Source organism: Peromyscus eremicus, chromosome 17 (genome assembly GCF_949786415.1).
Source record: "Peromyscus eremicus chromosome 17, PerEre_H2_v1, whole genome shotgun sequence".
NCBI classification, from domain to species: domain Eukaryota; kingdom Metazoa; phylum Chordata; class Mammalia; order Rodentia; family Cricetidae; genus Peromyscus; species Peromyscus eremicus.
Genome location: NC_081433.1, coordinates 39,513,119 through 39,585,207, shown reverse-complemented (window position 1 = coordinate 39,585,207; position 72,089 = coordinate 39,513,119).

Sequence of the window (72,089 nt, the reverse complement as noted above, 5' to 3'; positions counted from 1 at the left end):
TGTATAAATTACCCTCAGGCTTTCTTTCCTCCGGCATAAAATGTTATTTATAACATGCACAAAGTAAGATGACGGAGTTTTAGCATAAATAGGTACAAACAGATTTAAGAGGAGAAATAGATAAGACTTAATAACTGAATGATGGAGTCCATCCTTGTGTATATTGATGCATTAAAATGTGGTCCCTCTGCAGTGGCTATTCTTCTGTCTATTAGGCTTTTTTTTTGTCTCCTGCTCTGTACAGCAGAGCACACAGCCGCAGTGAAGGGGCTCCTTTGAGGTTGCTTCCTCTTTCAAATAGCTGAGTTGGCGAACTTCATGTTTCCTGAGTTGAGCAGGTGGAAGCAATGTCTGTCTGCCGAGCTAAGCTAATTTTCCTTTTCCTCTTGGCATCCAGGGCTTCCCTTCCTTCCTCTTTAATGGATGGAAGTTCTTTGGGGAGGCTTTTTTTCCTTCCCTGTGTAAGTATACAGAAAAGCAGTGTAATGTTTTCTTCAACCTTATTAAATTGCATTTCACCCTTGAAAAATGACCCCGCGGTTCAGTGACTGCTTGGGTGTGAAATATGACAGAATATGGGGATGTGACAAAGACCTTGTCTCACGCATACAGTCCAGAATTGGAATGACACATGGAGGCACAAAGCAGCACCAGATTTGGAAGGATGGTGGGTGAATGGGGTCATTTGGTACCATAGGGACTTCAATTCAACCACAGATAAAGTATAATTCCCATTCTTCTGCTTATTTATGAGGCTACAAAGTTGTCACTCAGGCCATACCCTTTTATCACTTCCCGACTCACTCACTAATCTAAGCCAAAAAGAAAATACCTACTTAGTAAAGGAGAGGATCCTCTGGTTTTCAGGCTAGGAGAGTTTAAAAAATTGCCTGGAATATGAATCTTCATCTCATCCCTCACAAGAATTCCATTGATCTCTTCTTTCTCTGATGCTGGATCCTCTGTCATTCCTGGCAAGACAATGTTTGTTGTTGTTGAGTTACAAAGGTTTACATTCGCTCTCTGCTGGACATAAAAATGGACGTACAGGAGCTGAAATCATAATACAGAGAACTACAGAAGAATTTCCCATCACGATAACTGTTGTTTTAAAAATTGAATATCTCATAATATTAACTCTGGATATGATTTGAGTTATTTCTCTGATGTGAAATATGCTACATGCCGTGGTAGGATTTTAAGAATAAAGCAAAGACTCCATAAGCATGACTTCCCTGGGTATAGGATTAGTTGGTGGATGAGTGGAGAATACTGATTAAAACAGTTAACATGGATGTCTTAAGTAAGTTTTGTATTACAGTATAAAAGACCATGACCAAAAGCAGCTTGGGAAGGAAAGGGTTTATTTGGTTGATACTTTCTTCACAGTCCATCACTTAGGGAAATCAAGGCAGGAACTGAATGCAGCTACTGGTTTGCTCTCCGTGGTTTGTTCAACCTGCTTCCTTGTACAACCCAGAATCACTTGCTCAGGGATGACACCAGGCACTCTCACTACAATCAGTAATCAAGAAAATGCACCAAACAGACTTGCCTACAGGTCAATCATAATGACACAGAGGAATTCTCCCAGTTTGATAATTGTTTAAAAAATTCTTTAAAAAGCAGCACGTAACATCTGTAGTTTTCAGAATATTAAAGTCAGAGAATAGATTATAGACAAATCTACAGACATATGGACCATCCCATCTACGTCATGCTACCTAGCTTAGTATTCTTCTCTATTGATGTACAGTACATATTAAAGTCATTTAAATAATGGTATCCATGTTTTTATTAAATGTGATACACTAGTAGAAACAAAACCTGATGTGGGATGGGAAGATTCTGGTCTGTCTAATCTCTCTGCTCAAAGTGAACACAGGAGTGTTTCACTGCATTACCTCAGGTATGGGCTCATCATAGAGAGTCATGAAATTCTAGGTCTTCAAACTGAGACAACTAAGAAAACCTAAGCTTCTGACTTGATTTACCTTATTTGGAGTCCCTTCAAGTGTCTAAATTGTTCATCAGCCAGTCTTCCCCACTGACCCACACTATCTGGCCAGCAGCCACTTAATCACATCTAGTCTCAAATGCCTTCAGATTTAGTTATCAGTGAGGTTTCTCTCTCTCTCTCTCTCTCTCTCTCTCTCTCTCTCTCTCTCTCTCTCTCTCTCTCTCTTGTGTTTTCGAGACAGGGTTTCTCTGTGATGTTTTGTGTTTTGGTGCCTGTCCTGGATCTTGCTCTGTAGACCAGGCTGGCCTCGAACTCACAGAGATCCGCCTGGCTCTGCCTCCTGAGTGCTGAGATTAAAGGCTTGTGCTACCACCACCCGGTAGAGGTTACTGTCTCTTCTGTTCAAGACATTTATGAGGAAGCTCAGTGGGTTTTACTTCTTGGTCTCCATAGTGAAAATTGGATGGAAGTGATAGATTGCAGGTCACAATATTGTGTTCTCCTTGAGATATACATGAAAAATACTTGACAAGGAACAGAGGAAGGCCTAAGATGTTCTTTTTTTTTCTACCTTTATTACTGGTGGTTTCCTTAGTTTGGGTTTTGCTGTTTTGTGTCATTCTGTCTAGAGTCTGTTTTATGTGCTATTAAAAATGGACTAGAATTCAGGACTTGTCAGGTTCTCTACCACTGAACTACACTCCCAAATAAAATTATTTAAAGAAGTAACAGTATGGAGTGCATTTTGAAAAGAAATAGATACACAATAATGAATAAAACAAAGGACTATTTTGTAGGTTTTGTTTTGTGATGTGAGTGAGTGAATAATGATTTTCTTCTGGAACCCATTTCCATAGTAGACTGAAAGAGCCTGACGTCTCTAAAACCAGCAGGATATTTTAAGACTAATAAAGCAAAATAAGATAATTTTAGAGACGGTGTGGCACATGGATGGAAGAAATGATCACAAGTAGTCAAGAGCTCAAGCTAAAGGCACTGCATTAGGTTATTCCTTGTCACTGTGATAAAACAGCATGACTAAGGCAGCTTACAGAAGGAAGAGTTTATTAGGGACTTACAGTTCCAAAGGAATAGGAGCCAGGGACCATCATGTGTCCTTATAGGGTTTTGGTGTCGGAGTAATAGTGGCTGCATAAAATGAGTCTAGTAGTATTTCTTCCTTTTTAGTTTTATGAAATAGTTCAAATAACATTAGCTTATTTAATGTTTAAGGCAATATAACTATGTGTAGCTGAGTTTCTAAATGGTCTTATTAAATAAAAAACACACAGCCAGATATAGGGGTGAAAGCCTGGGAGAGATCAGGGAAATAGGGAAAGCCTCAGCTAACTTTACCTCACTAACTCTGCAGCTTCCAAATGCAAGTTACTTCCTGTCTACCCACATCTATACGCCTTGCTGTTCTGCCATCTGATTTGCTCTCTCCGTTCAACTACATCACTTCCTCTTCCTACACAGCTCTGTCACTTCCTGTCTGTCTGTACAGACTTCCAGACCTCCATGGTTAACTAGTTTTGGAATTTAAGGCATGTGCCACCATGCCTGGCTCTGTTCTGACTGTGGCCTTGAACACACAGAGATCCTGCCTGCTGAGTATTAGGATTAAGGGCGTGTGCTACCGAGGACTGACTTCTTCATTTACTTAAAATGGCTTGCTATTTCCTCTGATCTTCAGGCAAGCTTTAGTTATTAAAGCACAAATAAAATATCACCACGTTTCACCACAAAGTAAAATATCACAACTATGAACCTATCCAATCCTGCGCATGTCTTTGTTGAGAAGCTATTGATGCACCAAACAATCTACCTCACTGCTTATGACAGATGTTAAGTTGTCTATGTTTTGGTAGATCACATGGTTTCAAGAACTTCACCCATTTCTTAAAGATTATACATTATTTTGGAATCTAGATGTTCAAAGTGTTTCCTAATTATTCCCTAGATTTCACTTGTATCTGTTTTAATGTTCTCTTTTTCTTTCCCTGTTTTATTACTTTGAGTCCTCTCTTTGGAGGACTTGTTTGGAAGAAGACTTGTCAATTGTGCCAACTTTAAATAGGTACACATAATCATTTCATTTATTCCTGTGTGCTTTTAAGTTTCTGCTTCATTTATATCCACCCCCCAGTCCTTGATGCCTGCTGATTTTGGCTTTGACTTACTCTTGTTTTACTAATACCTTATCACAGACATATTTGTTTGAGGACCCTACAGTTTTCACTATAAGCATTCATACTTACGAATACTCTCCAAATGGCTTTTGCTATATCCCAAAGACTCCTGTAAGTTTTATTTTCATTCGATTATATGATAATTTAATTTCTTCCATGATTTTTTTAGTGACTAGCAGATCATCTAGCAGTATTGTTCAAGCTCCGTGTATTAATATAGTTTCTGTATTTTTTTTTAGTTTTAGTCTTGTAAGATCTGATTGATTTTTTTTATCTTTATGGTCTACCTAAAATGTTATTTATTTTAGAAAAAGTTCTATGCATACTGAGAAGAGTGCATGTTCTTCAGTGGCCGGACAGAATGTTCTATGGTTGTGTGTCAATTACCATGTGCTCTGTGGCTTGGATTAACTTTATAGATTCTTTGTGGCATTATTTATCTGGATGATTTATCTATGGATGTGACTGGATTACCTAAGATGTGAAGACACCTACCTGATTATACCTACATTTACCTGTCTCTTTATACCCTGTAATGTCTGCTTTACAAAACTGAGTGTCATACTATTTGGCGCAAATTTATTTACAATTGGGTTATCTAGTAACTATGTCTAGTCTTACACACAGAGGCGTGTCTCTTAGCTGATTCCAGAGCCAATCAGGTTGACAATCAAGATCATTCATCACACTTTCCTTGCTTCTTGAGCCTCTCCTGAGATACATGCTGCTGTTCTAGTGGGGTTGCCTTTGTGAACTGGTGCTCTTTGGCCCCCCTTTATGCTCTCTCTTTCTAGTTCTGGCAACACGACTATACTCTGCTGCTGGGAGCTTCCTCTCTAAGCATACCTTGTATTGGGTAGCTATTTCTTTCCCTGGATGTGAAGCATTTCCTGTTACAATTCCATTAGTTTTGAATTTCATTTCCTTCCTAGACCAAGTGTATTCTTAAATTGATCTTTGTTATTTGTCATTATACTTTTTTGCTTGTCAGCGACTGAATGTTGTATTTCCTTTACCTTGTCTTCTATTTTTTGATCTTCCTTCTTCTATTTGATCTAGCCTATCAGTAATGCTTTTGACTTAGATTTCTGAAATGATTAACTGTTTCATTCCAAATGTTTCCCATTGTTCTTTTCAAGACATCAGTTTCATTGTTAATTTCTTTTTTAAATTTTATTTTGTAATTTTTAATTTTACATATCAGCCATGGATTCCCTGTCCTCCCTCCTCCCACCCCCTAGTCTCCCCCCCCCCCTTATCCTCCCTCCATTCCCACCTCCTCCAAGGCAAGGACTCCCCTGAGGATTCCGCTCAGCCTGGTAGATTCAGTCATTGTTAATTTCTTAACTATGTTGCTGTTTTCCTTAGCTATGTTACTGATTTTCTTCTCTACATTCTGAATTTATTTCCTTACCTCATTCATCTACTTGTTTCTTTCCTCTTTGAAGTCATGGGCTGTTTGAAAAGACGATTTTGAATTCTTTGTTTGGAATTTCAAGCCCTTTGCCTATCCTTGGATTCGGTAATTGAAGTAATACTCTCCTGGAGGTATCATGTTGCCCTTCCTTTTCATGTTTCTTGGGCTTCTCCATTGCAATCTGCACATCTGTTAGTTAGGATGTCTCACTTGCTTTTATTTGTGGGTTGTCTCACTGAGCACTATACACTTACAGGTTTAATCTATAACATCACCAAGAAAGCAGAAACCAAACTACTTTTGGATACAGCTTCTGTTTATTTTTTATTCTTTCAATTTTTTTATTATTTTACATACCAACCACAGTTCCCCCTCCCTCCCACCTTCCCCCACCACACCGCCTATCCATTCTTCAGAAAAGGTAAGACCTCCCATGAGGAGTCAACAAATTCTAGCACATCAAATTGGGCTCTAGAAAGCCAGTTCATGCACCTGGGATAAGTTCTGATCCCACTGCTTCTGATTAACCTTCTACAACCAAGGAGCCAAGGCTGCAGCCATGTGCTGCCAGCTCCTTTGGGTGTATCGCCCTCTGCTTCTCTCTACTTCTCATCTATCAATCTATCATTGTTCTACTTCATGATTTACTGTGTCCTTCCAATCTTTTTCTCTTTGAAGTTGGGTCTAGTCTTTTTACCCTGACTTTCTTCATTCACCATGTCACACAGAAGCAGCTTAAAACTCACCACATTCTGCAATCATACTCTTACTAAGAGAACTCGTGCCCATTTTATATTTTCAGTAAATCTCAATTCCACGTGTCTCTATATTAATTAACTACATAGTAGCCCTCTGTGGCTATAAATACAGCATCAGCTAACACAAGTCTACTTAAAAATAAATTTCCCAAGTTTTAATCTTGTTCTCTCTTACTAGCTGTATTATGGTCTTTTGACCATTTTCTTTACCTCTAAGTAGTTTCATTTTACCATCTATAAAATAAGTCATAAACACAACCTACAATCCAAAGTACTGTGTGGGAATTATGTTAATATAAAGTATTTAGAACTGACACAAAATGAGCTCTCATAAAGTTTAATAAATATTATGTACATTTAATTTACCATTTATAAAAAGATAACCCAAAATAATGTGTACATCTAGAATATAAAATATAATCAGATTAGTAGTCATTGTAGCACATGTGGATTCTACTTTCTTCATCTCACCATATATATAGCAAAAACTATTTCATAAGACATTTCTTTCAGTTTGGGATTATTAGAACATATTCTTTGGGGATAAAAGGAAGCATTGTCTTTTAGCTACTGCTGGGACTGAGTCTTCCAACTTTGATTTGATTTTGATCCCTTACCATATATGCTGTTTATGAGATGTATGGATTTGATCCTTGAAGTTGCCTGCTGACTTCTAAGTAAACGGGCATTAATGCAAGCATAATCATTCCCAAGATTATTTTGTGGATTAGCCCCTGGATAAATCATACATTAGAAGCTGGTGAATGGTCAAGTAGCTAGATATAGATGCAAAATTATTGAAAGGTCCCTGTGAAATAGGTCTAGCCTCATTTCTTTGCATATGACAAACTTTTTTATGTCAGGTTGAAAATTGCAGGAGATGGTCATGGGCTGCAAAAATTTTTCCTTTCATCTCATGCACAACAGAAACTCTTTTATTTTCAACCTGATGGTGCCACTTTCTATTTTCATGTGATGGTAATAGGCACTGCAAGTAAACCAGATAATAGACTCTTAAAGTTTCTGTGTGCAGATTGAAAGAGCACATTATAGTGTCTGCCTTTCCTGAGGTCTCACAGCCTAACCAACACGGTATATAAATACAACACCAGCAGCAGTTATAACAATAGTTTCTGTCAGCCTGTCTGAGATAGTTAGAGAAGAGCAGTGGGGAATAGCACAGTAACCCAGAAATGTCCAGATTCTTCTGGCCCCTTTTATTGTGATAAATCTCCTATGAACTTGCAAAGAGGTATTGTTTGCATTCAGTGTGTCTATGTCTAGAATGTGGCTGTGTGTATCTATCCGTACTTACTGAACTATGTGGAGCAAAACCCAATTCAATTATATGTGAAAAAAATGAAACACTTTGCAGGAGGGGTGTAGAGATAACATATTTGAGCAAGATGAATTAACTACTTTCTATACTTCCTCTGTGTAAGTTTTGAATAGTGCAAGATTAGGTATTTAGAAATCTGAGTGCTGTTCTCTTGTTGGACCAGAAGAATAACTCTCATGGATGCTGCTGTATTGTAAGATACATCAGATAACTTACAGCAAGCTGAGAAAATTGAGGTTCTGCATTGTACATAAGATTGTGTTGTCACTAATAAAAGAACTAACAGAGATAATTGCCATAAATGTAGACATAACATTACATTCAATTAAGGATTTCTAAGTGTATGTTTGAAAATATCAGATGTATGAAAATGGAAGAATTGAAGCTTACAATGACACTGTGTCATTATTTTATGAAGTACAATTCAAAGATTTTCAGTAATCCTGGAATTTGATACTCTTTCTTCTTAGTATGAAACCTCTACCTTTCTGTCATAAACCTTGCATACATTGCCATCTCCAAAATGTGTAGGTTCTTTATACCCAAAGAATCTACCTTGTTCTTACAAGCCACCTGAAGTTTGTTTTGAGTCCCGGTTAACCCAGTAAGTTTTTCTAAACTCATGTAACTTAAACCTCCTCCTAGCTACGTTTCTACTATGGCCCATCATCTCACACACACAGTAGAAGATAAAGCCAGGAATTCAACTCAGAATAAACCCAGTAACTATCAATGGTTTGACCTCAGTGGAAACTGAGAATTTTGATACATGGTATATGGTGAGTGTCAGTTATTTCAGTATTTCTGCATTAAAGAGGGGCAGCTGTACATCCATGATCACAGATGCCTTGCCTTTATGGATTAAATGGAAAAGAATGTGTCTTGCAGCCACACATAGTGCTCCAGAAGGCAAGAATGAGGCATGACTTTTCATTTTTGTGTTGTCACAAAACCCTTTCCCTGGTGAAATAAATAATACCTAAGACCTGTGGGATTGCCTCTGTTATTTCATATAGAAATTTATATAACTCAGATTTTGGGATTCTCCCGGGAAAACACTCATACTGAGAACTGGAGACCACATGCTCAGCCCAAAGTAGGAAATCTTTAACACCTCACTCCCAACATCGCCAAAATTCAGGGAACACTGAGCAAGAGCAGGACAAAGGAATGTAAGATCCAGATGGCGAGCAGTAGTGCTCTGCAATGTGAGCTACTAAACCTGACATGGCTAGAGCTCTCCTGAGCTCACCACGGCTGTGTTTACCTACACATGACCAACACAAACTAGCCCAAATTCTGGCATGAACTGGGGAGATGTTTTCTAGGTCCACCTCCCTTACTTAAGAGCTGTTCATAGTTAATAACTGCCAAGAGTAGGAGAATCATTCTTTTTTGTTTGTTTGCTGTTTTTCAAGACAGGGTTTCTCTATGCAGCCCTAGCTGTCCTGAAACTCACTCTGTAGACCAGGCTGGCCTTGAACTTAGAACTCAGAGATTCACCTGCCTCTGCCTCCTGAGTGCTGGGATTAAACTCATGTACCACCACAGCTTGACAAATCATTCTTTTTTTCAACATATGGTCCCTGGTAGGTTTCCCATGTTCCATCAGGTACCGTCACACCCATACACATGTGGAGACCAACAACTGGACTTAGTGGATTGTCAGAAATGGGCGAGGGGGACAGAAGAAGTCAGGAGGGTAAGGACTGTGTTGGGGAAGGTGGATTAGGAGTTAGATGGGAGACATAGGGGGTATATAAGATCGTGTTTCATTGTATACATGTAGGAAGGTCTTAAGAATAAAGAAAAATAGCAAAAAAAAAAAAAACATGTTCAAAAAAGAAATAAGCAGTAAGTCCAAGTCACCCTGGAAAGACCTCACTTCTGTCTTAGTTCACCTGCTATAGCAAGGGAACCTAAACATGCAACTTGTAAGCCAAACTTTCTCAAGGTTCTGGAGGCTTGAAAGCCCAAGACCAGGGCACTAGCACATTTGCTATCTTGTAAGGACTTTCTCATGAGTTATGTCAGTCACCTGTCTTTACACAGCACAATGAGAAGAGGGAGATCTTTTAAAAAAAAAAAAAAGTGTGTTTTGAAAAGAGGATACTAAGCACATCCATAATGCATAAATTCCTCCCCAAAAAACTTTGTCTCCTTTACATAGTTAGGGTTTTCACACACAGAGTAGGGTCATGAACATTTAGAGCAAAGAAGACATTTCCAGGTGTTAGAAAACACTTTGTTCCAGGCTAGGAGTACAGTTTAGTGAAAAGCACTTAACTGACATTCATTTCCAAGACACTGGGTTTGATCACCAGCCACAGTGCATGGCAGTAAGGGTTGGGACAGGGGGCGGGGGTGGGGGGGAGCTGTTGTCTCATGCACTAATCTAAAAATCAATCCGATTTACACAAGATTTCAGTGATGCCTGATCACTCATTAAAATTGAATCTGAATGCAGGAAAGTAACAACTCTGTAAGTGCCTTTGAGTCTCTTTTGCTTCACTCTGACTCTCCCCTTTTATGATTCATATCTGGTATTCATTCTCATAAATGTGTGTTAAGTGTCTACTGGGTGTACATATCATAGTTTCATATTCATGCAGTCCCTGTACCATGTGATATTCTTAAAAGACCTCTATATCTTAATTTGCTGGATAAATATGTTCTGAGGACAGCTCTTCAGGAAGCTTTACAGTTTACGTATCTTAATTTTTATCATTTAGGTTAGATTAAAATATTTAAGGTTTAGCAAAAAAAATATACTTCAAAATAAATATTTCATGCCAGCTTTTACTGTCTTTTTATAATGAGTACTTTTTGATAAAAAAAAAGAGAAAACCATTAATAACAAATAACACCTTACATGCCACAATTTTGATATTAGAATAAAAATGAACATATAGTGTAGCACAAATCCTAATTTGTCTTAATAATAAAAACCTAGGGCCAGCTATCGGGGTAAATGCTGAAAGACCAGAGAGACAAAGGGGCAAGCCACAGCCACCTCTTACCTCACCAACTCCTCAGCCTAAAAAGGCAGAGCTCCTGTCTCCTTCCGCCTTATCACTTCCTCTTTCTGCCCAGTCATATCACTTCCTGTTTCCTCTTCCCAAGTGCTAGGATTAAAGCCATGTGCCGACATGGCCTGGCCTCTACGGTTACCTAGTGGCTAGCTCTGCCCTCTGATTTCCAGGCAAGCTTTATTTGTTAGAGCAAACAAAATAGCATCATAATGTAGAATGATGAGTTGAACCTCCATGCTAGCGCAACGGGTTTTTTTTTTTTTTCCCATTAACAATCTAAATTGAAGCTATATCATTCTTCAAACTATTTCCAGTTGCTATCTTTCTAGTTTCTATGCTTTGAATCTCATTGTTTTGGTATGTATCACACTATGCTTTAAATTTTGTTATGTTTTATTGCTATAACTTTATCCCCTTTTCCTTCACTCGCCCATCAGAAGAATTTATTTAAGGCATCAGCATCCAGGAATTTTAAATTGTCTTGGAACTTTCATTTTAAATTGTATTTTTTTTGGAGGGGGGGTTACTGTGACTTTTTAATTTAATTTAATTTAATTTTACAATACAATTCAATTCTACATATCAGCCAAGGATTCCTTTGTTTCCCCCCCTCCTTCCCCCCTCCCCTTCCCCCCAGCCCACCCCCTATTCCCACCTCATCCAGGGCAAAGCCTCCCCCAAGGACTGAGATCATCCTGGTAGACTCAGTCCAGGCAGGTCCAGTCCCCTCCTCCCAGGCCGAGCCAAGCGACCCTGTATAAGCCCCAGGTTTCAAACAGCCAACTCATGCAATTTATTCCTTTGATATTTTTATTGTAACTTATGTTGGGTAACATATGTACATTTAAAACTATCTGATGTGTAAAACAAACATTCAAGAATTTTTAATATGAGAGCACTCCTTCAAGTAGTCTCAATTGGAGGGAGTCTTTGTCCTCTGAGAGCATATTTGGATTTTTTTTTTTAAATAGCCAGTTTTTCTGATGTCAAATCTGTTAAATATCTTCCATGATTACACTGGGCAATGTTATTTTTGAACAAAGATGAAGTTGGACCCCAATAAAATTTTATTCTTATGCTTTATTCAAACTAACTTTAAAAGAGGCATTGGAGGATATTAAATGAACAATACATCATTGAAAGGAGGTTTCTAGTGGGATTAGCTTGACATGAGTTTGGTATGTCTGGAGGAGAAGGTGTTACCTCAGAGCCTGATACAAGCACAGATGATAGGAACTATTCTACGTCAAAGGAAAGGGGAAAGGTAGGGTGGGAGAGGCTTCTCTGCTCAACAAACTTCCCCAGTATTTGCCCATGGCTGGATAAGTGCTAAATTAAAATATGTGAATCCAACTAACCAATTAGCCAAAACAAAGGCGCAGAGGACAGATCAAAAACATCATCAGAAAATCATCAAGACACATGAAGTAATGATTAGTTCAGACTCCACTGGGCAACCAGTCCTCATTTTAAGTGATCATGCTATGATATTGAATGTGATAAGGAATACTGAGTATGTATTATTTACTTCCTTCTTCTTGTAAACAAATGCCTAATAAAAGGCAACTTGAAGCTATTGGCTTACAGTTCAAGGGAATATACAACATTATGGAGGGAAGGCTTGGCAGCAGGATGGATGGTAGTGAGAACCTGGCATCCACAGTCAGGAAGCAGAGGATGAGGAATACTTCTCAACTTGCTTTTCCTTATGATTCAGCTTAGAATCCCAGGCCATGCTATGGTACCATAAATGTTTAGAGTAGGTCTTGCCACCTCAACCTAATCTAACAAACACCTTTATAGATATGCCCAGAGTTTTGTTTCCATGGTGATTTATCTAGTTGATAGCGAAGATCAGTTATCACAGATCTCAAATTGTCTCTTAAATCCCTGGCTGGAGAAATGATTCATTAAAGTGCTTGTGGAAGCACAAATATCTGAGTTTGGTACTCAGAACCCATGCACAAAGGCTGGATGTGATGGTGCATACTTTTAGTGCCAGAACTTTGGAATCAGAGGTAGGGAGATCCATGGGATGTGGGAGCTATATAGCCAAGGCTAAATGGAACAGTTCAGGCCAATGAGATGCCCCATCTTTAACCAAAGAAATCAAATCCACAGTTGATCTCTGGTCCACATGAAAGCACATACGTGGGCACAGGCAGACACACACAAATATTTTAAATAATATACCTTAAATCTTTGTATTCTAGACTGGTTGTTCACTGTACCTAGCATGAAGCTGTCTTCCCAGAATTCCCCCTTAACAGCTCTGTTTGAGCCACTGACTCCTCTCCTCCTGTGTTAGCTATTCTGCTTCGCAGAATTCTTAATTTTCCCTTTTCCATTTTGTGAAGTATAACTTCCAATATCATAAGTAGTGTGTTGAAGTTTTAGCTTATCTACAAACTCTGAAACACCAGTGTGATAGGAACTAGTGAGGTTTTATGTTCTTCTATAAGGCTAAGAACTAAATGTCATTGGAAATATTACTGAATTATTTTCTTGATGAGTATTTGGGTTCCTTTCTCCATGGGCTTCTCATAGTCCAGACTATTACTGTCCAGGCATTTTGATAGAAAAGCACTGTTCATGATAGACCTTGAAAAGTAGAGAAAATGGTGTCTCTCCAAAGAAATATTAAGACATGTTTCTTCAGAATCATCGCAAGGAGGCAAGTATGAAGGCTTCTCTTTATCCCTTGAAGTATTCGCTTGCATTCAACCATGACTTGCAAGTTCAGTACAAGAAAAGAATTAACAAATATGCTTGTATAAAAAAATAGAGTGAGAAATTGGGAATACCTCTCTAGTGAGGCACACAGAAAGAACAGGTAGCCTTTATCATGGTATCTTCTAGGGTTCAGAACACAGCAAACCAGCACAAGATGCTCTTCCAGCTCCCGTTTTTTCTTGAAGACTAATAAATTATTCACTTCTTTAATGCCTCCTAGCAGTGTTTGTGTATGAATCTACAGCAGGTTAACATGTCACCTCTCTAGTAAGATAGCAAGGCCTTCTCTATTCCTTACCAGACAGCGATTACCTCTTCTGTGTTTTCTGTTTTCTATTTCTAGGCATCTTAACTCCTGTAAAAGTTCACTAATGTTGGGTTTCTGTTTTCCTTTTTGTCTCAGATTACAGCAGTTTTATTTTGCAATGTTCTATTGAGTTTCTCATTTCTGTATATTTCAAGTCCCTGAAGCTCTTTTTTTCTTCAAAATATATTTTATGGTTAATAACATACTGCTTTTGTTTAATGGATGAAATACTTTGTCTCTTGGAGGGAATTAATGTATTTTAAAGCTTTGTTTTCTCCTGAACAGTGTCTATTTAATTTGGAGCTTTTGTTTACTTATTTGTTTTCATCTCTTTCTTTATACTAAAAGCTTCTTTGGATGTCTAATCTTCATTGGTTAATTGTTAATACTTACAAGTTGGAAACTAAAATACAAAATGGAAATGCTTCTCATTAGCTAGTACATGTTGACTTTAAATGTGACCCTAGGGAGAGCTAGCTTTTTTGCTGATATTTAGTATCATGCACTTTGGATGTTTCTGCTTCTTTAATTTTATTTATTTACTTATTAAGAGGTTGTGTTATTTTTTTAGGAGTGTGTGTGTGTGTGTGTGTGTGTGTGTGTGTGAAAGAGAGAGAGAGAGAGAGATTAGTCAGTCTGTGTTTTTAACATGAGTTTTGTGAGCCTCAAAGGATATCAGATTTTCCAATATTAGAAACAATACCATTTTCTAAATATTTGTTCTTTGAGAATTTCATATACATAAACAGGAAAATACCACCCCTCACCTCCCCACTCTTATATTGCATGAGTGTGGGGTCATCCCTGAGGCAGGCAATCTAGCCAAGGCCACACTACCAGAGGATGATTCCCTGCAAACTACCCCGGCCCGCCCCGCCCCGGCCCGCCCCGGCCCTCCACCCTGCCCCGCCCCGGCCCCCGCCCCGCCCTGCAGTGTCTATCAGCTGTCACTAGTTCCTCAGTTAGGGAGAGGGCCTTGTGAACTCCTCTCTGACCCATGCTGGAATTGTGGCTGGCTTTATATTTCTCAGGTTTTGTGCAGAGAACCACAGTTGATGTGAGTTCATGATTTCGGTACCCGTGTCATGTCCAGAAGCTAGTGGCTCTGAGCACTCACCCGGATCCTCTGCCTGTTACATTCTTTCTCCATTCTTTTCTATGAAGTCTTGCAACAGTGTTGAGGGACATGGGGGAGCAATAAAGACGTTCCATCTGGGGCTCAGCAATTTCAGTCACTTATTCTCAGCACTTTGATCATGTCTGAGTCTCTGCATTGACGGCTGCCCATTGCAAAAAGAAGCTTCAGTGAGTGACCTGAGTTAAGGGCAGCCAAGGTCTGTGGTTTGCATTGTAAGTATATAGAAGGCAATTTGACATTGTGTCCATTTAGCAAAATAACAATAGAAGTGTCCACAACGTGGCCTACAAGCTCTCTAGCTATGAGCATTTGACCAGGTTTATAGTTCCAGGCATGAATTCCCTCCCGTGATGCAAGCCTCAGATCCATTCAGGACACCGTAACAGTCATGCCCTATTACACTAGTGGCCACAACTTGTCTTGTTGCTATTGTAGCATGAAGGATCTAGTCCTGGGGAAGATGACAAATGTATTTTCTCCCCGGGAAGCTTACAGAGCATATTCTGGAAGTCTGAAAGTTCTTACTTTACAAATTATGACAACTTTAAATTTAAGCATTTGAGAAATGAGAACACGAGATTCATAATGTATATTATGTCTTCTCTGTATGATTCTCAAATGTGTAAGTATTAGGATATACATATTGTGTGTGTGTGTGTACACACACACACACACACACACACACACACATACACATATAAAATCTGTGATATTTGGTTGACTAGCATCCTTGTGGTCAGAGAACTTCTCCACCAGGAGACAAAACTCAGAAAATGGATGTGTATGAAGTTGGAGTCAGTTCCCTGGCCTATTTAGGACCTCCTTATGGCTGTTTCTGTTCTCAGGGGAAAAGCATGTCCTGAGAAAAATTATATTTCAAGGAAAAAAAATCCAAAGTTTGAGTCACAGTGGTTATTAACATTCCATCAGGATGGCTAAGCCAAATATTTGGCTACATTACATAAACAGGTATGTTAGTGTGTATCGTCACATTCTAGTGGGATTCAAGGTCAGCTAACAAAGATGAGCCAACTTACAGGTTTGATAGCTAGCTAGCCCTCATGTTAATTAAGAATCAAGGAACTACTATGACTTAATTTGATAGGGGACACTCAATTTTATGTTCAGATCTAGCAAATAAGAGTCACTGAGTGAAAATCATAAGTAATTTTTAATTGCTTATAAGCTTTTCCCTCCCAAATTAGATCAATCAGATGATCTTCATGTGATTAACAGTATTATAGTAGCTAAAGTTTGTGCATTCTTGTGTTTTAAATTTTTACCTAGATATAAAAAGATACGATACTGTTAAGTTGAAAGGAAAATTATTTTTATCAAATACTTATTCATGTCTATATTGAATGCAAAGAAACATTATTATTAGCTTATATAGCTTCAAAATAACTATAAATATATCATATACAAGACCCATTAAGTTGATGTTTTTAATATAGTATTTTAATTATTTAATAAATGCAAACTTATTCACTATCATACTCAACATGTATTTATGATATTTTAATTACCTGTAAAACGCCAATAATTCTACACAGTAAACTCTATATAAATCCTTCATGTGGACCATTATATTTTAATAGAGGATAACAAAGGTTCACGTGGTGCTTTAAGAAATGCAGGGAAGCTCTACATACAGTTATAATTCTGAGAACAATGCAAAACAAAAAAAATCATGTCAACATCAAAAAGTGCTAATAATTTCTGGAGGAGATGATAGTTGGTCTGGACCTCAACAGATCATAAAAGACTGCAGAAGCCATGTAAATAAAGAAGAATGAAGTCACATCATCTATCTATGCTTCTCACAGGATCCCTGGAAAGAAATGTCACAATGTCTGCTCTGTTCTCCTCCATCATCCCTCTGAAGAACAAGGGAAAGCAAGGGCAGAAGCCCAGCTAACATGAAGGGACTCCAGAACATGAAAGCCCTGACATACCCTTCAGAGGGATCTGAAAATGCTACCAGGTTGTTTTGTTTGTTTTGGCTTTCAGAGAAGCTTTTGTAGCCACTCCATGAACAGATGTATTAGAGAAAAGGTTAAGTTACATTACAAAGGAAACCCTTGAACGATCTGTTAAATAATACAGGCTGCATTCCTCTTTGATGTGACAGTGTAACTAGTCTGGGATAGCATCATCTCACTGGGCCACTCAGGGAACCAATGTCCCTACCTGGCTCTGGCACTCTATGGATGTTATTAACGTTCTTTTGGTCAGAAAAAGGCCACTGCTATATCCATCTTCCATGCAATAAAAATAGGAGAAAAGCCAAGGTCCAGTGACAGAGAAAAGCTTGCATTCTTTCGGATCCAATCAAATACATGGCCACCCTACCTCCAGGAAAGGAGAGAAAATTCTTCCCTAGACAGATGCAAGCCTGCAGGAAGAAATTGAAGCAGATGGAAGGAAGCTCCCACTCTGACACAATAGATTTTTCTTGTTTAATATGTATAGTTTCTCTAGAGTTAGAGGAAATATGCTTTCATACCTTTATTACTTAATACGTTCTAACTCTTACAACCAATATACAGAATCCCGAGCTGTGATAACATGATAAAATTCAAAGAAGTCTCTAGAATGGTTTGTGCGTGTAGCTAATGGAGCTCTCAAAATTAAATTGTGTGGTTGAAGCCATGCAGACCCCAAAGAGAAAATATGACTCACAACGTTTATGTGTTTAAGATGATAAGATCTGTGGTCTTCATATGTATCTGACGGCCTTTCAGCAGCAGTTTGCAGTCTGCAAAGATGGGAATTTCAGAAGATAACATAAAGATTATAAGAATCCTATTTGATGTTATGAGTTGTAGACCACCCAGATAAAACCATGTATTTGATACACATTAGGATTATTCAAATCATTTTTGTAGAACTGATTTATGACACATCTACAACTTACAGTCTGTTGATCCTTTTTAAGATTAAATCTAGTTTGTAAAGGAGCCAAAAATTGGAAACTATAAAAGATGTATTTATAAAAGTAGGATAAGTAAATATTTTTAAAGCTCTATTAGTTAATGAAATAGGCAAAAGTGTTCTAGTTTTTGGAATCCCTGCTGAATTTTAATATGAATGAAGGTTCCTGGTAAGGTGTGAGTAAACATTTTTTAATAAGCAAGCGTATTCAATAAAGTTCCATTCATTTCAATAAGTATTTATTCAATGACTATTCAAGGTAGTGGATGTTCTTAATTTAGTGTGTTAGATCAATATGGCTTTTGTAACAGGAATTTTTTATGTATCCCAAAGTTGGATGACTAAAACAAATAAGCAATCACTTTGCTGAGTACATAAATATGAAATAAAATGAAGTCATAGTAGCTTAGTACTCATGCTATATATCGACAAAGTAGTGAAGAGACAAATGTACATTTTTATGAATATGTTTTCCTCTGAATATGGCTGCTCCAGTGGTTCCGCCTTGATTGTACCACCTTGGGCACCAGAGTAAGCTCTATAACTCAGAGTCTAGAAGATTGATGAGATATGGTCAGGCTGTATTTTATTTATATATCAATCTCAAACTTGCATAAAATCCTCAAAGGCAGAAGGAATCTAAAATTAAATGGGAAAGGAAAAGAGAATCTGAATCCAAGAAAAAAAAACCCTGCATATATTTTACTTATTGGGCACAAAATTAGTTGTCAAATCTTTCCTTAGTTAGTGTTCCAATTTGTTTTAATTACAGTCTGAAGCAGGAAATTCAACATCAATGGTGACTGACAGAATTGTCTGGATAGGTGCTGGGAGATGGCGGGGGCTAGAAGAACAGATAAGATGTATATGAGGAAAGGAACATGTCAACAGACCATGACAGAAAAACATTCCAGAAAGAAAATAGTGTTCTTTTTCTAAGACATATTTTTTTATTGATTCTTTGGGAATTTCACATCATATACCCCACATATCATATACCCTAATCCTGCTCATTTCCCAGTCACTCCTTACATGCCCCTCACCCCATAGTGACCTCCAAAAAGAGAAAATTAAAAATATATTATTTCAAAACAAAACAAACAAACAAAAAACAAAAACAGCCACTTTCTCCTCTGTCTTTCCCGCCTCTCCAACATCTCTTCATTTGTCTTAGTGGCCTTGGCAGCTACAGTGTGTCATACGATATACCTTTTCAGCCACTCAGCTTTACTTGTAAATATTCGTTGCCATGAGATGTTGATCTGGTTCAAGTCCTCTGGCTTCTGATATACCATCAATGCTGGACCTTCCCTGAAACTCCTCTTGGATATCCTACATCCTACATCCAGGGCTTTGAATTGGCCCACTCCAACATCTACCCCATCTATGACCTGCCAGAGTACATGAAGGGACTGGTCTTGTGGAACCATAGCAGCAGGATCTCCATGACTCAGGGAAAACAGTGTTCTGAAGCCATACAGTGAAAGGAGAATGTCTCACTTCCACTCCATTAGATGTTTGGAGAAGTCTTAATAACTTACTTTGGATTCTCATTTTTATTTCCCGTGTACATTACTTAATGCACAGAAGTGTGTAACCTCGTGTTTTTAAGATTGTAGGCACAATAGGAAAAAATATAATGGTACTTAAATGGCTAAGTAGCAGCGAGTTTGAAATTCTGCTTACCCAAAATATCCTTTTCATAAATCAGATAATGTTGTAATCAGCAGAGATACCAACTTTACATAATCACCAATTGTGTTTGCTTTTAGAAGAGTTTTCCATGAGAGATTTGCATGATATTTGCAATTACCCCATTGCTGTGTCACTGTGTTCTAATTAATGGGAAATTGGATAGCAAATCAAGATAAGAGAGTCAAAAAGAATGGAAGGGCTCTCCAGCTCCTTTGGTGGGGAAGGGATTATTTAGAGGTGGGGATGAGTGGGGAGAGGGTAGGCATAGAACAGGGAGATGAATGGAGTGATTAATTGGCTCAGAAATAAAACAGAACATACGCAGCATCTTAAGAACCACCAAATGACTTTCAGGCCATTTGCAGACTATTGTATAGACGTTAATTTATTTCCAGCAGATAATTTTTGCATATAAGAAGAATTAGAAAGTCAGCAAGCCCCATTGTTGGCTTATCCATTATTTATTGAGAAGGAAATGAGGAAGGAGAATGGACACAAATTAGACTTGCCTCACTGTTGGGAGAGTACTCTAAAGCGTTGTGATTTTTATATGGCCTGAAATGCCCATGAAGACTGTGAGTGCCTTTCTGTCCTTAGACCTCTGGACTTAAAATAATCACGTAAGAATTTCTCTCAGTGAAGGCTGTTTCCATGGAGTAAAGTGAACTCTTATTCTTCCTAGTCTTCTGAAGTTAGATACATAGATGAATAGAAGCAAGTGTAAATAGATATAAATGTGATTACGTCTAATCACCTGAAAGGGACTTGTGGCAAGATGTGACCTGAAAATGGAGTTACTTTTTCATAATCTTTCGATAGCCCGTATAGGGAGTGCCTTTGAAAGACTTGGTAAACGTATCTATTTGTAATCCTAGTTGCCACTTAGATTCTAGATTAGTGTCATTTTTTTGTGACCATTTGATTAAACAAAGGATAATTAATGTTACAGGAAAGTAAATATAAGTTCTGAACTCAAGCATACTCTTAGCCTCTCCTATAATTTTGTCCTAAATAAAACTTGAGTATAAGAAAGATCCATTGGCCAACATCAATACTCTTCCCCAGATGGCCTTTTACGCATGTTCTCAGCACTTATTCCCAGGCTCCTAGCCTCAGGCCAGTCTGTAGAAGGCAGACTATCTTATGGATCATAGTGTTGAAGAGAGGGAAAACTTCACATTTAGGATTAGAGGTTTTTAGACACTTAGAGTGCCTGCTAAAGAGTGATGTTGAAAATTTGATTCTTATTCACTGCTTCTTATATTGTACCTGAATAATTATTCAAAACTTCTTACCAAGGAGTTCTGACACTATGCATTTAAAAATGCAAAACCAATTAAATACTAATATGCTGTGACTCAAATCTTTGAAAGAAAACGTCCTTTGTTTGTGATTTGAAACCTGCCTCTCTGTTTCATTATTGTAGAGGTTCCCAGCAGGCATGTTCACCCAGATTTAATTATTAAGCCATAAATGTATCTTTGAAATTTTCTCTTTAAACTGAATGCCTAGGAGTAGTTTAGAATTGCTTTTTTCACTCATCTTATATGTCAAATCAGACTTCAATATAAATATATATATATATATATATATATATATATATATATATATATATATATATATATTCTAAGGTTTTAGAAAAGTGAACACCCCTGAACAGATAATAGTATCAGGATGCCATTAAAATGGGTAACTATGGAAACGGAGTAGGTAAAAATGTATTGAGATCTTCAGTAAGAACTCTCTACATCTATCTAGTAAAATAAAAGCTTAATGGGGACAGGTTCCTCCCCTAGTTTGCTTATTTTCTCTTATTCTCTGAATACAACATGGGGCTTGCTACTTGTGAAGGAGGCCATTGAAAGTTCATTGAGAAAACAGAAGTGTCAGTCCCTCAGGCCTCCCCTTCTACCTACTCCCTATCATCACGTGTTAATGTCCCTTACTACCAAGAATGAAAAACACTAAAGAGTTTCTTGTGTGGCATTGCATTCATTGTCCTCTTTTGTTGCTATGATAAAATACCCTGACAAAAATGTAACTTAAAGGAGAAAGGGTTTATTTTTGGCCGACGGTTCCAGGATATATAGTACAACCATCTTGTCGGCAGGAGCTTGAGAAAGGTGGGTCTACATTGTGTCCACAGTTGGATAGGTAGAGAGAAACATGGCTCTGCTTAGATAACTTGCTCTTTTTTTTTTAGGCGTTCAAGAATCCCAGTCCTGTGAATGGTTCCCACCACAGAGCTGGGTCATCCTACCTCAAAGAAATTAGTTAAAATACTCCCCCACAAGCATGTTCACAGGCCCATCTCCCTGGTGACTCTAGAGCTCATCAAGTTGACAGTTGAGATTAGCCATCATCGGGATTAAACTTACAGAAAGTATGCATACCTATGTATAAATATATATAATCAGATATTTGTTACACAGCTAATATTGATTACAAAATACCTTGTCAAAGAGATTTATATTTTATATCAAAAAAGAACCATTTAAACAAGGTTTAAGATTCAGATTTTTCAGAGTAATGAAACTATTTCTCTACAATTTTTTTCCTTTTCTTTGGAATTAAGAAAAATAAAAAAGTAAAAGATATGAACCTTCACTGTTGAGAGAGCATGAGAAAACATCAGAGAATAACTAAAAGATATCTATTTAAAAATCTCCTGGGAATAGTTTCTACAAGAACTTCAAAGAAATGGCCCCATAAAAGCAAATCTTTTCAAATGTCATGGCATTTACAAGATTATTTGGAAATATTGAATATTTGTTGAATATTAACAAGTTCTCACTTTCTGTCCTTTAAAGGAAGTCTTTTAAATTAATAAGGATGCAGTTAACATGCATAGAGAACATATGCTAGCATGCACATGTAGAATTACAGGGAAATGTAAAATGCTCATTACATAAAACAATTGTATTTTCTTAAATAACTAGGGATTTCCTCCTATTCTTTCACTATTGGTACCTCACTGTCCAAGTGTATAAATAGTTTGTTAGTTGTGCTCCTGACAACTACAAATATAAAGAGATCCTATTTAAATTTGAAATTTACATTAGACCATGTCCCAAAGAGAATTCATGGTTCATGTGTTCTTCTCATTATTATAAAGTGATAAAATAATCACAGGAAAACAATGTGGCATTTGCACCACAGGGCCAGTAAGTATTACTTGACAACAACTTACACAACCCGATGTCTATAAAACTTAAGGACTGTTCTTCCCCTAATAATTTAAATGTCAAAAAAGTCACTGGAAGCTGATCGCTTTTCCTCTGTCAGAATTGGGGAAAGTTTTAAAAAATATGAAACTCACTACAATCCTGATATTAACACTGGGCTAAATCATCATTTATTTATTATTCTGTCTTATAAATACACAAAAGCAGAAAACCTCCAGGCTCATGTACAATAAAATATCCCAGCATTAAAACTAAACAATAAAATGTCAAAGATAAAAGACTGATAACCCACCCAGACATCTTGCCTATATAGTCTAGGAAAAAAAGAAATCTATCTAAACAAGTAGACTGCAAAGCATTAAAACAGCATAGTTCTCCAACTCTACACATCCTAGGACAGTGGACCCCCTGTGGGTCGTGGGAGGGTTTGAATCAACCCTTTCACAGGGATTGAATATCAGATATTTACATTATAATTCATAACAGTAGCAAAATAACAGTCATGAAGTAGCAACAAAATAATTTTATGGTTGGGAGTCATATAATATGAGGAACTATATTAAAGGGTCACAGCATTAGGAAAGTTGAGAACTACTATCATAAAAGTTAGTGGAGTAAGATTTGACTTGCTTTTGCTGGATTGAATTAGTGCTTTTGAAATACATTTCACTATTCTAATAATACATTTCACTATTACCAATCTATCACACACAATAAATTGATACTTGGTGTTTTTGTTTAAAAGCTCTTGCAACTCCCAATTTGTGATATTAAATCTGCATGTGTTTCTGAACTCATAGTTCTAACTTAATGCCTATATAGTCTTCTTTCTTTCGTTTTTTTTTTTTTTTTCCTCACAGACATTCTGATGAGGAATTCCTTTTCCTTCTAATGTAATTTCTCAGAAAAAGGAAAGGAGGTCAGACATGAGCCTGCTCTTCCCCACTTAATCACCAATGTTAAGACAGCAGAGAACTGGGTCATTTTACCTACAGCTTCATTAGAGCTCGCCTTTGGATTTGAGTCCCATGAGCATAAAACATGTGGTAAATTAATAAATACTAGCCTAGCTAATTTCAGTGAATGAAATACCTATGTGTTCAAAACATGCACTTGCCTAACTGATGAAAACTATTAGTTTTCACTTTCCAGAGTCGCACAACCATAGTTAATGTATATGCCCAAATACCATTAAAAATAGTACCAAGTCTGATTTGCTCTATTTAAAATCATGAGCAAAACCTAACAATTTTAAAGAAATTACATAAATTCCCTATAAAATATATTAAGTGTTGGGGCAATGATGAGGTCTGATCTTCCATTGGTCACCCGTTTCCAAACAGACCAAGGTATTTTCCTTAAAATGCCATGTTGCTATGGAGACCAATTCCAGAGCCATTCACGAAACTTCATATGGTTACATTGTCCCACTTACAATTCTACCTGGATGTCTGCTCTAGCAGAACTTTCCAAAAATTCAAATATGACTATTTCAAGGTGGGCATGGTGACTCATGCATGTGATTCCAGTGCTCAGGAGGCTGAGGCCAAACAATCAGACATCAGAGGCCAGCCTGGATTAGAGGAGAGCTTATATCAAAAACCTAAAAAAAAAAAAAAAAAAAAAAAAAAAAACTCAGAAAAAGTCAGATTCCTATAGGTATATCAAAAATTTTTCATTTAGAAAAAGGTTTCTTTTAACCCTAAACACTAAAATTTGGATCTTAACAAGGAATAAGAAAATTCCTATATTTAGCTAAAATCATTTTTAAAAAATGTACAGCCAATCTGACATGTATTCTTTCTTCTGAGTTCCTACTCCATAAATGTGGGACACGTGAACTGATGAGGGGTGTGTAAGGAGTGGGTATAGCTAGTGTAAGAGCCTTCAGTACACAAGGCTACATTTAAGTGTTTTAGAGCGAAAGAGGGGTTGGCACCATATTTCTTTTTAAAAATGATTGAAGTATGTATTTGTTAATTTAAAGTTTTCTTTATTCAGTCAGTCACAAAGATAATTTAAATATGTCTTGGGAAAAACAATCCTAGGGTCAACACATCAAACCTAATGTCCAGGTGCACTGCTGTACATAAAGACATTTAGACACCCTTAAACACAATATGTCCAAGAGATAGTGTGACTTTGTAATATTCTCTGGCTTAGGTGGAAATAGAAACATGCCTCAGAGAACACAATCATGGTCTTCCAATGCAGGAAGCCATATTATGTAAATTAATCATGCACACAAGATTGGTATAACCCCCACAATTGCCAACTTGTACCTGGGGACTGCTACTATACGGATTGTGTAATAAACATTACACACACTACAAATGAGGCAAAATGGCTGGGAAAATGTGTGAGGAGGAAAACGCCGAGAAAGGATTATAAAATATGTTTATGAACATTAGCGTAAATGAGGAGACGCAGCTTTCTAGCTTTATTCTTTTGACAAATTGTCTTTATAGCACAGCTTCCATTGTATCCTATCATTTAGACACTCGCTACACAAGCCATATACCTGTAAAATCTAGAGTTCCTTTTGTCGGGTTTGTTGTTGGTATCCAGTACATGTCGGGTATGCTAGTTGCTTGGTAAATTTATAGTGTATACGGTAGCAGGCTCTCCTAAACACCTTCCCTTAAAAAAATAAAATAAAATGTGGACGTAATGATAGGCGCCAGAAGCACTCATTGTGGTCTTTAGAGCCACAGAGCAGAGATTCATTGATATCTGTAGCATCCCTCCATTGCACCAGTCCTGTTTACTAGAAAACCTTCATGTTATCACATCCCTTATTTTGAGCTTGGTGTGATCAGGTTTATATTTCCCTATTGTCTATAACCTTTCCAAAAAAAGCAGAAATCTTACATTTCTGCTATTTCCGGCGTTTATTATTTGGAATGTTTAAATTTCAGAACTTACACGCGGAGGACATATTGCCATGCTACTGCTATTTTTTTTTCCTTTGTTTTCAACAATTTGGTTTTTTTTTTCTTAGAAACCAGCAAACCCTTTTGTTCGTTTTTCAGAGCATCTATGCTGGTCCCCCCGCTCTAATTATGGAGGGGGAAGGAAGGGTTAATAGCTATTAGTAGGTAGCTTTCCCTTCTAGAATCCGAACTAGCTTTTAAAATTTGTTTTCCCTCCCTGAATTTATAAATATTTTAATCAATAATGTATCTATTATTTCCCAAGTGAGCCCTAAGGAGTATGTTTGATGGCCTCACACAAGCCATTCCAGGAGAACAGACTCTCTCAAGCAGCTGACAACAGTGAGGCCAGCTAGGCTTTCCCTCTCCCGAGTCCCTGGGTTTTTAGGTTAGCAAGCAAAGGCCCACTCACTCCATCACTGGACCAGTGAAACTGATGTGTTGAGCAAGTTCCTCGCTCCCTTTTGCTGAACCCGCATTGTGCCGTCCCTGGCATAGTTCATGAGAAGCTAGCCTGGAACAAAAGGCGGCCGTCAGAGGAAAACACAGTCTGCCCTCCACATCATAATTACACTTGATCAGCATCAACTCTGCATCAATAATTAGACAGGGGTCCAGTAATTACGTTGGCAACGAGACAAGAGAGTCCAAACTTCAGTGATTCCCATGAAGTGACTGACCAAGGTAGAAAGCCGTGCTTCCGTTGGATCCTCCCCTTCTTTCTCATAATGACACAGATGACGGAGGACCGCTGCCCTTTGCATCGTTTGGAATATTCCCTTCCAGTTGTTGCCTCTCATTCCAACTAAAGAACTACACTTGCTTTCATATATGACATACTTGCTTTTAAAAAATCTAATTAAAGCTCTCCTTTTGGTCCTTAGGTAGAAAGACGCCTCTGCTGAGATGGATTCTTAATTAATGCACTGAGAGCCTGTGAGTCCCACCTCTCAACAGGAATGATTGACGTCCAAGGATACATAAATTACACTAATTGAGCTCTGCCTCTATGTAGGCTGTGCACAGCCAACTCATCAGAGAAGCTAGGTGAGTAGACCAGCATTAAAAGTTACTCAATATGTTCTATGCTTTCCCAGAGGATGGAGAAGGAACTTCCCAGGCCCTTGCACATTTATTAACACAGAAGGCAGTTTTTTTGCTTCCGTTTTAAGACGTAGGTTTTGTGTTGTGGGCTTTTATTTTTTTTAATTATAAAAAATTAGCATTTTAACATAACCATTTAAATTTGAATAATCGCATTCTCCTTGCATGTTTCATGCAATAAGAGTTGCAAGCCAATGACAGTATGTAAAAATCACTTGGCATCGTTTGTTGATATTAAATTGTGTTGCCTAGCAACCAGTGCATATGCTATGGAGAGATTGTTTGAAATCAAATCCAATCTTGGTCCTCGAATTTAGTTTTCAGAAATTTACCTTCTTGTAAATACACCTAATCCCCTATTTTAGCCACTGATGATATCAAAATGTTTCCTTTATGTTTATTTCATCCTGAAAGAAACAGACAAATATACTAAAGCTCCTACTTACCTGAAATCTAGTTAAACTATTTGGCATAATCTAGAAGCTTAATAATCTAAAGTAAATTCATAAATTAGAGGCCTATTTGCTTTAGATGAGGACATTAGGCTGTGTTAGGCTATAAGACATTAAATTATCTTTATTTCACATTACTAAAATAGATCTACTACTCAAAAAATATAAATAGGCCTTTGCTACATAAAAATTTTAAAGGAAAAAAATGGAATGCTATATTAAGTAATTAACAAACATAAAGTGCTATCCTTAAATGAATATTAGTATTAAAAACTAGCAAAAGAGGGGGTGTGTGAATCTATCAGACTTTTAAGACTCAATCTAAGTATCCAGGAATTAACACTAGAAAAATATATGGAAAAATCACAGAAGGAACTAGAAGCAGGTTAATGAAATATTTAGGGAACTGTTGTGGACTAGGAACAAGAAAGGAAAGACTCAGGCTTGTCCTGGAATCTAGTGTTCCACAAACGTCAGAGGAGTCTGTGCCTCCACTCTATCTCTCTCCATCTGCCCCACAGCCCTTTGCTGGACCTCATCTTTCAAGAGAAACATGGAACCCCACTTCAAATAACACCATAAAATGGCCACTTTTCTCTTAAAAAAAAAAAAAAAAAAAAAAAAAAAAAAAAACATCATTACCTGTGAGAAAAAATCAGAAGTGAAAATCGAGAAATATCAATGAAGTCTTAACTTGATAACATTGTATAAAAAAAATGAACTGCCTTTACCATCAGGAACATCTCACAGTGGCTAAAATAAGAGGCGGGGGCGGGGGGGCATGTAGGAAGGCTGCTTTCCTGGAAGACCTTTTATAAGTTAGTGGCTAATAGTATCCAGATAAAATGTATCAAAGCAGGTGAGACTTACATAATGTAACATTGCTGTTCAAATATTTCAGTCTAATGAAGCAGGAAACCTATGCCTCCAAAGGCTAGTGTTTACCTTCCTGTTCTGTAATTGTATGTTCAGAACACCCCTGCATCCCAGATTATATTCTAAGCCATGTATGATGCTTGAAGTGGTTGTCTATGAAATTATACTTGAAATGACTCAAATCCCTCAAGATTTGTATATTCAATAATTATGAAATGGTGCCATCACAGTGTTTCCCATTAGTCTCATATCCATAGAAATATTTATTAGGAGAAAAAGTAGCCATATGTTCCTAACATTGGCAGATAATTCTATTGGAATTCAATTCTTTTTAATTTAGCTAACAGTAAACTTAAGGTACTTTCGCAATACCATGTTGATGATACCCTTGATATACTTTTATAAAAGTATATAAAATGTACTCCACGGGTATTAACTTTTCCTTCCTCTGTGCTGGGTAATTACAGTGCTGATGTCTGACAGAAAGCTATAAGTCATTACCAAATGAAGCTCAGTCAGCACTATGATGAGCAGGGGCCACCTTGCCTCAAATGAAACCATTAACGTAATAGCCTATCACTCAAGCTAATAAAATAAGCTCTTGCGCTCTTCTGTTTTAGAACATGGACCACCACATCTAAGTTCCTAACCACTGCATTATGTCATGGTCACACAGTGAACATAGGGAGACATGCATTGAGCTCCTCTAGACACACACAATACAATGAAATCTCAGTAGACTCTTCCCTGAACTTCCAAACAGAACACTTACCCTGTGCTTGGTGCTATGGTGTTTTCTTAGTTATCCTGCTTTTTCACTTAGAATTCATACAATCCTTCAGATGTGGAACCACTCATATGAGCAATTTATTAATGTACTACTACTGTTTGATATCTGGGCTCATTACTTGACTGTAATTTTTAAGGTTATGTGGATTCATTTTTAAATACTTGTTAACAATTTTAAGAAAACATACAGGAAAAAGCAACAAATATTCCATAATAACCTATTTTTACTATTTCCTGCTTTTATCATTGTGACTTGTAAAATGAAATGATTTTCATGGTTAGAAAAACAACACAGATACCCACAAAAGTTTCTTTTCTCCAATAGAGATACCAGTTATAATTTCTTAATTTTTCCATAGAAATGTATATCCCCTTAAGTATCTGTGTGTCATGTATGCATTTGCAAACAAACATTAATGAGATTTCAATATTAATTGAATTCGATTATAAAATAAAGTGATTTTCTAGTCCTTGATGTGGTTGACCTTCTTGTGGGGAGGAACAGATCAAAACACAGTAAATAAATGTGTGTATGTGTACACATGTGTGCAGATGGAATATGCTGATAAGTACAAATGAAAAACTGAAACAGAAAAAGTGATTACAAGCCGGGCAGTGGTGGTGCACACCTTTAATCCCAGCACTCGGGAGGCAGAGCCAGGCAGATCTCTGTGAGTTCGAGGCCAGCCTGGTCTCCAAAGTGAGTTCCAGGAAAGGTGCAAAGCTACACAAGAGAAACCCTGTCTCGAAAAACCAAAAAAAAAAAAAAAAAAAAAGTGATTACAGGTAAATAAGAAAGGGATGTTTGAGGTAAGACTTAAATGAGGTTGAGGAAGGAACCCTGTAGCCATCTGTGGAAGATTTCTGTTCCTAGTGGACAGGACAGCACGTGGAATTCTCGTTAGCATGGCAGGTAAGGAAGAGACAGTCAGTCAGATTACCACTCCACTGCCACAGTTCCTAGTCTGCATAGAAGGGATGTTTATAAATGACATTTTGGGGATATGAATGATCAGGGGATTTGAGGACAGATATGATCTGATGTGTATTTTAAATCAACTCTGTTGACATACACAGGTAAGTGTTTCACTGTGACCTTTGCATGCATCTACACTGTTATATTTGTCTTTTCCTCCTGCCCCACTCACCTGCATTCTTCCTTCTCCTCTCCCGCTGGTCCTCCCTTCTCTCAAAGGTAGTTCCTGGTTGTCATGGTGAGCCTGTATAAAAGAGGAGGAGAGGCAGAAAAGAATGCTTGTCCGAGGGTTATTTTAATAATCCAGAATAGTTGAGAAGAAAAGATAATATATTTTATATAAAAGTAAATGTAGAGAAGACTATTAGGAATATGGTGGCATAAGTCCATGTTGGTCTATTAGGTGTCCAATTGGGAACTGAAAGCAAACAGCACAGTGGACATGTCCATATTCGTGTCCATACTCACACTGAACTTTGACCTTCCCTCATCAAGTCTGCTGTAGAATCAAATTATTTTGATTCCTATACCGTGGTGATCTGTTTTTGTTATATAATGAAATTAGAAATTCTTCATTGATTCCTTCCCCTCTTCTGTCTTACTCAAGGATTGTTTTAGCCTCAATTGAAAATGTGCTAACATGAAAAGTGTAATATCACATTAAACTTGAATTAAATTATTAGTAAATTCATAGGTGAATTTAAGGGAGTTCAATGTGTTTGAACTGTATAGCATACTTATACAAATACAGATAGAATGTTGAGGTCGTAGCTCAGTGGTATTTGCCTTCCACCATGTGAAGTTTCTGGGTTCAAATCCCTGTCACTGGAAAAAACAAACAGAAACAAAAAAATGTTGAAAACCAAATGTGGGGTAGATTTTATCATCTACTTATTCTTCTCTTTTCTAAAGACTTACTTTTATTTATTTGCATGTGTGTGTGTATCTACAGGTATGCCATGGGGTAAGGGGCAAGAAGAGTGGGGAGGGGGGAAGACAGGTGCTCATGAAGGCCAGAAGAGGGCATCAGATCCTGTGGAGCTAAAATTATAGGCAGTTGTTTGTGAACCACCTCAAGTGGATGCTAGGAACTTATCTAGGTTCTGTGAAAAATCTGCAAGTGCTCTTAAGTCCTGGGCCACTTCTCCAGCTGCTCATTTACTTATTCTATGATGAGATCCTCAGTAGACTTCTCAGGTTTTCCTGTGTGTGACCTATGCATTTATTTACATTTATTTTACAAACACATGAATGTATGTATTTTTCTTATCTGGCTGATAGCAATATATATATATATATATTAAACTCTCAATTGCCAACACATACTATTTGCTTTGAGATATTGGGCTACTGTTTTTGTATCTAAATTACAAATTCCTAACACGTATTTCCTCCACAATTTTGCTAGTGGCAGTTTGTACAGTAGCCAGAAGGTAACTAAGGAAACAAATTTTTCATGTTTTCAGAGGTAGATGTACCTGAGATGGAGCATCCTGTGTACATGAAAAGAGGAGGCTGTAAAAATAAAATATGTTAGGTTGGGTAATCATCTATAATGTTAACAGTCCAATTGCTTGTCATGAAAAGGAAGGTTGTGCTTTAATTAAGCAATAAGACACGACAGGGTGTGAATTATGGAATAATAACTCTTGTCTAGTATATTGTTAGACAAGAGGCCAAGAACCAGATGCTGTTGCCTATATCATGATAAAATTATTACACCACAATTTAAATCTAGAACACTGCAAAGTAATTCTAGAATATTCTTCGAATCATGTGGTTAAATTAAAAGTATCTATTAAGCATATTTCTTAAATTCTAAAATAGAGGGTGCCTAGTATAATAATAATATAAGGTCCTGGACATTAGCATTTACCTGTGTGAGAAAAAAAAGTAAGAAAATGCACTAAAGTTAACCTAATAATTGATTATTAGATTTCTAGGCAGAAGATACACTGACTTGTCTTTTCTTTCCTGTGATCAGAAAAGTTGATGGTTACTAACTTTGGAGAAAATTTAAATGATTCCCTTTGAGCTATTTTGCTTCATAAAGCAGGACTAACTAACAAATAAATCTGACATAAATCTTGAGGGGAATAACAGTACACATCCCTGAGAAAACTTGGCAAGGGGTGGAGCAATTTTACAGAATTTGGGGTCCTTCTGGAATCTGTGTGACTTGCTAAGTCTCCCGCCTTCCCCTGCTACATACTATTTTGAAGGTCTCCTTTTGTAAGGACATTAAAACAGATCTCTTATCACAGGAAAACACATTGTTTGAAATAACACCTTTTTAAAAGAGGAAACTCATGTCTGCCCACTCAAAAGAAAACGTTTGAGGGCGAATCTGTGACTATAATAATAATAAAAAAAAAAAAGGTCCCTACTTGCTTTTCATCTGCAGAACACTGTGGCAAGCAGTGTTTCAAAAGAGGATTTCTTTTTTAAGTTATTATATTTTTGTGCTTTTATTACCAATATTGTATACATTTAGGATGGTTGATGTATTAACAAGCTCGGCTCCTTTTGTGACTATTGCGAGATGAACGTCATGTTACACTTCACATTTTCACACTGTCTCTTTTAAGTTAATGTACTTCATCATCAAATTTGACCCATCTTTGTAAGTGCAACAACTGAGGTTGCTTAATATACAGATCAAATAACCATAGACAAGGTATTTTTTAAAAGGCTGTAGAAATACTCCCATTCCCTCCAATATGCCTTTCTATCTCTTCCAGGACCATTATTTTATTCATCTGGATTAGTATTTGTGTCTTTGATTATAAAGAGAATCCCTCCAAAGTTCAAAGAAATAGAACTCAATTTTCAGTTATTCATCTCTTATCAGAGAGAGTGGACCCATTTAGTCTAGGACTGTTAGTTGCCGGCCATTGTCCATTCTGGGGACTTCCACACTGTGCTGTGGCTAAGCACCTTCCTCTGCTCCGCTACCAGTTACACATCTCCACTGTGAGTTACAGTGAATTGTGGCAATGAAAAGACAGTTCTGCAGTGCTGGGCGGAAGCAGTGACTTCATCAAACCCTGAACCAACTGTCATCTCTGCAGAAAAGATTCCAGGATCACAGATGTAGCTGGAGCAGGCCCTTTCTTCACCAGGGATTAGTTCCAGTCCAGGCATATCCTATATGTGTGTTGGGGTTATTGATTGAATACTTCCACCATGACCTCTGCATGGCCAGGGAGGAAAAGACCAACCTGTAAGTTAAGAATACAGAAAAGAAGACAGAAAGACATTGTCCAAATTCAGCTGCATGTGCCTGAGCATATACTGCCTTCTAGTAGGCGAGACTACGTGTCTTTATTATCTATCATCTTGACTCCTAAATATTCTTTCTGAAGATCATTTTATTGCTTATTATCTCAGTTTTTGTCAAATTGGCTATTTTGAGAACCCTCAGTTGAACATCAACCTTGACTCCTACTCCTAATTTCTTTCCTATATGCCCAGTTGTTTTGATACCATCTCAGGCTGACCCTCAAATAGGATTCGCTGCACCAAAGCAGTGTATTGGAAAGGACACCAGCTGTAATTTCTCCCAAGGACTTTTATAATAGAAGTTCTTGAAATACCTTGTTGTTCCTTGGATTTAAAGTGGAATGCATGTGTCAATCAAGAACAAATTAGAGCCGGGCGGTGGTGGCGCACGCCTTTAATCCCAGCACTCGGGAGGCAGAGCCAGGCGAATCTCTGTGAGTTCGAGGCCAGCCTGGGCTACCAAGTGAGTTCCAGGAAAGGCGCAAAACTACACAGAGAAACCCTGCCTCGAAAAACCGGAAAAAAAAAAAAAGAACAAATTAGAGAAGGTGATATGTATTGTCACGCACAACAGAGCTGTCATTTTATACTTTGGGGTCACAAGGAGGCTGTAGAGATGTCTCAGTGGCTTAAGAGTGGCTACTGTTTTTCCAGAGGCTCTAGGTTCAGCATCCAGAAACCAGCACAGATAGCACACAGCCACTTGTAGCTTCAGAGTCCAGTACCCACAACAGATAGTACACAGTCCTTGTAACTCCCATTCCAGGGGAGCTGACATGTTCCTCTGGACTCAGTGGGCACTGCCATACACATGGTGAATATACATAGAGGCACACAAACAATCATACACACAAGATAAAAAATAAATAAGCTTTTTTATTTTTTAGAAAAAGTAATCATTAATAACATAGCACTACCTTTACATTTTCTCAAATCTCTTCTTTCGGAGAGAGCACAGAACAGGAAACAGCATCATGAAGAAGTCCATTCACTGGAAATTTCTAACTTGGGTTCTGAAATATAAAAGCAAATTAGTTTTTTTTTAAATATGGCATATATACTGTAGGAATGGAAGGAAGAATAATAGAAATAATGGAAAAAACATAATCAACCAAAAATAGCTCAATGGCAATGAAATAAGTAGGGACACCATCCATCTCCTAGAGAGAATTCAGACCTGGCCCTCCCCACCCACTCACACTACAGTGGGTTGGTGTTACTAGCTAAAAACCTAATGTCAGACAGAGAAAAATCTGATTACAGCTCATCCGCGAAACTTTCATTGGCTTAGTGAATGGTATACTATTTAATATAACAAAATTTTGAAAAAAAAAGTATTCAAGTTTTGAAGGCTATGAAAAAAAGCAGGCACAAAATCAGGAAAGAATGAAAAATCCATGTGTACAAATAACATCAAGACACCTGAAGGCAATCAGAGCTACACCTGGTACTCAGAGAACTCTGGGTCAGGTGTTCTTCATGTGGAAATACTTTTCAAGTGAAGAGGTTGGTCGGGGTCCCATATCATCAGCTACCTTCAAAGCATAAAAGAGAAAAATGTCTCCCTCACTAGAGCAAGAGCTGTGCAGCCTATACCACTGCACCCTCGTCTGTTGTACCCCCCTCCCCACTCTCCATAACTCAAAGCAGGTAGGCAGCAGGCTGTGCAGATGGAGATGTACCAGCCAGAGTCCACATGGAGCACTATAGATCTGGCTAGTTGTCTAGTTAACAGTCAGCTATTTTTGGATAATACCCACAGTTGTGTTGCAAAAATGAGAAAAAAAAAAAAAGATGGATCTACCGTGAGTGCAGTATATAAAAACATTTGAAAAGGTTGACGTAGGACTTGGGCTGTGTACTCAAATGGAGACCGCTGATGACTCAAACTGACTTCCGTTGCGATCAACAGCATAGAGAGTGTATTGGAAGGATACTGTGGGTCACACTGGTAACATTGATCACACCGTTTGAGTTCCCAAAAGAAATGCTGTAGGCACTGATTATTATTTGTGTGTATCTTGTTTGTTTTCTTACTTTGAACAAACAGATGGCAGAATGGCTTAGAGACTTCCCTGCTTGTCATACCAACACAGGACACTAGGTACAAAGGAGGCTCTGAGTAACTGTGTGAACATCAAAATGATGGGCTGGGATTTCTCAGCCAGCAGGCAACACTGGAGATTGATTTCTAGTTAATAGAAGTGGGAAGTTCATTTAGGTACTAAAGCAATGTGAAGAATCAGCTGCATACAATTGAGAAGTATGTTCCTTGAAAAACCCTATCTTTATTGACTTATTTATTCTGTGGTACTGGGGGTGTAACCTATGACCTCACAGATAATAAGCAAGTGGTATATATATATATATATATATATATATATATATATATATATATATATATATATATATGTAAAACTTTTTATTTTGATATTAAGTCTCATTAAGATGTCCAAATTGGCCTTGAACTCACTTTGTAACCCAGGCAGGCCTTGAACTGGTAATACATTTTCCTGCCTTAGTATCCCAAATATTTAGGATCACAGGATTCCAAGCACAGCTTAAAAATACTCTGTAATAAATACATATAAATAAATATATGTTGGTAGATATTTAAACTACCTTTTAAGTTCTAAATCATCTTACTGATCACAAAAATCCAATCAGATAAAAAGACCAATTATTACAGTGGTGTATGTAACAAAGACAATGTTGAAGTTATCTGTAATAGGTTTAGCAACAGAGAAATAATAATGAATAAGATGTATCACATTTAATAGGACTTTCTACTTGCTGACTCTGTGTTCTAGGTCCCAAATGACACATAAGATAATCAAGCTATTTATATTAAATAGAGTGGGAACAAATATAAAGTATATATTTTTAAAGGGAAGTACACAATACATGATTTAGATGTTCCAATAGAGAGAAAATATTAGATTGGAAGATGAAGATATTTCTTGGATAAAAGTGTGGTGGAATGTGTCTTCCAAAAATAGATGAAATTTCAAAAGGCAAAGGAAGGACACTTCAATAGGAAGAGCATTAATATAGGACAGATGATTGGCATATTACCCCACTTACATAAGTATGATTACTAATCTAGTGTGGATGGGCCACAGTCATTGTGACTGGGAGGTGAGTAGACATCAGTGGGATTATATTCTCGAGAACTGAAATGCCCGACTCACATGACCACAGCCAAGACTCTCACTGTAGAACTGGACATTCTAAAGTGACCCTCAGGGTCCAAGAGTAATCCATTTAAATACCATTTCTATTCCATTATTTGTACTCACTTTTGACTAATAAAATCTGCAACCTGAGACAAGTATACTGATGTTACTGTGTGGATCCAAGGTTCCCTTTGCCCACGGGTCTTGCTACCTTTTCATGCTCTGTTAAGTTGTGAGAAAAATCAGCTGTCAAGTTCAAAGCTGCCTGCCGCCTGCCAATGAGCTCTCCCTTGTTTATTATATTTAAGATCCTAGGTTCAACGCAGCATCATTTGCTCAGGAAGTTCTATTGCTAAAGGAACTGTAAAGTAGAAGTAGATACCTCTTCATCTGTCCACATATCCAAGACACAAGATTGTGCATAGTGCCTTTTATTCTAAGGATAACTAAAGGGGAGGAAAGTTTTTCTTAGTCTAGTGCCCTAAAATTCCCCAATTTAGCAGCTTGTAAGTTATGAAGTTCATTGTGACCTTTATGAGCTTTTCAAAGTATTGTAAAGATTCTTTCCTCTCTTTTATTATTTCTTTTTTATTTTGAGTGAAAAACTAAAATGAAGAAATTATTTTCTTGGTATAATATATTCTGGGAAAATAATTCAGATTGTTCTAATCACAAGTCAACCCCATCATTGATAAATTAAGACGTCTGAGTCAACTACTTAGAAACTAGGGTGTGTACACTGTGCTAGAATGGCTTGAATCTGAACAGAAAGTTGAAATTAGAAAGCAATTCATTAAATTAAATGCTAACATGCTGCATGCAGCCCAAATCAAGCAATTTTTGAGCTCTAACATGAATTTAAGGAACTACCACAGTGTCTATGGCCGTGGCCTCAGCACACAGAACTCTGTACTTTGTCCTCAACCATGTCTTTCCTGCCTTCCTGATACCAGTACACAGAAATGAGGAGAGGCAATTACCTGCCAAAAACAAATAGCCAATCATAGGTTGGTGGATCTTCCTGGGCTCAATCCTAGCAGCATTTACAACACTCCCAAGTGTCTTTCCTGGTCTTGGGAATATTTTCCCCTGACTGCTGCTCTTATTTTTAAAAGTAAAACACAATCCAATTATATGATCTCTGGTGCCCTATCACCTCATCACTTGTAAACTACATCCCTTTCTTGGAGATCTGTGATGACATGCAAAACTCTAGGTATCTTCAGAGAGCACCTCTATGCCAGAGGAGTTGGCCACTGGTCAAGAAATGGGACAAGAAATGTTAGGTAAATGGACATAAAGCTACCCGACACTGAGTGATGGGAGACAGCTGCAGATGACCTGGCCTTCTTGTTTCCCATAATCAAGAGATAGCTTGTTCTCTTCCACCACTCCCACGGAACAAAGAAAAATGTCACCTCCCTTCTTGCCCAGTAGTACCGATGCCAAGAAAGGCAACTGCAGCTTACAGAGGAAAGACAGCTGCTCACGTGGTCTCACTCATACCAGACGGATTTCAATAATACTCCTTTAATAAATAGTTACATTTATCTCCCTCCCCCGACCCCATTTTTTTTTCTTTTCCTCCTCAAGACAGCAAAGCTGATCACATCGCTTTTCAGAACACGAAACAACTAAAGCTTACAAGACAGGTATGGCTAGCAGGGCGAAATTGTACCCTGTGTGCTTCAAGGTGGCCGGTGAAGGCATCGGGAGTAATAGGAATGATTAAACTCTGTCGGATGGGGTTAGGATTTTAGAGCCTTTCTGCTTCGTGACAGGCTGTGACAGTCAAGTGGCAGTGAAGCAGAACAAACTCCGATGGCAGTTTGCTGTGAGCAGCGCAACTGTCAAAACTGTTGCACCAAAGCAAATGTTAGGGACAACAACCAGCTAAGTTTATAGCCTGGCTGCTGACGGCTAAAACGTGTTGACGGAAAGCTTGAGGTGTTCTCCCTTCTGTGATCCAGACACGGGGCTGCCTAGACCTACCCAAGCTCTGGGTCTTGTCAGCGTGCCACCACCACACAGCAACGTCCATGTGTTTGAACACCCAGAGATTGCTAGCACTCACATGGGATGCATATGTAATTCACTGTCTTGTGTTTAGAATAATCATATGCAATCCATAGGAAGAGACCTTGACCTCGTGTGAAATCTAGTTCCAATTATGTGGCTTGTAAGTCTAGGTTACAGCTCAGATGGAAACCTGCCATCACGGATAGGGTAAAATACTTCACACCCAGAGCTCCAACAGTGAACTTAGCATTGTCACCAGTTTCTTGAGGAGTTGAAAAAAAAATTACTTTGCACCCATGTGGCTTCACACGTTTTTATTAGAAGCCACAATAGACACTTATCACCAGCAGCAAATGAGAAACCTCCCCATGCTGTAACAACATGGGAAGAGTGTCTCAGTCTCTGTCATCCTGTGGGAATTCTCCCATGGAGCTTCTGTGGGTTGCAAGCCAGAGGAGGCTGCCCATGGTGTCACTGATGACAGTGTCCTCAATTTGAGCTTTGTGTCATATTTTACATGTTTCAGGGAGTCCAAAAGAGAGGGTGGGATTCACATCTGCATTCTCTGGGGTCCAAGGTGCCATAACTCTGCTGAGGTCACATTATATAGGTGTGATCAACACTAGGCATTCTTCTCAGATCCTAAAACCAATTTTGATCTCTAAGAAAGCTCATCTAAATGACCTCATAATGCATTATTATGAACTCCAACAAGCCAGCAGGCTTCACATAGTGGTATTTAGAGTCACAAAAAGTTCCTCCTTATATCCAGTTAGTAAAAACAATGGCTATTAATTTATAAACTCCTTCTTAAATGAAAAATAACCTGAATGTACTTGCATGCCCCCAAATAATTCACATGCTCTATGATTTAGAAGTTTCATCTTCTTTACCTGCAGCTGAAGAGGCAAATAAAATCATTCAACGTTTACTGCTAGGGTAAAGAACATATTTTTTTAAAAGGGTAGTAAATTAGCTTGTGCTGGAAACATCTATTTTCTGGCTTTCTTCACTGCCAACTCTTTCTGTTTACTTTGATCAATGATTTGCAAGCTACTATTATTATTTATGTGTTCTACAATTACAGCCAGTGACACCTTCCCTTCTCCAGCCCTAAGCCACAAATGTGAAGGGAATAAATGCTGTTTATTATGACAGCCTGCCTTTTGTCTGTGGCACGGTGACAAACTACACCCCTGACAGACAGCTCGCTACCGGTTTTTACTATTTCTCTCCCCACCTCACTTCTCGAGTGTTCTCGGGAATATGACAATAGATGGAATTGAATAAAAATGCTTAGTGAGAGTCAGTTGCATTCATTTGCCTCCCAGTGAGCTCCTTTGGGGACTTGTATTGGATGAAGGATAGATGGCCCAGCAGTGTGCAGATGTTTTAAAGTTTCTGGGAGTCTTTGAAGTAGAGGGAAACAGGACTTCTTTGCTTATTAAACAAGAAACTTTAGCCACTTAGGCATTAACTTTTTAAATGTATTTGATTTGAAAATCACACCGCCTCCACAGAATGTGAAAAGGGGGTGCAAGCAAAAGTCATTAGGTCGCGAACTAGTTTTGTTCCCTGGTCCAAAGGTATTTTATTAAACTAGAAGCTGAGGGCTGGGAGGACAGAAGCTGAGTTTTTCCAAAGAGCCTGCTAATGAACTTTCTAATCTATGTTAAGGTGATGTGTATACTGGCTAACTGCACCTTATGGAACAGAATAGATTAATAAATAAAAGAGTCATTATGGTTTTTATAGACTCAACTTGGAGCTAAGAGCAGGTTGGTAAATATTTGACAGCCTCTCTGCCTCCCTTGAGTGTGATCAGAAAGGCCGGGTTCTGATGGCGTCAGAAAACCCATCACTAAAATCTGTCCTCACAAAGAGATTATTTTTTAGTGAAATGAAGTTGTTCTTCCTTTCATTTTTACCATCCTCTGGAATTTCTCCGTTATAGAAGTGTTTTTGTTTTTGTTTTTTTTTAACTGGATGTTCGTTACCACCAAGTTTCCATTATTTAGGAAACACATTTAAAAAATAAATACCAACCCTGCATTGTTTAACAAATCTTTTACAACTTCCAAAAATTGTTTAAATGATTTATCTGCTTGTTTGAAAGAAATTCCTTTACCTGAAACTTTAAAATACAGTTTGACGCTTAAAAGCCACTGGATGGCTTGTAAATGGAAAGGTCAAAAAGAATGAAAAAAATGTCGATGAACCCAGTTGAAATAAGAATTTAACATGGAAAAGTTAGGTGCTATATAATATTAAATAGTCTATTCGGTGTAGGAGTGTGAGCAAATCAAGTATACCACAATAATGCAAACGAATTTTCAAGTTGGGATGCAAAGACTACAAACTGAGATAGAAGATCATATCCAACTGCTTATAAAGGCTCCATTTAAAATAAAACTTTAAATTGTTTTGAAACCAGCAGGGTAAGCCAGAAGTGGCTGGTAAACGTAAAACCAAAAGAAAGTTGGAGTTTATTAGCAGTGACATCTAAAGTAGGAGTCATGCTACAGTCATAAAAATGAAAACATTATGGAAATGGAAACCTTCTGTTGACAGAGATGAATAATTGGGAGGCTTATGCACCAAACAGCAAAACTTTGGAATGTTATAATTTTAAGATGGACAGAAATGCAATTGGATATAGCCAAATGATGGTGAGGAATAAGTTTGTAAAATTTTGAGCTATAGAAAAATGAATAAAGGGGCTTGAGAGATGGCTCAGGGGTTAAGGGCACTTGTTGCTCTTGCAAAAGACCCAGGTTCAATTCCCAGCACCCACATGTAGGCTCACAACCATCAATAACTCCAGTTCCAGGGGATCTAACATGCTTTTCTGACCTCCTTGGGCACCAAGGACATGGGTTATACTAATATATTTGTAAGCAAAACAATCATACAAATAAAATAAGTACATCTAAAAAAAAAAGAAAATGATTAAAGCAAGGATTAACAATATAGCCAATAGATTTGTGTGTGCGTGTGTGTGTGTGTGTGTGTGTGTGTGTGTGTATGAGAGAGAGATAGAGAGAGAGAGAAAGAGAGAGAGAGAGAGAGAGAGAGAGAGAGAGAGAGAGAGAGAGAGAGAGAGAGAGAAGTGAGTATGAAAGAGATTGAGAGAGAGAGAAAGTATTGGGAAAGCTAGTATATGGAGAAATTGATAGATATTTAATAAATACATCATTTTTATTGTGTTGGTATTCTGCCGGAGTTTGACTGGTCAGATATTCCTCTAACTCAAAAGGAAATTGAACCCTGAATGGCCAGGTGATGGCTCAGGGTTCCTTTGCCAGGACTGCACAAGCTGAACTGGCTCTGAGACTGATGGTCTCAAACATTTGAGTTCCGTCTTGCCCATAGAAAACATACATTCTTTTCTTATTCCAGGAAAAAAAAAAGAAAGCCATTCATAATTTTGACAAAACAATCTTTACCAAATCCAGGCCATAGAGATTGTGGACTATAGTCTGTAAGCATAATTGAACAAAATCAAAAGGCAAAATAATAATAATAATAATAATAATAATAATAATAATAATAATAATTTCTCCTCCTCAAAGGGGCAAGAAAACTAAGGAGAAACTTCAACCTATAGACATAAAATCCCATTGTAATTAATGGCTAGATCAAAAGAGGAGGATATCCAAATTAAGATTAGAGATAATTTAGCAGTTAACTCTGCCATGATTATTCTTCTTAATACAGGGTGCTTTTGACTCGCACTTCTATTGTTTTTAAATAGCTAATAAAATTTCTAAATATTCTCCCTAATTCCCTTTATTTTATTAATCTAGTCATTTAGGTACATCTACATTGAATTTAATAGACCACAATTGGATAATTTCACACTCTTAACACAGAATTAATTTCATACCTTTGTAAGTATATATTACTTATACTTTAATTTCTCCTAAGTTGGGTCCATTATGATTATAGTGGTTGAGTGTATGACCTAAAAACTGCCATCAGTCTCCTCCAGAAGTCACTTTCTGGCTTCGTGGGAGGAGGTGGGGCTTCTTCTTCCCCTCCAAGAAGCTTGGTGAGTAAAATGTAACAGTTTAGGCCACTTAGCTGTTCTTTTGGGATGTGCCTGCCTGGGTTTCCTGCCTTCCTTCCCCTTTGAAAACCATGTAGGTGAGAATTACCTTTTCTAATGGTTTACTGCCTCTCTAGGTCTTAATCAGTGTGGATTTCTACATGCTTTTTCTATCCCATATACATACATACATATATATGTATATAGAGAGAGACAGACAGAGACAGAGACAGAAAGAGAGTTCTATATCTATTATCTATCTTATCCACACTTAAACACTGAAAATTATTTTTGGCAGCACTGCTTTATAAATTATCATTCACAGTTAATTTAGTTGTTCACACTTTAATCAGATTACTTTAAACATCATTAAATTATCATTTGCATAGATGAGAAAATTGTTCATTGTTTTATTGATCCTTTTATTCTTGTTATCAATTACACTAAACTGTCTGGTTAAAACAAAACCAAACAAAACTCCTCATTACCAGTCCGACAGTATATTACCATCGTCAGGGATATTGACAGGGAAAAATTTTCAAAAGTGTGTTCATACAAGGGAGAGGAATCATCTCTCATAACTGCCAAATAAAGTAAATAGCAACTTTGAGGAGTGACATTTAGGAATGAAATCCAACAAACAAATGACTGCATTGGAAAGATTAGTGGGGTCACTTCCTTGTCTGTGCACAAGATAACCCAGGTCATTTGTGGGCTACAGTTTGCTATTAAATACACTAGGAAATAACTTGTATTTTCTGACCTATATCATTAATAATAGACGTACTAGAAAAAATAGTTATTTGGAAGCCTGATTTAAAAGCATGCCTATTCTTCTTCCGGAACCACGTTCTACAAAATTTATTCATCTAAAAATGTATACGTAATTCTAAGATCATATCTAAAATGAATGCATTTTTAAAAACCATATTATAATCATTTTATTTTATGCCTCTCAGTTGCATTTGAGGAAGTCTACATAGGATTTACTAAATGTTTTCTGCTGCTTGCTTGCTGCTTCCTGTCAAGTATGTCTAAGCACTGGCTATGTACCCTGTGTATCCAGGTTTTGAGGAAGATTAGAGATTATCTATTTTAAAACGTCTAGCACATTCCTTGGCACACCAGGCTTAAAACTTAAAGCATGTATCTAGCTGTCGAACATACATGTGACATTGGAAATATAAATCACCCACCATCTTAACTACTAGTTCAATAAAATGATTTTTCAGCTTCCTCCTTGCAGCAGATGGGAACAAGTACAGAGACCCACAGACAGACATTACGCAGAGGGCAAAAGACCTTGGAGCACTCGGCCCTAAATAGGATGCCTCTACAGAACCCCTGCCCCCCATCAAGGCCCAGGGAACCTGAAAGAAGAGGCAGGAAGAGCCAAAAGGGACTGAGGGCACCAGGGAAACAAAGCCTTTTAATGAACATGATCAAAGTTCATATGAACTCACAGAGGGCATGTCCAGGGCCTGCAGGGGTCTATACCAGGTCCTTGTCATAGATTATGACTTCCAGTATGAACATGATCATACAAACTCACAGAGACTGAGAGGGCATGCACGGGGCTTGCAGGCATCTACATCTGGTCCTTGTTATAGATTATGACTTCCAGTTAAAAGTCTTTATGGGATTCCTGCATGTGTGAGTGAGTGGATCTCTATTTCTTGTGCTTTCTCTTGAGCTCTTTTCCTTCTGTTTGTTTTGTTGAATTCAATGCATCAGCCTTTCTGATTTATCTTAGTATATTATATTATTATCTCTTAGAAGCCCATGTGTTTTCTAATGAGAGAGAGAAATGGAGTGGATCTCGATGGGAGTGGAGGTAGGAAAGAACTGGGAGGGTTAGAGGGATGAGAAAACATAATCAGAATGTACTACGTTAGGAAAAAAATTTATTTTCAGTGGAAAGGAGAAAAATGATTCTTCAGAATAATAACTTTCTTTCCATTGTTGAGTTACAATGGTCAGTTGGCTAGCCTCCTAGGATGATGAATTCCCATAAACAACTCTTGGTTTCCAGCACACTGGAAGAATACACAATTTTCCCTCCCTTCACTGCCGTAGTTCACTAGGAAGCAGAACTCTCACACTCAAAGAAGAGAAAGGAAGCACACAACTGCAAATGCCTTCTGGAATATCACAAGTGAGCTGAAAGGTCATCTGCATGGAATCCAGGTGGTTAGTATGAACTAGATTCCATAGTCTGCATTATCCGTATCTCAGGACCAAGCATGTAACAGCACTATAACAGAAAGACTTGCATGAGCCCATAATGCACACAATTATTCGGACTATACATGTATTTATTTAAAGGTCACCTGGGTTTTCCCTCACTCCTCACCTCCATACGCAGAGCTGCTTCTGAGAGCATTGATGTTTAATGCATCATCCTCTCAGATAGAAAAGGTCAGTGTGAACGGAGTATGCCATGATTTGAAGACTCCATTAAAATGGCAGTTTATTTGGGATGACTGTTTTGCCTTAGGCAAGCAAGTCAGCTTTATTTTAGGCCCAACTAATGACAGCACTAAGAATTTAACTTGAGCTGGATTCCAGCTCCTCGATGTTTGGGTGAGAAGCAGGAACTGACAAAAGCCTTGTTTTTTCTACAGCATCAGAAGTGGTCAAGGTACTACTACAAAATTATCTGGAGATTCACCTCATCATAAAATCCTTTTCCACAGCAGCAACATTCACAGTCAATCACCACTTGACTGCAGCAATGGGATAATGGTGCACATCGAAAAGGAGCGAGGTTCTTGGCTACTTTCAATTACATATATATGACAATAGACATATTCATTGGAAAATTGCTGGCTGAAGAAATGGCTCAGAGATAAGGAACTCCTGCTGCTCTTCCAGAGGGCCTGAGTTCAGTTCCTACCACCCATGCTAGACAGGTCAAAGTCCACTATAACTCTAGCTCCAGGGTGATACAATATATCTGGCCTCTGTGGCCACTTACACTCATGTTCATATACCCACACAGACACACATAAAAGCACATAATTAAAATAAAAATAAATAAGTAAAATTGCAATATATATGTGTGTGTGTATATATATATATACACACATATATATATATGTATATGCATATACTGTGTGGACTAGAGAGGTGGTTCAGCAGGTAAGAGTGATACTGCTCTTTCGGGGGACACACCCAAAGTCAGTTGCCAGAACTCACATCAGGTGGCTCAAAACCACCTGTAATTCCAGCTCTAGAGGAGCTGATGCCTAGTTCTAACCTCCACAGGCACCTGCACACACATGTACATAAAAACACATAAACACATGAAGAAAAATAATAAAAAGTAAATCCAAAACTAATTGTATTCAACTACCAGTGAGAATAACACATTGAAAATTGGCAAAACCTTTAGAAATCATTATAAACCATTTTTGCTTATATCTCAGCAAGTCAATGATGATTATTAAAGATGATAAGTACTCATAATTGTTGTGGAATTGTGAATTGTGCTTTTAGACCTAAAGAATTGGTGGGCTCCTGTAGAAAGCTGAGTACCATACCAAAACACAAGAACATTTTATGAAAGGAATTACCATGAGCAATCAAGAAATTTAAAAGTCAGTATTGTAAATTCTTCACTGTCACACTAATTATCTACTATGTCAATGTAATCATCAATACAATATTTGACAAATGACTATGAAGCCATTTGTATACTTTTCTAATAAAGAGTCCCCAAACTATGACTTGGGCCATATCTGTCCCAATTATCTGCTTTTCTGTGGCCTATGAGCTAAGAACTTTCAAAATCTTTTTTATAAGTTTAAAAAAAAGTCAAGAGAAAAACAATACTTTGTAACATGTGAGAATTACATGATGTTCCAATTTCCATATATGCAAATCAGGTCTTAATGGAACAGAGCCACATTTATCACTTATGTGTGTGCATTTCCTTTTTGTTACATTTTCAGAGTTGAAGAGCTACAACAGATACTGTTTGCCCTATAAATCCTAAAATAATATGTAATCCATAAAAAAATTTGACAATCCTGTCTTACATGATTAATATCCCCTTTAGCACTAGCTCCAGTTAATTCAAAACCACAGTCAAACTTATATGGAAAAATCAAGTTACTGTCTATTCTTAGAATATTTAATTTTGGAACATTAATTTGAGTTTTCATTAAATTGTTGCAACTTCCATGAAAACAAAGAGCATGTTGACATACATATTGGCAGAACTGCTATAGATCATTTTGAATATGACTTTCTATAGAACCAGTGTTTGATGCCTGGAGGTGATTTGTCCCACTGAAGAATATAAATGAATAATTGTCATTATGCAGTTTCCTTGGTTATAGAACTGAGTACATGCAGTCAACGATCCTGACTTGACCTGCGGCTGTATTCTAACGTTTCACTCTTATAAAAGGAGTATTTTTCAAGTGGAAAATTCAAATGAGGATTTCATTCATCATGTATTTTTTTACTAAAAAATAAGAACTTTGCGTTAACACATTTAAACTGACCTAATAATGATTTTTAAAGACACTAACAGAGTGAAACAGAGAGAGAGAAAGAGATTCATGATAGTGGACAGGCATCATGAAATCAGTTGATCCTGATAGGATTTTATGTACTTTTTGTCTTCGTGGCATAGATTATCCTACAATGAGGTTGCAAGAAATAGTGATTTGGGATTATTTAAAACTACCAAGAACAACAAAAATCAAGATACTAACTCCAGAATGTCTATGCTTTGAATAATTAATTACCTTTGAACTTTAGAGTTAGTCTTTTGTCTGGTCATCCCCTGGCTGTTGTGTCTGTAAATCAGTAATTATTTACTTACCTTTTCAACATGGTAAGAATTACTTTTCAGAAACAATTCCTGTGGGAGATCAGCTCCCACATTTTTAAGACAGGGAACTCTTGAGGAGAGAGGGATAAGAGCATTAGGTAGAAATATAGAAGTAGAGGGATAGAGGGGAGAGAGACAGATAGAAACACCAGATAGTTTCAGAAAAGCCTGGATCATTATCCACCAGCCCCCTCTGTCTCTTCTAAAGGGCTATTTATAGGAATGCCAAGGGTTGGAGCAAAAACCTGCCCCTAGCTCAGTCAGGTGTAGAACCTTCCAGTCACCTACTAATCAGGTACATGGTCAAACAATCCTCTAATACAGCTCTTCTGGGTAAAGTAAGCTCAGATCTCACTAGGAAACCTTTGTGGGCCTCCACACATTCCATATGCACGTTTATCTAAAATTTATGACTAATTAGATAATTAGCACGAATATGTGGCTTTGGCTATGATACAGAATCACTATTTTGCTTAAAAGTGTTTTTGTTTTCACAAAGGTGGGTGTGGCACACACACCTTTAATCCCGCAGCTCTGAAGGCAGAGGGAGTCATTTCTCATGTCAGCTCAAGGCCATTCTAGTCTATTTAGTGAGTTTCAAGACAGCCAAGTCTATGTACTGAGATCCTGTCTCAAAAATTAAAGTGATTTTTTTTTCCAGACCATATTTGGTAGTACACACCTTTCATTCCAGCATTCAAGAAGCAAAGATAGGCGGATCTCAATGAGTTCAAGTCCAGCTTGGATTACATAGTGAGTTCTAGGCTAACTAAGTTACCTAGTGAGACCCCTGTCAAAAATAAATTTCAAATTTTTTTATTTCAATCTATCTAGGGCATTCTTTAAAAAAAAAAACACACAATTAGCAATTCTTAATTTTCCCCAATAATATTTGATGCAGAGATCATGCCTAAAATTTGTTAGGTTTTTTCTCTATATTTTCTGGGTTTTTTTTTTCTGTATAACATTGATATTTATAAGTGATACATACAGATCTTTTTGTTTATTTTGAGATAAGATGCATACAGATCTTTTTGCGTATTATGTATCTTGCTATATAGCCCAAGCTGTTTTCAAAATGGTGACTGTTCCGCCTCATTGTACCACCACTTCTCGGAGGGAACTTTTTGTTTGATTTTGTGGTCTGATCTCTTGGGACATGTCATGTCTTGTGTGTGAAGTTGATATATATAGAAACTCACAAAGCAGGAGCTGGGATATGAGGTCCTCTGAGTACGATAATGGAAAAGTGGGATTATTTCTTACTTCATAAAGAATCACTTCTCTCTTGTTCATTTGAAAATAAATGAAGCATCCCTAAGATTACAATATCAATATGAATGATGACCTCTCATGAATCTCCGAGTCCATGAATGAAGAATAAAAGAGAAAAATCTCAGTAGGTTGCTGTATACAAAATAATATTATTTAAGTGACTTAACAAATGGTGATTCAAGAAGAGGCAATGACTTTGGGGGAAAAAAACAGCGAGCTACTTTCAAGTCAAATCATTATAATATACTGTTAAGTCTCTTTCAGCCATCAGTGAGAGTTGAAAAATACATAAATAACTAGACACAACAGATACATACTTATTTCACAGAGGATGTGAAATTATGTTCAGTTTAAACTCCCAAACATCACTGCCAACATGAAGTACAGCTGTAATCTTGGAGAGGAGAAATAGAAAGGAAAATATATGCCATCAATTCTATTATCTCTTGTGATTTAAAGAAGCTGTGCAGTGCAGAAGAGAGATGACTACATTTAGCACACATACGTGCATTTGGCTCTTATAAAAAGTCAGGTTATTTAGATACCAAAATAAAGTGGACGAGCAGGGAGTCAAGGAGTGTATTTTTCATGAATGCTTTGTTAAAGCAGCTTCCGTTCTGAACAGAGGAAAGTGATCTACTGAATTTATATCAGGAAGAAACATGGTTTTATGATTCTAATGGGAAGAATCCAGCTGTTCAATTGATGCTAGGATATTCCTCCCTGGGTTCAAGAGCTTCATTCAGACCCCAGAGGTAGTGTCATGTCTCAAAACATGACGAGCGTTTTGCATCCTCACTGTGAAATTCTGGCCCACTGGGGGTTAAAAACAGTGGCTTCCACCTAAGTCTTTCCATGAATCTGCTTTTTATTCATTTTGTTTTTAATTGAAATATAATCACATAGTTTTTACATTTCCTGTCTCCCTTCAACTATTCCCATACCCTCCTTGTTCCCTCTCAAATTCACGGTCTCCTTTTCTTTAATTATAACTTATTATATAGATGAATAAATACAACTTATTGAGTCCATTCAGTGTTACTTATATGTATATGTTTTTAGGGCTGACCTTTTGCTATTGGCGAATCAATTGGGGGCTCATTCCTAGAGAAGACTAATATTCTCTCTCTTAGAAATCATGAATTACCTGTAGCTCTTCATCTAGGGGTGGAGGCTCACGAAATTTTTGTGTGCCAACTGGTGGTGAAATTTTTCAGGTCTTGTTTAGGCAACAATATTGTTGGGACTCCGTGAATGTAACTTCTCTGACATATCTAGAAAATAAACTGCCCAGCAGACTTCCAGGCCTTCTAGCACTTACAATCTTTTCTCCCTCTGTTCTGATATGTTCCCAGAGACTTAAGTGTGGGTGTTGTATTGTAGATGGGGCTGGGCATGTCACAGTCAGTTATCAACAGCACTTTTTACTAATTGTAGCTTTCTGCGATGGTATCTGTCTACTGTAAAAGGAAGCCCCTTTAATGCAGAGTGAAAGCTACATTTATCTGTGGGTATAAGGATAAGTATTTAGAATTCAGATAGGAATTATGTAGGTTTAAAATGTAGCTGTGGTAAATTTTCCTCTAATCTCTATGATCTCACTAGACACTGGTAGTTGACCAGTTTTATAGTACCAGGCATGATTTCTCTCCTGGTGAGTGGGCACCAAGTCCAACTAGACAACCGTTGGTTACTTGCAAGGTTTAAGTACCTCTATTGCACTTTAGGTACAGAAATAATCAAAACTTAACTTCCACTAAACAAGCAAATTCCATCACACGTTTCCTTTTTGGTCTCTATGGTTTCGTCAACTGATATTGAGTTATAGGGGCTAATAACCTGGCAGTGGCTTATTAAACTATGGAGTGCTGGTTCCTCTTCTAAAGTCTCCCATTGTAAATCAAGAAGAGAATCAACAATAATAATGACAAGTATATCAGGAAATTCAGTGATGGGGGTAGGGGCATGTTTATGGATGACATTTTTAAGGAACACTGGCCTGTGCATTGGTTTTTCAAAGATACAAACGTTTTTTAAGAAAATAGTCATATTTCTGTTTTTTAAAAATATTTTTATATGAATAGGTGTTTTTATGTGTATCGTGTGTGTGCTTGGCCACAGAACCAAAAGAGAATGTTGGAGCCCATGGAACTGGGGTTGCAGATAGTTGTTAGTAGCCATAAAGATGCCTGGAAAAGTAAGTCCCCTGCATGAGCAGCAAGTACTCTGATATCTTTGAACAATTAGAAAAGTGCTTATTTTCAAGACATGCATATGCATCATCTATTGACTCAAACAGGAAAAGGAGAATCACATTGACCTAATCAGGAAGACAAGGGAATGAGGCTCAGAAGGTGATTGGGCATCTTTAGATAGAAGGAAAATATCTACATTGTCTATTAAGTTAATACAAGCAAAAATTTCAACTCATATGAAAAAACAAATGTCTAGTCAATTGGAAAACATGAGGAGACAATTCCAACCTTTGTCTGCTGATATGCAAATGTGAATTAAAAAGCTAATAAATGTAAAGATAATTTAAGGGAGTTTTAGACAGTTAATATAAAATACAATTGTTTATAAATAAAGACTATAAATCATTGGCTTTCCGTAAGAGGCAGGTTTTTTTTCCTTCCCACACCATTTGGAAACACTATCCAAACATATATACATATATTGTATATATTAGATATACATATAATCATACATATAATATGTGTATATATTGGTTTATCAAGAACTGGAGAAGCTAGGGGCTATGCCTCTCTACAGAATGTGGAATCCAGCACTAACACTATACATCTTACAGGGTACTGGACAATTCTTCAAAATTAGCTCTTCAGTCCACAATTTCAACTCTACTTGTCCACAATGTCAGCTGTGCTTTACTGATTTTTTCATTATTGTACACTGAAAGCATTTGTATCTAATACTCTTAGATTATTTACTTATGGGCTTTTGAGAATGACTGATACCCTAAAGGCAAAGCAACAATTACTCAGCAATGAGGAGCTCTTTATATACTTGATCAAAGCATCATATTTTTGTGTTAAATGCATAATAAACGAGTAAAAGCAAATCTAGATAAATCCAGTGCCAATTTATCATAGTATTTAAGTTTTATTCTTTATTAGTGTGATATGATAGTACAAGTCTACTTCAATTTTTGTTATGAAATGTTACATCTTTTTCCTACCACACCAAAAGTAATTCATAAATATGCTTTTATTACTAGGTTGACTATATTCCTATCAAGGATACAAGTATCATTTGATTTATTATAATGTGATAGCAGGAGACATAAAATATTTATGGGCCTGAATGTTTTCATAATCTTATAGGCAATTAAATACAGCAACTGCAAAACATAAAATGTCTAATGAACAAGAGACATCTTGCCATATCTCATTTGCTTGATTTCCATTTCCTTTCCTTTTTAAAGCCTGGGTTAGAAATCTTTCTCTCTTTTGAACATTTGTTGAAATGACCTTTGTTGAAACTTAGTCTGTGTTTTCAAAGGCTTTCCCCCTCCTATACCAAAGAGTGTTTATTTGGTTTTGGTATATAAATTTCATTCTGAGAATTTTATAAGTAACATTCATTTTAAGTTCATTTAAATCATCCCCATTCATTATCTTTTGTATATAGATTTGTGTATAGAGCCTAACTGATTCTCGATCTAGGTGGAGAATCTCCTAGGAAAAGCGTCCAAGCAGTAGTCACATGACAGCCTATGCTGATAACTAACAACTACCTTGAACCCTGGCAAAGGCTGCACTTAATACTGAAACTCTGGGATTATGAAACCGGGGTCTAATCCTACCTAAACTACTTGCTAGCATGTGAGTGATTTGGGTTCCTTTCTTTTTTGGTATCTCCTATCATCAACAAGACAAGGACAAGGCCTCAGTCCTCATAGGACTCAGTAATATCCTAACAAGGAGTCAAACTATAGATAGGACTTTGTAAAAGTTATTTATAACTGTTTTTAAAATCTGATTCTAAAATTTGATGATTTGTAAATTGATTAAAATATTAAATATCTGATAAACCTACTAGATATGTCCACATCTAGCTATAAATAAATTGATTCAAATCTTTTGTACTTTATAGTCTCTAATTATCAATTCACTGATCATCCTCCAACTTCTTTTCTTTTTGTTTAATTATAATTTAATTACATTTCTACCTTCTCTTTCCTTCCTCCAAACTCTTTCATAAGGCCCTCTCCAATCTCCTTCAAATTCATGGTCTCCTTTTTCACTAAATATTATTGCATGCCTATAGGTACACACACACACACACACACACACACACACACACACACACACACACACACATTCCTAAATATAATTTGTTCAGTCTATATAATGTTTCTTGTATAATTTCAGGACTGACTGTTTGGCAGAAAAACCACTGCTTTCCATATTTAATGTAGATAAAACAAGATTCCACCTGATTAAAAAACTCAACCATGACCACTGCACTAGGAAAGAACAGGGATTCAATGTAGGTCCCTGGAACTTCAGAGCTCTTATGTATAATGAGTGGTGTATTGTGGCAACACAATGTATGTCTTTTTAAAAATGCAAATTCTTCCACAGGTATAGAGAGGAAAATAGGAATTCCATGTGGGGAAACAGATAGGAATAGTCACACACATTAAAAATGTTAGGTGGACCTGTAGAAACAGACGGTATGTGAATGGTAAAAAGTTGTGTTAGTCAAGAAGTGATTGATATTTTTGGTTGTGAGCCTAACTTTTAACAGCAGAGCTCTCTCTGTTTTTATTTTATCCTATTTTATATCATTATTATAATGAAAAATCATTATTAATTATGATTAGTTTAGTTTAGTTGACTTCTAATGAGAGAGAGAAAGGAAGGATGTGCATTTGGGTGAGTGGAGAAGTGGAGAAGATCCGGGAGGAGCTTAGGACGAAAAAATCATAGTCAGAATATATCATATGAAAAAAAAAATATACTTTCAATTTAAAAAAAGAAGCAATTGGTATGTGGAAATGCAATGTTAAGTATATCTGTTATATGTTATGTTTTGTTTGCTTCGGAACATATGATTTGGCCAATGATTCCCAAAGGTAGAGAAAAATCTTCAGTGAAAATGTACCCTCAGTACGTGGGAAGTTTTCATGTGATATGGGTTATCATAATGGCCAGTGACAGTAATGAAAACACTCCATTGTGTAAAAATACAACTCAGTCTTCCCTTCAGACATGCGCAGCAGGCACACTGCATCTTGACCCTTTTTTGACTAGGCATCAATTCTCAATTACTATGCAGTTGCAAGAGTTGTGGAGTGTAAGGCCTCTAAAATGCAAGTGTGGGGACAGATCAATGGAGTGTCTTTCACAGCACAGATTCTGGCCCAGTAAACCTGAGAGCCTGCATTTCTAACAAGCTCCCAGTGGTGCCAGACTACATTTTGGAAAGCAAGGCTTGGATGTACAGCTGGAAGAAACATTTACAAGCTGTTCTCTCCAAGTGTAATGACGTTCCATACACCTTAGTCAATGCCCACCCATGTCCAAATTGTCTAGGCTAGTATTCTCATGTCATTTTTCCATGTTCTTTAAGCAAGAAAACATAGCCAGGTGTCAAAATGTAGTGCACAGTTTTTACACAGGCCCAGAGATTATTGTATTTAAGATCACATTAATTTGGGTGCAATTATTGGCACAATATCATCTGTGTTATAGTTATTTTACAAGGAAAATAATTGATGATATGATTGTACCAAATAAAAATTTTAAACTAGGAAATGTTTTTAAACTACATAATTTACCTGTTAGGAAAGATTGAGTGCTCTTACTGATGCTCCTTTGCTCAATATGAAATGATACTTCGATTTTTAAAAATTCTTAATCTGTCATAAAATTTAAAATGCAGAAGCAGCTATACCTAGTTCAGTTTCACAGAAGAATCTAACACTTGCATCAACATACTTCCTGGGTTTGGCAATGATGATAAAAATATTCAGCTTTGACTTTTTGAGAAGGACAAATCACTTTTTAGATACTAAAATTATATCCGTCAGGGCCCTGGAGATTCTATTTTTGAGAAACCAAATGGAGTCACACCCTCACCAGCCAGTTCACCACACACCAGGATTGTTTTTCCAAAGTGGACCTGCTTTGCATTCCATATGCTGTCTGAATTCTCACCTGATTATGTTGCAATGCAGTACAAGATAGCATGAGGTCATCTGGCAGAGAACATCTGTGGTGTTTCTTAAAACCTCCAGATAAGTAGATTAGTCCAACTTCCCTGGTAACATATTTCATTATCTCAGAGACTCTTAGAGACAGAGGGCTTCAAAGAAAGTTTTCCACTTCAGGTCTCTTACATCCATCTCTCACATGCTCCCAACCGACACAGACAATAGCTGCTTCCCAATGCTCGCATGCTTTCCTACCCTGAACTTTCGCTTCTCCGGGTTAAATCTCACTCCTTAGCCCTCAAAGACTCCTTGTATCAAGAAGCATTTCAGTTTTTTTTTTCTCCCTCAACATCAGACAGACTCAAAATTGCTTACTTCCCTTTACTCTGTGGAGTCCTAAATTGGTCTTGGAACTCTTGAGACATGACCAATAGCAGTACAGTGAGAGTCACAGCTTTGTAGAATATGCTCCTATTTCTCTATCCCAGGATCCTATTAGTTTTGGCTGCAATTGATATCAAAAACTGGCTATCATTTAGGGTGGGCTATGTCTGAATCTACAAAACTGAAAGGTAAAAGCTACCTTCCACTTTCCCGTGCTGCAAACGCTACACACAAGCCTCCCAGGTTTAAATCAGTTGCTGGTTTTGGTGCCAAGTTTCAAGGATGTTGAGATGGAAAGTCCTTAGCTTAGAAGACGAAGTTAAGGGCCCTCCATTCTACCAGGAAAGAATTAGTCATTTACACTTGGACGTGACCTGAAGACCTGTGACTTTCCATCAGCTGGGCTTGCTGTAGTTAAGGTTTTTTGTTTTTGTTTTTGTTTTTGTTTTTGTTTTGTGTGTGTGTGTGTTTTCTTTTTGTCTCCTAGCAGATGTCATGTTCATCTTAGGTGATTTTACTCTTATCTGAGTCCCCCCCACCCCCTCCTCAAACTTTCAAAGTGCTTCAAGTAACCATGATATTAGCATATGGTGTTCAGTTCTAAGGAGCAGTTTGTATATATCCTATCCACATCCAAGCTTGAATTTCCTCTGTAGTACTCCAAGCCATAAATGCACATTAAGCCTCTCCTTACATTAACCCTAAACCTGCTTGCACATACCTATAACCTATTAACTGTTTTGGCTATATTTGTGGATACCCCCTCTATGCTAAAAAATGAAAAATGGGTTTTCTTATTGTTGATGTTGTTGGTGTTTGTTTATTTGTTTGTTTGAGGAAGTATTACACTATATAGCCCTGGCTAGTGTGGATCTCACTACGTAGAACAGGCTGTTGTCAAACACGCAGATACTTTTCCGCCTCTGCCTTTGAGTGCTAGGATTAAGGGCATGCACCACCACACCCACCTGAAAATTGGGGGGATCTCTTGGCAGAGGTCATATTCCCAATGGCCACTCAACAATTTTCAGTACTAAGTACTAAAAACAAGAATGAGAGCTCTTGATGGAACCCAGACACAGGCATTCCTGAGCTAGAACAATGTCTCCTCATGCACTGGACATTGACTTTCTACCATGCGCATCACCTGATTATTCTGGGGATCACATCAGTTTACACCTCTGATTTTTCTCCACAAAAACTCTCATTAAATCCTTTTGAGTCAAAGTGTATCTTTCCTTTATAGCCACCTAGTCATCCTGTTCTCCATTGTATGGGAGATTCTAATTTTCATTTGGGGTGGATTCCTTCCTTCCAAGCAAAGATTTACATATGCATGCCAATTAGATCTCATCTATTGTCATATCCCAAACTCTCAGCTGGTTGGTGTGTGGGAGTCCACAAAGGTTTTCTAGTGAGATCTGCACTTGCTTTACACAGCAGGGCTGCATTAGGGAACGGCTTGACCACGTGCATGGTCACCAGGTATTTGGGATGGTCTGCACTTGGCTGTGCTGGGGGGAGGTCTTTTGCTCCACCCCTTGGCATTCCTTTAAAAGCCCTTTAGTAGAGACAGAAGGGGCTGGTGGGTTTTGACCCAGGCCCTCCTGAGCCATCCTGTGTTTCTATCTCTCTCCTCTATATTTCTATCTACATACTTCTCACTTCTCCTTCCTCAAGAGTACCCTGGGGGAAAAGAGAGCAGATCTCCCTCATTGGTGTCATTTTTGGATCCTGGATTTGTCACCGAAATAGATTAATTGCCTCATTTGACTTAATGATATTGGGAGAGTTAATAAGCCTCTCAAGTGTTTTCTACCAACTTATAAAAACATCAAACAAGAAAGCATAAAGACACCATCCAAATATAGATGGTGGATTTCTCTCCCAGGTGGATCCCAGTGAACATCAATAAATCCTGGCTAAGAGGACACCCCATAGGGCAATTGTAAATTCACATCTACCATTTTACCCTCTAACCTGCCTGTTCTTCATGTTGGCACCAATACTTTTCTGCACGGTTTTGATCAGCTAATGTGATTCTGTATCCTTGGCATCTCTATGAGTATTTGGGCTGACATGTGCTGACCTCTATCACTAATGACCCTGTACAAATTATTGATTTCCATATCACATGTCCATAATAGATGTACGTGCCTTCCTCCAGATGTTGATCACTGTAGTAGTTGTATCATGCTACTGAATCCACAATCTATCAGGGCCCTGTAGTTCTTTGAGGATCACCCTTGGCCAATACACCATCTTGGAGAAATGATTTTAGAGCCCCAAACACAACCAGTTTGAAACAAGAGAGTTGACATGTAATTAAATACAGCTAAATTTTATTATACATTCTCATCACCTAGATAGACTTTTCTTCTCATTTTTGTGCTTAGATTGACAATAACCCCAAGAATTATGTATCTGTTCCTACAACTTGTATTTTCTATTTAGTATAAATACTTCCTTTTTATAGCACTCAGTTATACAACTCATAGCAGTTTATAAGGATTTTCACTTAAACTACCTAATTTAACACTGACACAATTTTTGATACAAACTATTCTCCCATTTACACATAGACACTGAGTTTCCTTAAAATCAAGTGAATTGTTAACAGCAGGAACATAATGGGGTCAAGTCTAGAGTATCCTTCACACTCAAAGCCATTCACATCACAAGCTTTCCTCATCAGTATAAATTAAAGCACATATATTAGTATATGTAACTTTACTGCAATAAATGAATTAGTCTTATCGGTTCACTGTAAGAATTCCATATTTAGATGTCCTCTTTGTTCCCTCTGCCCTTTCAGAGATTCCAAATAGGGATGTGCTTGCTGTCTCCTCATCTAATAATTGTTTTAATCTTGTTCAGGTCACAGTTCTGACCCTGTCCTGTTTCTCTGGCCTGACCCATTATCTTCAGGATGCAGTGATCTCTTTCCCCTCATTTTTCACTGCTCAACTTCAGCACTCTGTTTGCCTTGTTTACGAGCAATTGGTCCATAAGTGTTTTTTCTTCCTCTGCTCTGACACACTGAGGAAGGTAAAATGCTGCTAATGATCCAGCAACTGAGAGAAAAAGAAAAGGCCGGAAGCCAAGGACACCTTGAGTGTCTTCCTCTTCTAGCCATGAAGTTCTTCACAACGTATATGCTTTCTCTTCATTGGCACCTTCCAAATCTTAGCATCTTCTTTCCTAGTCATTTCAATGTGAGAACCACACAGTGAAGGAATTTTGGGAAATGTAGTCCAAGCTTTGCAAACTTGGGGTGCTAGAAGGCCACGCTGGGGCATATCTTTTGAATGCAAGATTCTGTATCTATACGAGTCTCTTTCCTATTACTATAACAAAACATGAAGTAATTAACTTACTAAAAGAAATATCTTACTCTTCCATTTCAGTAGTTCTTTAAGAGTGTCATACAATCATATTCACACTGCCAATTCTTTTCCAATTCACCCCCAACTCTTTCCCCAATTCACCCACTAACTCTTCCCTAATTTGAGCCCCCAACACTTCCCAGTCCACACCCCAGTGTTCTCTAATTCACTGATCGCCCAGCTCTTCCCAGTTCACCCTCCCTTCCCTAGTGACCTGTGTGTCATTTATTAAGATGCTTCAAGACCAATTTGTGCTGCTTAAATATTATTGGATATGTGATTTTCCACAAGAGTGTGATCAGCTGAACCAGGCTACACTCCTAAAGAAATTCTCTCTCTCTCTCCCTCTCTCTCTCTCCCTCTCTCTCTCTAGCTAACAATTGTCAATAGTTCCATAACTTAGAATAGCACATTGCGCTCAACTCTCTTCTCCATGCTGGCTTATGTTCTGGCTTTAGGCTTGCACAGGTTTTATGAATGCTATTGCAACAACCGTGAGTTCATTTGCGCAGCAGACCGGCTGTGTCCAGAAATAATGTCTTTATGATGTACCACCTCAGATGCTTATAGTCTTAACACCCTGTCTTCTACAATGATCCCTGAGCCTTGAGAAAGCGGGGTTGTTACATAAATGTTCCCCTGAGGGTTAAGCATTCTGCAGTATCTCATTCTCTGTACCTTGGCCAGTCATGGGTCATTGTGTTAATCACAATTTACTGCAATTTAGAAGCTTCTCCACTGAGGGATGGGAAATTCATTGATCTATGGGTATAAAATTGGGTGATTAGGGGGCAGGTTAATACTGATACTATGTCCACTTAGCACCATGTTAAAATCAGTTTCTCCCCTAGGACTTAGGACCGGTCTAACCATAGCTTCTTGGATAGATGATGTTGTCAGGTTATATAGTAGTTTATTTAATTTTCTAGATGTTTGCCTAGCACCTTCCAGCACTGTGAAAGCTACCTAGTAGGGGTAAAGCTGAGTCCACATGAGCTTGCTTTTTAGTCCATGTTCTGTGACTAAACATGTGGGTTCTTCAGCAGTAGGGTTTTATCATCAAGTTCTACAGAGTACCCTGGAGCATGACAACAGGATATAATGTTTTGGATTCTATGGGCCCTCCTTGGCCAACAGATCCTAAAGAAGTAACTTATGCATTACACTGGATGTTTTATTTGTTAGCTTCTTGTATGGGGCATTGTTGCCTTGTTATAAGGTAAGTCTCTCTCTCTCTGTCTCTCTGTCTTTCTCTCTCTCTCTCTCTCTCTCTCTCTCTCTCTCTCTCTCTCTCTCTTTATCACTCTCTTGCACTCACTCTCACAGTGTGTGTCACAGTGTGTGTATGTGTGTGTGTGTGTCACAGTGTGTGTGTGTGTGTACATGAATGCATTAAAAGGTTCTATAGCAGTAGATCTCCATATGCCATTTTCAAAATTTCTTCCATGGTATTTATCCTCCCAACTCCTCCCTTCAGGTTACATTCTATACCATGCCATTTTCTATAAGGGGTAAAAGTCAATATTTCATATCCATGTAGTATCTGTGAAAACGGAGAGTGAGCCAAATGTACACACTTTACAAACAACTAAAAACCTATTCACAACACCCTTCCAGATGTATCCCTTGCCCCAAGCATTTGTCTAAATGACCCTTTTCCTAATAACGTTTCTCACAGTGGATGGCAGGTTAATTCATGGCAGTGTGATGTCTTCATGAATGCCTGGATCGTGCATGAGGCATGTTTATTCCCCGCTCTGCTCTCTCTCTCTTTTGTCTTTCCCTCCATCATCCTCAGTAGTTCATCTTTCCCTCATAGGTCTTTTTTTATTTTGTAACCTTCCACATTCAAAGGCATGCAGTGCATTTCCTTCTGTGTCTGACTTACTTCACTTAACACAATGTTCTCCACTAAAATCCCTTTATCTGATAAATTACCTGATAAATTCTTTCTGAGCAAATAATATTCTATTATGTATATATAATATTTTCAGATAATTGCAATTCAATGTTTTAGTAGTTTTCTTATTCTGGCTAGGCCACCCAAAGCATGAAAGAGCAACGGCCACAGTACCAGCCATTCTTGTTCTATTCTTTACTCTAATTGGGAATGGTTTTATTTTATGTTTTTAATCACTTAATGAACTACTGGTTTTAATCAAATGAGTAGCACATTTTATGAAAGACCTCTTTCGTATCAATCAAAGAGTGAGTGTGGGAATGGAGTAATGACTGAGTGGTTAGAAGCACATACTCCTCTCACAGAGAGGACCTGAGTTTGGCTCCAAGTATCCATATCAGACAACTCACAACCACCTGTATCTCTAGTTCCTGGAAATCTGATGCTGTCTTTTTGTCCTGAACTCTCACACAGACACATGCATACATACACATATTATTTTTAAAAGGTAATCACATGATTCTTGTTTCTGTTCCCTTCAATATGTCACAAAAATAAAATATCCAAATTGATACACTCCTTGAATTCCTACCATGGAGTGTACTGAATCATAATGACTTAATACATTATTTTTTTCAATTTTCTAGTGTTTTATTTATAGCATCTCTGTCTTACTGTCATATATGAGACTGAGAACCAGTTTCATTGTCATTTCTGCTCTGCTTTTGTTTGTGGATGCTTTGGCCTCATCACATGAGTTGGAAAATGTTCACCAATTGACATTTTGTTCTTTCTCATTTCATAAGAATTGCTAGGTACAATATTCATTTACATTTTCAGTTTCTCAGAAATTTGGTGGGAAGGAGAGCTCTCACTTATGTTTCTAGGCAAATACTTCTGGTTTCTCTTGAGGGCTGAATCATTTTAGGCCATGAGACTGGCCATCTGTGATGCTACAAACACATGAGGACAGCATGCCATCATTTCAGCTTACTCAACTAACACTGTTAAATCTGTGATGAATCATATACTTGGATCGTAGGTGTGGGCAATATGTTGCTTTGTCATGGCCTTAAGAGACAGCAACCAGAGTTTAGGAATTTAAAATGTGATTGGAGAAATAACATGGACTCCTGAAATAATTTGATGGAAGTTCAAATAAATGTATTCATGCTACTTCATGATAAAGCATAAAATGAGGATGGAAATTCAGAGAGGATGTGCCCAAGTGCTGAGCAGCAAAAGTTAAGAGGAATTAGGCAGAAAGGCTTAAGATGAGGATGAGTTCTGAGCTGAATATTGAATAAGGGGATCCATGTGAAGTGGAAGCTTTGAGATATTATTGTCGGTGATCTTGAGAAGATGAGAAAACAGTAATACATAAATCTTTAGGTGGAGGACAATACATAAATCTGTTTATCTGAGATGACAGATTAATAAATGAAATAAGGAAAAGTGGTATGGTAACCCCATGAAAAATCTATAGTCAAAGTAAGACTCTGCAGGTCCCAGATGGCCACAAGTACTGTCTGTTTCCTAGAGACCCTTTGGACTTGGTTCTCATAGGTTCAGAACCAAAGAAAAAGTAACTAAGACTACCACACCAGACCTGTAAAAACCATTCATAGTTGTACTTTGAATTGACACATATCAGCATAATGAACGTGTATACACCAAACACACAGACACGTATACTTCTTTTGAGTAAAGTAGAATAGACTTATAGTGCCTTCCTTTGGAAGCGAGGAAATAATTTTCTTTAATAAATATAACTGAAGTTTTTTTCTTGTATAAATAAAATAAAGTCTGCGTATACACAGTCATACATAATATGAAAACCCCAGTATAAGGGAAAGAAAAAAATATCTGGAATAATTTTATCTTCCTTTAACTCCATACATTTCTTAAACTTTAAAAATTTTAATGAAGAAAAAAATGAAAACTGCCTTGATATTATCATGTAATTTTTAGGATCCTATACTTAGGCCATACTAAGACAAGTATGAAGGATGTCTTAATATTATATTTTCTGTTGATTTAACAGATTGTTAAGACTGAGTAATCACAAGAAAGGTGATTTACTTTGTCTCAATCTGGAGGGTAGAAAATGCAAAAACTGGCAGCCATGACTGGTGAGGGCTTCATGTTTCTTCACGATATGGTAGAAGTTAGAATATGTCGACAAATAGAGAAGGGATTAAGAGGAGGGGAGATGTTATATTTAACAACTCTCTTTCTCTCTCTACACTCCACACACACACACACACACACACACACACACACCCATGCTGGCTAGTCTTACATCAACTTGACACAAGCTAGAGTTATTCAAAAGGAGGGAACATCAGCTGAGAAAATCCTCCATACAATCAAGCTGTAGGCAAGCCTGTTTTAAGGCATTTTCTTAATTAGTAATTGATATGTGAGGGTCCAGCCCATTTGGGGTGGTGCCATCCCTGAACTGGTGGTCCTGGGTTCTATAAAAAGCAGGCTGAGCAAACTATGAGAAGCAAGCCAGTAAGCAGCACCCCTCCATGGCCTCTACATTAGCACCTGCTTCCAGGTTCCTGCCCTACTTGAGTTCCTGTCCTGACTTCCTTAAATGATGGACAGAGATAGGGAACTATAAGCCATGTAAACCCTTTCCTCCCCAACTTGCTTTTTAGTCATGGTGTTTCACAGCAATAGAAACCCTAAGACAACACCCTTTGAGTAACCCATACACAAATTGCACTTGTTACCAAGAGAATTAACCTAGTCTCATGAAACAGCTGTGAATTCTAAAGGCTCCACTTCCCGATACCAAGGCCTTGTCAACCAAATGTCAACATGAGTTTCACAAGAGACAACCACAGACAAAGAAGAAACATTATACCTCTTCCATTTAAAGAGAAACCTTTTATTTAAAACTTTAACCAACTATCTATAGTAATAAAGTCTATTTTGAATAGTCACGTACCATCTAAGAATCATTGTAGTTTGTGGCAACGGTATAGTGTACAAGAGCTCTCATAAGAAAATTGGCTTTGGGTCCTCCATTGACCAAAATCCTTTTTTTTTTTTTTTTTTTTTTTTTTTAGTTAGTGAGGGATGTTATAATAATTAAGGATTATCTCTGCTGTGTGGTATGCTCTTTTGTCCCCTTTACATTAATGCAAGCACTAACTAGAGAGCTTCATGGATCTAAATCTGAGTCCTTATTATCTCCTTATTTGCTTCTGATCCTTGATGACTATTATTAATAATGTATGTTAACTACTTAGTACTGCCTTGGAAGCTGAGAACATAATGAATGGTAGATCTTTTATATTCTTCCTCCTCACCAAGGCAAACACTTACAGAACACTTGGTAGATTCTGCCACACTGATCCCAGCACTTTGCATGGCTCTCCTCATTTACTCTTCACAATTGGATGCGACAGTGTTACTATTAATACCATAATTTACGAATAGGAAAATTGTCCAGAGAAATGCAGTTGATTGGGAGAAGCATCGGCACCAACAATTGCTACGTCATCTAGTTCTAGCACAACATTCTCTGTGCAGTGCAAATAAAAAAGAAAGAAAGAAAGAAAGAAAGAAAGAAAGAAAGAAAGAAAGAAAGAAAGAAAGAAAGAAAGAAGAAAAGAAAAAGAAAAAAAGTTTTTTATTTAAAAACGTTTAAAAATGAAATTACCATAGCATACCTCTATGCTATACCACCAGATCCCATTCTGGTGAATGCTAACTCACCAAGGTGGGTATTGAAATATCCAGGCCCTTCCTGATCTGTTAGAATGCTGTTGAGTGTTGTACTGGAACAGCAAATTCTCCATCTGGTCTTGCTCCTGGCTCTGTTCCAAGCTCCTTAAATTCTTGGAAACTGCTGAGTGCTCATGTTATCTTTTCTTACTCATCATGGCTCCATCTGATTAAACCTAAGCGTATCTAAGGCAGGACTTAAGGTGGGGCCCCTAGAGTACCTTGGGATGAAACTGGTTTCCTACAAACCTGAGTGGTTAGAGAGTTAAAACTTTTAGCCACCTCAACCAACCTCCAGGGAAGGTAGGGGTGGGAGGCTGGAAATCAAGCTCCCTACAGAATCCTGGATGAGAAGTTAGATGAACTTTCAGGTGATTGAATAGATGAGGGTCACAGAGGGTGGCATATAATCTTTGAGTTCCGTCCCACATCCCAAGATCTCATCCTGTCCATTTCTTCCAGCTGCCTGCAGGCACTGGAAGGTCCTTTAAAATAAACCATCAAACCATAGTGTTTCCCTGAGTCACTGAACCATCATTCCAAGAGGGTGATAAATTACAAGAAGTGGGAGCAGAAATCTCAAATCATACCTGGTGCTTCCAAGTCAATATGAAGAACTACTACTGAATGTTGTCTTTAGAGTGAGGGGAAGTCTTTGTGAGGTGGAAGACGAAACTAACACCATAATCAGTCAATGATGTCAAACTGAAAAACAGGACACCTAGCTAGTGTCCCTTGGAGTATTGCTCTATATTTGGGAAAATCCTATACACCCCCTAGTCAGAGAAGTGTTCTGTAATGAGTGTGTGAAAAACTACAGGTTTTGTTTTGTTATTTTATTTCTTTTTGAATAGAGTGGCTCTCCCTTTTCTCCATTCAAGGCAAATGATTATTTTTGGAAAACTTTAAATGGGAAGTTGTTTATGAAAGAATTTTCAAGATTGTGCCTGTACTATTATTGATACTTTATCAAAGCAAATGATAGCAATTAATTGCCTGAGTGTACATTATCAGTTGCCATTAAACATCCTCTAAGGTTAGAGGGTTAGAGTCAAGACAAGGAAAGCTGCAAAAATAGAACTCTTATTGTGAAGATAGGAGAGGAAATGTATATAGAAATTGATTGCTTGTGGATAGAAACGGGTATACAACTTCTTAGCATGGAAGTGAAGACGGAAGAATGGACATCTGCCTGCCTTCATAGGCATTTCCGATGGATTCACAAGCATGAGATTTAATATCAACATATTTCAAAAAGTATATTAAATATTCAGAGGTATCCAGAATCAAAAAATAGTCCCACACAAGACTGTATTCTAAATAAAAGTCTATGAGGTGAGGAAACAGAGACCCTCAGGAAGTATACCCCAATTATTTCTGTGGTAAGTAGAAAGTTTCCTGTCCTTATGCACTCTACCCAGAACTTCTATTTGATCCTGGATTCAAACATGAGGAAACCTAACTTCTGCACCCCAGTATCCAGGAGAGTCAATTGGAATATCTATGAAAATGTGGGTGAATAGCCAAATGCTTTCATTTGGGGCTAGTACAGGACATACTGAGATTCTTAAGAGGGGGAGTTAGCTTTCCTAGGAAGGAAAGGCAATTATATCGAGAAGAGCTACCTAGTGAGGGCCATGGTTTGGGTGTGGTGTGCCCCAGAGAGATTCGTATGCTGTAGCTGGGTCCTCAGTGGAGCAACAGGAAAGAGGTGGGACCTTGGAGAAATGGAACCTTAAAGAGGTAGGACCTGGTGGAAGGTAATAATTGGATGATAAAGACTTCAGATTCATGAATGAATTCATGCTATATCTCAGGACCGGGTTAGGTTTCTTGTGATTGGACTGGCTCTTAAGAAAGAAGATCTTTATAAATCGAGGCCACCCCATACATTGGTCTTTATGTGCAAGGCCTACTGACAAGTTCACTTTACCTTTCTCCTCCATGTTGTGACCCAGAGAGGATCACACTAAGCTGCAAGCACCAAGCTGTTTGGTACTCTCCCCTCCCAAACCATGGGCCAAATAAACTTCATGCAGCACATCACCTCAGGAATTGATTTCATTATGATAACACAGAATATATAAAACAGTTAACAAACCATCATGAATAAAAAGCCTTCTGCATACATATTTGTATAAACATGTGCTCCTCTTGGCTTCCTTATTCCAAAGTTCTTATTGCTTCGGTGGGCATGGAAACTTTTATAAATTATCTAAACACTCCCTATTTTTCACATCTGACGTTTAATACTTTTGAAGCTCTCCCCTCCTGTAAAAGCAAAAATTTAACTCTAAACAACAAACAAGAAAAATCATATTTTTTAAAATGAGTTATATGAATAAAATTTGAGGCTTGGGATATTTGTAAGAAGTACATAAACTACTCTCCTCCCTGATTCCTGGAATTTGGTTGGTCAAATACAAACCACAAGAGAGAAGAATGAAAAGAAAAGGAATAACTAATTTTGCCCTAGCCTTCAATCCTAATTCATTTCACCTGCCCAGCACATTTTAAGAAATGAAAGCAGAAACAGTATTCAGCAATCAAGAATGGGTTACCATTTAGAGCCGTGTTGAGTGTGAATGCAATTTTACTCAATTAAGCCTTAAACAACTGATGCAGGCAAATGTGGTCCATGCACTGGAGACCCTTATTATATCTAATATAAAATAGTTAATTGCTTCCAAATGAAGCTCAAATCAGACAGAGAAATGTCTATTCTGACTTGTGCTGGAATAAAAGTAGACAATGGGCACTGTTGTATTTTTTGCTTGACTCTGTGGATTCTCAAGAATATTCATTTACTTAATAGGCAAAATTAAGCCATGTGGCCTCCAGGGATGGCCACTCTTTGGACACGTGGACATAAATGCAATTTTCTCTGTAATTTCTTTGATGGATTCAGTAAAGATTCCTACTACTAGTCGACATGAGCATGTTTGGGCAATGCTCTCTACAGCACTTTGGTGACACATCCAGATTGTTGTCTCAAATCTTGTATTAATAATATCGTCCCAAATTATTAACATCCTAGTGTCAGTATATCTAGTCCTGTTGTTATTATTTAAATCACAAACCCATCTAGTGTGATTTTCTCTCTAAATTTTTTAGGATAGGAAACTATCCTTAAGGGAACCCTTATTAGAACAAGAACATTGCAAGTAGAGAAACATAAACAATCTTGCCTACTCCAAAGCTTTTATTATTAGCTCAGACTAGACACTCAGTTTCCACAAAAGTCATCCGATGCTGTGTGGATCCTCTCAGCCTGTTCCCAGTTTTCTGTTTAGGGCTTCATAGTGAATTATGTTTACTAAATCTCAAACACAATATAATGGGACGTAAAACAAAATCTCAAACAAGTCTACATCACATCACAGCATTTTAACTAGGTCTTGTCAGCATAAATTAATACAGGAAATAAATACATGTTTCTTAGTGTACAATTATGTTTGAAAATTTGATCGCTAATGGATGTCTGTATTCATATCAAGGTCAGATGGAGAATTGTTTATGAGTCATCTGAAATCTCTTACAGCCTCTTCCAACTAGTTTTATGGCATCTATTTATGACATTTGCTATTTTTAATGTGCATCATCATAGTTTTTGTGTTGTTGTTTTGTTTTTTGTTTTTCCACAAGAGCAATGCAGTACATTTTGTCATTTACCCATGTTTTCAAAAGTCTCCTTTTTCTTCCTGGCGAGAGCTTGCAATTAACCCACTTCTCCCTATGAGAGGCATCTTTGTAATAACAGCTCTCCTGGCAGAGCTTTTGTTAGAGAGATTTTAAAATCAAAAGCCCATAAAGGTTGGGGTTCGGCGAATCCCTTTCAAGGTCATATCCTTTACACACAGACAAGTTTTCTTCTCCCCGTGGAAACATGGCCCCATCTTTTTTTTTTTTTTTTTTTCATATTTAAAAGCACAGACAAGACAAGCATAGGTACCTGGTTTTAACCAATGTTGAGGAAAGAGGCCCAGGTTTAATTCCTTCCAGAGAACTGACAAGGAAGAGGTTTTCTGGTCTCTTCACCACTTTGAGGCTTGGTGGTAGGAAGGGTGAGGCCTCTGTCACATGCTCCACAGCCTCCTTCATGCAGTCAGGGCTGGCCAGTGATCCAGCTGCATGAAAGGGCTTAATCGGCAAAGGGCATGGTAATTCCCTCCATCTGCCTTTTCTTTCTTCTAAGGCAAAATCTTCACCTGGTGTTTTTGATTCATGTGTTCTAATTATGAGGGCTGCCATCAGCAGCCCTGTGGGGTGACACCGAGAACTCCCTGAGCCTACAGAGCATACTGAAGCTTGTTAAGCGACCATGTCAGCCTGATTTTAGGGCCCATTTTGCAGCTCTCCACAGGCCTATCTGAAAGCATCAGGAGTCTGGGACTTGCAGGACAAGTGCATTGTCTTTCTAAATGTCTCTTTCTGATAAGCAAATCCAAATATGGTTCATTCACTGTGGCTTTGAAGGCACAGTGGGGAACTCGGCTTGCATGGTGGATACAACAAAATGCTTAATATTATCACTTGGTATAGAGCTAAAGGACTCAATTTCCAATTCCAAGATAAAAAAAAACCTTTGCTGCCCAGCTATGATCAAGAGTTTGAAATTTAAATCAGGAGTCTTGAAAGCTATTCTAAGTCTCAAAAGGGCTCGCTTTCCCATACATACAAAGAAGAAAACGCTGTGCTTGCATTAGTATCTGAATCAGGAGAAGCTCGCATCATTTGAGAAAATGCAATACTCGCCTCTTGCAATTGGAATGCTGCAGAGTGTCTTCAGTATTTTTCAGTTCATTTATTTTATTGTATTTCCCATTATTTAGATTATGATTAGGGCTGGTCCCATAGTCTTTTTTTATTACTTTGTATACCTCCTATTGTTTTAGTGTTTCCACACTAATAACACCTGGCAACATCCAAAAACATTTTGATTTATTTTGAGGTAAATACAAAAGAAGCATGGAAAATGAACTTAGCAGCATGCTCAGTGCCTTGCCCTGTTCATCATTGTGTTTCGGGTGTTTTGCATCACCATTTTTATTTTTCTCACATCTTATCCTGGAGTACGACTGAGAAACTAAATTTGTATATATTTAATGTATATAGTACATCTTGATATCAATATACAGTTATAAAATCATTACCATCATAAAGCTAATTAGCATGCCCATCACTTCACACAGTTATCTTTGTGTGTTCTCAGAACGTTTAGAATTTACTGTCTTAGCACATTTCATAGAGATGACACAGTATTATAACTTTAGTCCCCACAATGTGCATCACATCGCTAGACAGTCCATCATTCCACATAAAGGAAGTTACTATGTTTTGCCTGATGCTTTCCCCTTTAGTTCACATTGAACCCATGGAGCCGCTATTCTCCTGAAGCCAGTTGCTCTTTCATTCTGCATATAAGTGAAGCCATATAGGATTTGTCTTTCTATGCCTTTTTTATTTACCTTAACATAATGCCCTTCAGGTTCCTTCATGTTATCTCAAATAACAAGATTTGGTCCTTCCTTATGAGGCAGGATAAATCTCTATCTCTGTCACTGTCTGGGTGTGTGTGTGTGTGTGTGTGTGTGTGTGTGTGTGTGTGTGTGTGTATGCAGATAAATCATAGATAGATACATAGCTACATAGATAGATACATAGACATAGATAGATATATAGATACATGGGTGGGTAGATAGATAGATAGATAGATAGATAATAGATAGACAGATATTTTCTTTTGCCACTTATCTGACAACAGATACTCAGGACCTTCAGAAAAACTTACATTCAAAGATATATTGTAACCCTTCACAGAAACGGTAAATTGAAATTTCTTTATTATGTAGTACTTTGAAGAACATGCTAGTTCCTCCAGTTTGGGGTAAAATTGTATAAAGGAAATTTTGTTAGTGAAAGAATAATTTTCATGAACTTTAATAAAAGCTTGCACACACTGTACTACTCATCTACAACCCAGATCCCCAGCAAACACATCCAGGAATTATAACGAAACTCACTGACTCGTTTACAAGGTACTTGAGACTGGTAAATGGTTCAATGCTTAACACCTAAGCTGACAACAATAATAACCAGCAATTCTTTATATATTTGGCTGTTCTTGTGGTTTAAAAAGTTGTTGCTACTCTTGTCTATTTGTTGTGGTTAATCTCTTTGTCTTCCAATATTCTTTTCTTTTTGTCTTAAATTCAGGCTGCTATGAAAAAAACCTGCCATAGACCTGGTAGTTTAAATAGCAGAAATGTATTTCCCAGAATTCTGGCATATGAACAGACCAAGAACAAGGTGCTGACTCTTTAGCTCTCTGTTTTGTGGCCTCTTCACCATTTATGGACATATGCTTTTTGGTATAGTGTTTCAAAGGAAGGAGAGGGAAACCAGCTCACTCATGTCCCTTCTTATAATGTTACAAACTTCATTCATGAGCTCTTCAGTACCTGCTCAGCTCTGGAAGGCTTGACCTTCAAATGAAAACTCCTATTGGGCATCAGGGCTCAGACACATGACGGTGGAGATGGAATCATTCAGCCCACAGCAACCTTGGGCTAAATGAATAGGAGTTTGATGTACAGCATCTGGTCAGCCCTCTTGTGGAATGATTAACATCAATGGCTGAGCTGTGGATTCACAACAAAGTGGTTGATAACAGTTGGTCGAGTCAATGTTAAAACTCATGGCTATGCCTTGCTGGTGCTTAGCATATGCAAGGCTCTGTAATCAATAGACAGTTACTTCAACTAATTATCCAAAAGGTAAATAGTAGACAAATAGACAAGCTCTCTTCATTTTCCAAATTAACAACCCGTGTCAACTTTATCTTGAAAGTATTTTCTGTGTCCGTTCTCTTTTCCTTACTGACTTCTTCACTTTAACTAAGTAGACTAGCACCTATTTTGCCTCATTGTTATTGGCATCAATGTACCATCCTCTTATCAATTAGATTCATATCCAAATACTTACCAGAGTGATCCGAATTCAAAAAGAACCTTGCCACATCGTTTTCCACTTAAATCCTTCAGCAGCTGGTCTCTGGCTCTGTCTTCCTATTCTTCTAACCCAATCACTACCACTCACATTGAATACTCTAGCCATCTTAGTGATGCTGCCATGACCATAATCAGCTTCATTTGCCCTTTAATTTCATCCTCCCCCTTCTCTCTCCTCTCTCTCTCTCTCTCTCTCTCTCTCTCTCTCTCTCTCTCTCTCTCTCTCTCTCTCTCTCTCTCTCTCCCCGTGTGTGTGTGTGTGTGTATGTACACTGTCAGGCAATCAATAACAGAGAGTAAAGTGTGAATACAATCTACACATGACAAATGGGAAAAGAAGTTGAAGGTAAACTTGTACAAGAAGGTACCAAAGAGGTTACTAGTTGCCATGTATAAATAACTTTAGACGATGGGAAACCGTGGGAATGAATAACATGAATAGGGCATGGTTTGAATTTTTTTGGATTTCTTTGGTGCCAGTGCAGAGGATGGATGAATTCAGTGGACAAAGTGTGGAAGCAGAGAGATCCAGGATGTAGTTTTCATAGCACAAGAGAGAAGAAAGGCCTGGAGACAAAAGAGAGATGGGTGGTCTGTGAATAGAGGTATTTGGCAAAGGACTGGATATAGGCAAAGAAATAAATGGAGTCTGAAGTAGATCATGACTGCCATAGCAGGTTAGGCTGGAGCATGTCAGTATTGAGTGCAGCAGTGAGGCCTTGCTTTGGGTTTAGATTCCTTTTATTTTATTTTACATGTATGGGTAGTTTGCCTCCATGCATGTCTATGCATCCTTTGTAGACCTGGTGCCTGCAGAGTTCAGAAATCAGTGTCTGACACCTGAGAATTAGAGTTACAAACAACTTTGAGCTGCCCTGTGGGTGCTGGGGACTGAAACTGGTTCTTCTGCAAGAGCAGCAAATATTCTTAACCCTTGATGCATCTCTTCAGCCCCAATGTCTCATTTTTTTTTAATGGCCACATGTTCCACTTAGTGTCTCTCTTCATTCATCCAAGATATAGTGAA